This window comes from Papaver somniferum, chromosome 9 (assembly GCF_003573695.1).
Source record: "Papaver somniferum cultivar HN1 chromosome 9, ASM357369v1, whole genome shotgun sequence".
NCBI lineage: Eukaryota > Viridiplantae > Streptophyta > Magnoliopsida > Ranunculales > Papaveraceae > Papaver > Papaver somniferum.
Window position 1 is genome coordinate 193235625 of NC_039366.1, and position 63524 is coordinate 193299148.

General features: G+C 36.7%; 4 protein-coding genes and 1 non-coding gene across 5 annotated transcripts; 2 read left to right on the forward strand and 3 right to left on the reverse strand.

Annotated features, from left to right (window-relative positions):
• Window positions 1–13019: 13019 nt before the first annotated feature.
• On the forward strand, window positions 13020–14008 carry LOC113313031 (transcription factor MYB77-like). Its single transcript, XM_026561757.1, has one exon. The coding sequence runs from the start codon at window positions 13054–13056 to the stop codon at window positions 13921–13923; it is 870 nt and encodes a 289-aa protein (XP_026417542.1). The 5' UTR covers window positions 13020–13053; the 3' UTR covers window positions 13924–14008.
• Window positions 14009–14277: 269 nt separating this feature from the next.
• Window positions 14278–14688, reverse strand: LOC113313032. Its single transcript, XM_026561758.1, has one exon. It carries the CDS (start codon window positions 14686–14688, stop codon window positions 14278–14280), a length of 411 nt encoding a protein of 136 aa, XP_026417543.1.
• Window positions 14689–28418: 13730 nt separating this feature from the next.
• On the forward strand, window positions 28419–31407 carry LOC113311077 (transcription factor GTE6-like). The gene is made up of 8 exons (XM_026559926.1): window positions 28419–28598; window positions 28683–28859; window positions 28969–29046; window positions 29175–29399; window positions 29521–29619; window positions 29863–29921; window positions 30817–30967; window positions 31064–31407. Exons 1-8 carry the CDS (start codon window positions 28452–28454, stop codon window positions 31247–31249), a joined length of 1122 nt encoding a protein of 373 aa, XP_026415711.1. The 5' UTR covers window positions 28419–28451; the 3' UTR covers window positions 31250–31407.
• Window positions 31408–31517: 110 nt separating this feature from the next.
• Window positions 31518–31588, reverse strand: TRNAG-GCC. The gene has a single exon. It is a non-coding gene; the product is annotated as a tRNA-Gly (tRNA).
• An 18738-nt stretch (window positions 31589–50326) lies between these two features.
• LOC113308199 (plant intracellular Ras-group-related LRR protein 7-like) lies at window positions 50327–55159 on the reverse strand. Its single transcript, XM_026556678.1, has 10 exons — window positions 54351–55159; window positions 54006–54075; window positions 53724–53770; window positions 53505–53613; window positions 53232–53317; window positions 52383–52473; window positions 51878–51963; window positions 51009–51095; window positions 50792–50922; window positions 50327–50677 (listed from the first exon to the last, which is right to left on the reverse strand). Exons 1-9 carry the CDS (start codon window positions 54441–54443, stop codon window positions 50812–50814), a joined length of 780 nt encoding a protein of 259 aa, XP_026412463.1. The 5' UTR covers window positions 54444–55159; the 3' UTR covers window positions 50327–50677; window positions 50792–50811.
• Window positions 55160–63524: the final 8365 nt, after the last annotated feature.

Genomic DNA, 63524 nt, shown 5'->3' on the forward strand with positions numbered 1-63524 from the left:
CAGAAGACTGTCTCTAGGTCGAGCACGGAGGCTGAGTATAGGGGTGTTGCAATTGCAACCTCTGAAATTATTTGGATTCAGTCATTACTTAAGGAACTAGGTATTTTTGCATCATCTCCAACATTGTGGTGTGATAATCTTGGTGCGACGTATCTCACTGCAAATCCTGTCTTTCATGCCCGAACTAAGCACATAGAGATCGACTATCATTTTGTGCGGGAGAGGGTCGCTGACAAGCAGTTACAGGTGCGGTTCATATGTTCTAAAGACCAACTGGCTGATATATTTACTAAGGGGATCTCTTCTCCTAGGTTTCAGTACATACGAGACAAGTTGCACATTCGTCCACTCAAGTACAACTTGAGGGGAGGTGTTAGGCGTACATCATAGAGTCTTCCTCAAGACTCTCTGTTCAGTTAGTTAGTCAGTCAGCACTAGTCTATAGGCTAGTTAATCGTTCCCTTTTGGTTAGCTATAAACTCGTTCTCAATATCAGTAACAATATTTGGTTTTATCAATAACTCTGTAACTATATTTCTGAGTATAAATAAGAGTTTAATCTCCACAAGATTTCTGTGGAAGATATTCACCAAGAATAGTGTTCTAAGTATATCCATGGAGAGGTTCAGACTCTCATGTGACTATGAGAGTGTCAGAGCTATCAACACATTATTAAAGGAAGATAGGTTCGTTCATGTTCGATACATGATTGTTTCGATACTCTTTTGGAGGATTTCTCGACATGGATTTTACACATATTTGTACTCAAGCCTTTCTTTCTTTTAATATGGTGAAGTTATGGAATGGTGAGAAACTTGTTGTCATTGGAATTAAAGAGTTTGAAATTCATGACTACATTTGTAAGTTTCTCTGTGGGAATGAGATCATAGCTAAAAAGGATGTATGGATCCCAACTTCTTGAAAGAGCCCGTCCCAACTTAGAAGTACACTAAAAAAAAGTTCCATTCGCAATATGTTTGGGGCTAAAGATGACCCGTGGTAATGGATGTGCCAGAGGTTCTTACTTTGTGTAAAAGTTATGTGCTTTTTTTACTCCCTGCACTGCTCTTTTCAAGGCCTAACCACGCTCCGCGTGAGTATTTCTTTTTGGTACATGAACTTTACTTTTCAAAGATAAAATCGTACAGATTTGATTTAGAGATAGCCAAGTTTTTAAAGAGGAGTATTCAAGACGCCAAGAAATCAGGAAATAAAAATGTGTACGTGAACGGCTTTGTGCACATCATTCAGAGCCTGTTCCTTCAAGAAAGAGTTATTATGATTCCAAGTAAGCATAAACGAGGGGAAACCAAAGAAGATGGTAATGCTGCTAGTGTTATGGATAGTGTTGTGGTGGATTCTGTTGCTGAGAAGCTCACAGCAACAATACTTGAGAAACCTAAACAAGACAAGAAAAAGAAGGGACAGGCTGAGAATGCCGATAACAATGAAAGAAACAAGGAAAAGAGGAGAAATGCTTATAATGCTGCTACTAGTGTGTCAGATAACTTGAAAGCAACAATTGAGGACCCACCAAAACTAGAAAAAGTTGCTGACAAGAAAGAAAGTAAGAAGAAGAGGAAGAAGAAGAAGATGAGAAAAGCCGACAATGATGATAGCATTTCGGAGAATCTGAGAGCAACAACGGAAGAGGGTTTGGGTTTGAATCAAGAAGATGGGGAAGAGGAAGAAAATGATTACACATTGTCAGGAATACGCACGACCATTGATGATATGCGGCGTACACGTTTTTGTGATATGAGTCCTGAGATGATCATCGTTTGGGAGAAAAACATAACGAACGCTGAGAAATTGGGATTCAACTTTCCGCAACTTCGTAATTGGTGGGATAGATGCAAAAAAAAATTCCTTGAATTCTTTGAGATACATGTTGCGATGGATGAGCAGGATAACATAATAGAGGCATTGAAGAAGGCAGAAGAAGATACTAAGAAAACACTAATCAAGGAGTTTAAGGAGTATCCATTGTATGGTAATGGACGTTCTCCACTTTCGGAATGGTGCTGATAGTAGTTGGATAAACATTGTTGGTAAATATTTTGGTTTAATTAGACTTTTTGGATGCAATTAGAACTCTTTCTGTCATCATATGTTAAATTTTGTTAGAAAAGGAAATGGCTATTTTCTTGAGAGAGTATCACAAAATCTCTGATCTCTTAAATGTCAAAAACATTTCTGTGCTGTGTCTAACATTGAGATTAACTGAAGCTTATCGCTTGTGCATGCACCAATGGAGTTGTAAAACTCGTCACAGTTGAAACCATCAAGTATGCGGGAAGTCTGCAGTATCTAAAGGCCAAAGACCATCACGAGTCAACAGATACCAGCGAGACAAAACCCTTTGAGTAGGCTTTCCACTCCGATCCAGCTCTTCCTGATGCTACTATAGCTTGTCAATTCTCATCCTCTGAGAAGCTTGGTGAGCATTCAAGTATTAATATTATCGATTCTGTATGTATCCATATTTCGTTAATTGTACACTGGGCTTGAATATTTTTCCCTTCTGCATGCAGTGGTTATTTATGAAAATCACAGTCTTTACATCTGGGATGTAGATGATGTATTTCAGGTGATTTTTATACATGAATTGATGATCTGTAGGACTTCTCTGATTTAGCATTAGCTTGATGGTGATGCTTTTTTCTGTTAATCCCGTGGATTACAATATAACATGTCACAGTTGAACCTTTTCAGGTTAGTAGATGTTGTGTGCTTCTTTCACACAGTGCATGCATACGGGATGTAAAGAATATCCCATGTGAAAACATGCATGATCCTGCTCTTGCATGTGTGGCTAGAGGTTGTTGTGGTGGAAGCTCATTTGCAACCTGCTCTACTGATGGTACTATCAGGTTGTGGTATCTTCTGTTGCAACCAGAAGGTAACGGGACTGCGGTTGACACTGACAAAGCAAGCGCTTTACAATTAGGTGAGTTACACACATAGCTTAAAAAAGTGCGTGTAGCTGCTACTTTATTTTTCATTTTTTTAGTATAAAATAAAAACACTTGTATCGGAAGAACAGTTCCACCAATTCTTGTGAAAATTTCCTTGTATTTTGTGCCCGGCTCATAAATTTGGGCATTCGGAGCTCCTTGATGTCCACAACACCCTCTTATCGTATCCTAGCTATATTCTAAATTTGGATTTTCTCTGCAGCTGGTGCTGGGATTTTTGAACGTGATATCGTGGAGTCAGCGATTGACGCTAAGGGATTTCGGTCAATGGTAGTTAGTTCAGATGGAATATATATGGCTGCCTGGGATTCCCAGGGGAACCTTCGTCTCTATAACTTACATTCCAATTATACATACATTCAGGTAACTAGCCTTGTGCCACCACTTCCCTTGTAGATATCTGCAGGATGTTCCAAAATCTTCAATACTTTCAATTTTAATGCTTCCTCACCCTCGCAAAATGCTCACGATTCAGAGATTCTATCCTTGACTTTTAACCTGCCAAATAAGAATATTTTAGTAAAGATATATCAGAAAATCATTTCTTGTTTGCTTCCGGTGGGAGAGGTCGAATGATCCATTTGTATGATGTCAAAAGGTAATAACCTTCAAGCATTCAAGACTTACAGTGTTCTGATTATATATACACCATCTGATTTTCTTGATGATTAGGGGTTTTGAAGTCATTGGAACCATGGATGACCACTCAGCTGCCGTGACTTCTGTAAAGCTACCTTTGATGGCCATAAGATTGTTGGCTGCAGTGCTGATAGGTAACCACTGTACTGAAGTTTCTTCCTTGAGGAAATCTGCATAACTTTTCTTTTGGAACATATAATCTTCAAAAGCTACCAGATTATTCCTGGCACTAATGTTATCACCATTATTGTTTGAACATGTCACTCGTGTTCCGTGATGTGTCCATAACAGATACCGAGTGTAAGGTTTCGCGATCTCATCATCAAATGGCATCTCTTGGCACAATTTACGACATGGTTGTAGATCCTTACTGCTGGGCAGGTGAATTACGTTCCTCCGTTTAGTGCTTTCATATCTTAGTTATCTCCATTACACTGGAGAACTTCAGTATGAATGTGCAGCTAGGCAACTGGTACTTGCTACACAGAGTTATCTTTGTCAACTAGCTGTACCATAATTTCTGCTGGATTTCATTCTTACTTATTATCTTTACAGGATAAGAAGATAAATGCTTTCAGCATTTCTTCTGGGAAGCTTCTTAAGACATTTAAACCACAAGGATTTTTTGGAAGCCAATAAAGGTGCAGTACTGTAACCATAATGCATGGAATGACTCCTTACCTGTTCTATTTCTCAAAACTATTTGTTTTTTGCAGGTAACTTTGGATCCAAGCGGCAGCTATCTTTGATGCTCTTACTCTAACAAATCTATGTGCATATATGACTTCACTAACGGGGAGTTGGTCACACAAGCAGTGGGACATGGTGAAGTTATAACTGGCATAATTTTCTTGCCGGGTTGCAAAGCACTTGGTTTCAGTAAGAGCTCAGCCATCTTGTACTTTTGCGTGGAAGCATCATTACTAGTTAAGCGATATCCTTGTTCTTGTTGATGAATTGGAACTCATATATATTCTTCCAGGTAGTTGGTGAGGGTTGCATATTTGTTTGGAGATTGCCTTCTACTGTATCAACAAAGATGCAGCAGCGAATGATGGAAAATGCTGGTTCAATGTCACCAAGAAGCATGCAAATGCCACTAATTTTGATGGGGAGCAGTTTATACGATGAGTCCGGCGACCATTGCAATACTAAACCCAATGGTGGATAAAACAAGAACATAGATGTAAAAGATGTTTTTCCTCGGGAACAGAGGTCTCAAGATGTCTCGACATTTGAGTTTAGCATCTCAAGGCTTCGAATGTGGGCGTGAGCCAAAGTGGCAAGTGAAGAGACCCTCTCTCTAATTCCAGAAGCCAACATGTTCCAGGTATGTAAAATGTAGTATGTCTAACATTCTGGAATGGTGATTTGCTTGTTGCGGATCACTTATAATATCACTAGTTTTGACTCCTTAGAAGGATTGCATGATCGCATAGCCGATTAAGATTTAATATGAACTTTTTTTGCCTCTTGAAACTTGATGAATGTTTTGACAATTTCCCATCTAGATTTCCTCATTAACTATTTCTGGAGACTCTTGTGTTTGTGTATTTATGTACTTTAATGTCATTCCCAGGAACCAGAATCCTTAATGAGTGAGAATGGGAACCAGAACTTGATTCATCCTCTATGAGTGAGAGTGGTGAACCAGAACACAATTCATCCTTGTTGGGTGAGAATGGTTTGATCCTTTCTCCTAAGGGTCTTAATAAACTCCAGTCCATTACAACCTATCCTTGAAAGTGATGAACTGTGGTGCCTCACTAACATATCCAACGGGTCATCTGGTAGTGATGCCAGCGGGAACTCTCCTCTTCCTCAGGGTACTTGGAGGTTAGTGGGTGTTGTTTTGGAGTCACTGCAGGAATTTTTCACATGCGTTTTGTTCCTATTTGCGTACGTAAGTCACGGAATAAAGTGTGGAGAATTTCCTACTCATGCTGGTTCCTTCTTTATTCTTTTAACAGTTTCGCCATGGACAATCATTGGCTTACTTACTGTAGAATCCAGCCTTTGAGGTGTCAAGTAACCATGGAGACTGCATAGAGAGAACACAAGAAAATCCTGTTCCAACAAACCATATCCCTGTGAAATCTTGGTCCGAGAAACCAAGATGGTGCACTCGTTCATAGTCCGAGGACATCCGCTGCAGCGTCCGCAGAACAGATGATCCCAGATGCACAAGAAGTCTCATGCAGAGGATTAAAGATGATGGAGGCTGTGAGAGAATGAACCAAGATGATGATATCTTCAGCCGAAATTTCAGCAATTTGTCAAGTGTTTTGAACGTGCAATTGTAGCTGCTCTTTATTCTTTGCTCGCTGGTTCAAATTTCTTCAGACGTATGCCCTTTTATTTAACCGAGATTTGCTCCTTTTCTTTTAGCTCGAGGGCCGGAGATTGTCAGCAGAGGAGAAACTATTCGACTCCATTTGTTGCAAGGCGTGACCATGTTACAGGTTGCAAGAGGCTTTTCGAAGCACTTAATCAACCTTCACATGGTGATGGTGAAGTTCTGAACATTAAGGATACTGATACTACCTCTCGTACTTCATCAAGACTTCCACTCAACAGAGTGGAGGAAGATTGTCAAAACATCTGATCACGATCCAATGAAAGTTGAAGGAATCAACGAGACATGCCAAAAGAAAAGAGAGTTCAGTTCAAATACAAGAAAGAATAAATGAATGCAAGAAAGCATTATTCGACATGGATGCTGCACCAGATATTACATTACAGTAATTCGGACAGTTCAATTTTTGTGCCACTCTTCAAAGCAGGGTAGTAGACAATGAAAATGATGTGTGTATTTCTCGTGCTCTCAAGTGATCCAAGGGCTAATAATCATATCCCATCCTAACCGGGCTGCACCCAGTCAGGTTTATTAGTTCAATGTCTGTCCTTGAGATGAGCCCTTCACGAAGACTAGACTAGTACCGACTACCCACATATGGCAAAAGAGAATGGAACCACTTTTGTGCCACGTCTACATAAAGAAACAGTAATGCTTCATCTGCCATGATAAAATCGTGTGAGATGTATGGGTAGACACAAATGTTAGTGGCCCCACGTCTCACTCGGGATTTAGCCTTGGGACAAAGAAAATTAGGCGCAGACCTAAGACTCGTAATTAATTTTAGGTACCGTGATATTTATAATTATTTTCGTGACACTCATAATTATATGAAATTATTAAAAATGTCTGCATGACGGGTTATGCATCAGGGGTATAATTGACAACGTAACTTGGATATAACATATCTAAAAATTTGCATCTTGGAATTTTACAAATTTTATATCGTTGGAAATATTTTTAGAAGAGATACGCAACGAGTAAAAACAACAATATCAAAAAAAAAAATCACGAAAAAATCGGAGGTGATCATCATTTTATGCAAAATTTCGAAAACTGACTACATAACCATTATGCAGCCACCAAAAAAGACGTATAACACATTCTGCAGACGCATAACGAATTATGCAACCATTTTCTCGACTGCATAACAAAGTTATGCATCTATAACAAGTTATATAACCATTGTTTTGGTTGATCTTAGTGTGTACATAAAAAATTGATGCATAATGCAGTATGCATCCATATTTACGGATGCATATGAGGTTATGCATCTATTTTCATGATACATAATGCATTATGCAGCCATATTTTGAATGCATATCATGTTATGCATCCATTTTCTCGACTGCATAAAAAGTTATGCATTTATAACAAGTTATGTAGCCGCTGTTTTGGTTGATTTTAATGGATATGAAAAAAATCGATGCATACTGCATTATGCAACCATATTTTCGGATGCATATTAGATCATACATACATTTTCTCGATGCATAAAAAATTATCCAACAATTTTCTATCTCACTGCTAACAAAAAAAGATGTTCGATGATGCGTTATGAATCTAATTTCTCGACCGCATAACAGATTATGCACAGATTAAATTGAGGAGAGATAAAAGATGAGGCGGGATTACTGTGCAACTAGATTAGCCCCTGAGTAAGAAAAAAATTAGAAAACTACTAGTATATATGATCAGATCAAATCAATCAGATCAAACCTGTCTAAGGTTCGCTTCTCAAAAATCTCGTGCAAGAGCTGCTGCAGTGCACTCCGTTTCTAAAAAGTCTAACAGAAATCTTGGAAAGTAAAAAATGGTGGAGTTGTTTGAATTTGCTTTTCTCCATTGATACACTAATACTCGGTGGGATGTATTATTTCTGTTTAGAGCTCATATTACCACTTTATCAACCATTGAGCACAACTATTTTGTTGTCATCTAAAATTAATGCCATGATTCCAAAATTAGTTACACCAATAAAAAATATTTGTTTCTTTCGGTGTGTGATTTCAGAAAGTGAATTATTGAATTACCGTAGATTCAACTTGTCTGGTGATAGAAGAGAAAAATACATAGCTAAACCACTAAAATCCTATCCGTCTCAGCTTCTGAAAGATCATTAATTCAAGCCACCGGTACCGTGTCCATATCTCCTCCAAATCGCACCAATTGACATAAAATTACAGCAAATCCGTATAAAATTGATTAAATTGAGTTAGTAGTTCACATATGAGATTGTAATTGATCCATGATCTTAATTCATCTTTGTGTATCTTTTAAATACCCATCTCCACCTCTCAGTTCCAGATCTACAAATACCCATCCCACCAAATCTGAATTATATCCATCTCCTTCTCCATGAAAACTCGAAACCACTTTGAATCTTCTCGAAAAATCTTCTCAATTAAAGACAATAGCATGAGCATCGACTTAATTCTCCTTGTTCTCTCTGGAAAAAAAAAGTAGAAGACCAGGGATTGAACAAAAGCGAAAAACTAATTTTAATAAATATGGATTTGCAAACGTAGCATCACTCATAAAGAAAAGACACCCAACGAACAAGCTGTCAGAAGAGGGAGAAATTCGTAACCTCGGAGATTGAATGTAAATCCTAGGAGATAGCTAGAGAGAAGATCAATATGTATAGATAGCTAGAGAGAAGACCATCCTAATCCAATCTTTAGTCTTGTTTTCAGACACATTTAAAATTGCAACAGCTAAACTGCATATATTACGTGGGACCTGGTTGTTGAAACAACATTGAAAGAAACATTTATACGAGAGCGATTGTCGGTTTTGTCTATACCGCAGTTGTGTTAGCTTACAAGATGGAATAATGGTGACAACAACGATACGATAAAAAAAATTGTTGTAGTAGAATAATAGGGAATGTAAAGAGGCATAGAGTTTCTATTCATAAAAGTAATAAGGTTATATGGATACAATAATATAAATATACATGGAAAGAAAAACCCTAATTGGACCGCACATCCATGAGACATACGCCCTACAACACTTCCCCTTGTGCGGTCCAATAGAACTTCATGTGAGTGCTTCACATATAGTGCTTCAAGCGTAGTTCTTCAAATTTCATCATTTCCTTGATTACTTGTGCCAAAATCAATTTCATCATTAGAACTCTGACAAATGCAAGTAAAGGTGATTCTTGCAGATGATCACTTTGCTTCATTGAAGTTCATTAATTTCTTCACAACTCCTAAGGCAAGAAATCCTCATGGGAAAGACAGTAGCCCTAGTTGGGAAATTAATTCACGGTGCTTGTGGTTGTCTCGTTAAAAAACTTTCCGAGCAACAAAACCCTGTGGGAAAAAGTAACCTCGGTGAAGGAATAGAGTTCAACACTCCATTAGATGCTCCCACTGATATCAGACAATTTTCATCAGTCTAATGCAGTCAAAAGGAGTTTATCACACATTACTTTGGTGACTTGAATGTTTATAAGAACTTGTTGTTGATTCTGGAAGTTACGTTGATTAACGGACCATTGTGTTTCATTTCTTTGATTCATATATTTTCAGTAATATCAACGCGATCTTTATGTCTGCGGGAAAAACTATTCTCGATCGAAGGGAAAAAGAGTACAACACAGCTTCAATTTCGAAGTAAAATCTGTCGACATCATATCATTGGATCCTCCCCCTGATGTCGGCATCTCCCCCTGATTACTTTTGGAGTTTTTCCAGACACTTCCTTTAGTCATGTATTTTTTGAAACTGAATTTCGGTAATGACTTAGAAAATAGTCTACCATATCTCCCCCTGATTACTTTCGTTGCAGAAGAGATTATTGTTCCTTCATAATCAAAAACTTTTGGATTGCACTTTCATTAGCATTCCTTTTAATGTCTTTGCAGGGATAGAACAAATTTATGTCAAATGGTTACTTTTAAGTACATGGTTACTTTAAAGTACATGATTACATTTATTATACCGTTCCAATGACGTTGAGTTGGAGCTGAGCTATATCTAGATAACAAGTTCTTTGAGGATGTAAAATTTAAACATTATCATATTAAGCACAACAATGCATCTATTGTACTCATATATGAGAATTTTATCTCCCAACACATCTTCGTCATCTTCCTTTAGACGAAATGGTCACTTACTTACATTTGAACCTCGACTAATCATGGGATTGCTATCAGGATGCATGTCTTTGTTAAATTGCCTGACAGTTTAAGACATATGCAAACTGGTGGAATAATATACCACAATCTCAGTATTCGGTCGAACTTTCCCCAGATTTTTCATCTCAAATTCCTATTTCAAATAGTTTTTACGGTCTATTATTACATTAAGAGTACCCATTATGTATGTACCATCGATATAAATAGCTACAATTTCAAATCATGAACTTTCTTGTGAATACGCAAGGAAAAATAACTTACTTGTCTATCCCCCAAATCAAATATCCACTTAGAAGGGTATGCCACATCTTCCTAATTGTTTCAATCTATAAGTGAGCGTTCTATCTAACTGTAAACGCACTCTGTGGTTTAAAGTCACTTGATTTGGGCAACAAAAGGTTATCAAGTACTTTTGTAAATATCCTTTATCTCTTGATTCTTTCAGAGATACGTAATAACCACATACATATGATGTATTTACCAAGCTAACTAAGTAGCGGAACGCTATAACGTTCATTACAAGAGGAAAATTCTAGGGCTTTGTAAGAAACCTCGCACCACAGGGCGATTCTTGATACTTTGAGACTTCATTCTTCTTTCAACTGTTCTGATCGATAGACAAATGCATCATCGTCCGATCATGATGAAATTTTTTACAGTATGTTCATCACAATGTTTTTACAAACATATTAAAATTTAAAAAACACCCAACGGCTAGATAAAAGGATATTTATGACGTCGTATGACTGTTTCGATTAATATTTCTGTGGACACATCAGGAAATATCACGTACTTTGGAGTAATTTCCATGGTTGGATCTTTATGAAATTGTTACATTATCTTCATGAGGATAACATATAGCACATATAACAATTACAGGTTTTCGACGCTATTATAATTAGGGTTTTCTGAACGAAGACAGTTCTACTAAAATCAGAATTTGGAGATTGCATCATATTCCGATTTGATTGAAATTTTAACAGAGTTAATAATGAGTATTTCGGTTGAACATACAAAATTTTTATGAAAATCTAATGGTGAAATCTCTACGTTTAATAATCATGCTTTCGTGGAACCCTAATATATACTATGAAACAAAAAATGAAAAAAATAATCAACCGATCCAATCTAGCTCTGTGGTATAACTTCGTGCATGATAACATGTAGTAGAATAATAGGGAAAGGTAAAGAGATAGAGAGTTTCTATTCATAACAGTAATAGGATTACATGGATACAATAACATATATATACATGGAAAGACAAACCCTAGTTGGGCCGCACATCTATGAGCCATAGGCCCTACAAAAATAATTACAGTTGCATATCTATTCTAATTTCTAGAGATCGATTAATAAAATAACTATTAGTTTACTACATTACATTTTTTGTTCTCTTCTCTCCTCCCTCTCTCTCCTCCCTCTCTCTCCTAAAATAAAAAAAATCTTAGAGCTTCCCCTTTCTTCTTGCTCAAATTCAGTCCTTTGGGCTAGATCTGAGCAAGGAATTTTTAGTTTTTTATAAATAAGAATAATATAATTTGTGTTTTTAGGTTTTATTTTGTTGTTTTTGGTGTCTATGGACACATTTTTCGCTGTTTGAGCGATCTTTTCTTCGTCTTTTGGACAATTTTCTCTTCGCTTTAATAGCGATTCTTTCAAATCTTCATGGTGTTTCTTGGCTTGCTATTCTCGATTCATCAAGAGCATCAACGATTATTTTCGGCCTCGCTTTGGATTCGCCTTTAATAAGAGGGATTAAGGGCACCCGGATTCGTTAGGATCTACAAGATTTTGGGCAAAATACTCCATTTCATTTGGCGCATATCTTATTGAAGAATATAATCATTTTAAATGGTCGGAGTTGTTTCCGGTTCACACCATCATTCATCACTACTAAATCTACAAAAATTGGATGTCTTTGTGGTTCATATATAGCTCTTTCTCTTCGCGATGTACTTGCAATTGGTGTCATAATTTGTCTTTGGGTTCTGATTATCTTGTATGTTGGTGTTTTTGATAATCTTGTAAGCAATCATGTAATCATCATTATGGTTTGAATTAATTGAAATGTGATTTCCAAAAAAAAAAAAAAAAAAAAAAGGTTTACGGTGTTTGTTTTTAGCTGAGTATTTCGTTAGGATTTTGACTCAATACTTCTCCAACTAACAATATGTTTGTTTGCATTTACATTTGATTCGGCGTCTGGATTTGAGTTAAGTTTTGTCATAGCACGAGACAAACGTCGGGTCATTTGGTTTTCATTTTTATTTTGAGTTAGTTCGGAATTGGTATTCAACTTAGACCTAATTCGTGCCTCGGACTTCTTTGAGTCAGTTAACAAAACATCTTTAAATTATTGGACCAAACCACTGGGTCGCATATTCTTAAGTAAGATGAGTCAAATCTGATTCAAAAATAAATAAATATATGTATATATATATTGATTTAGATTCAGATGAGTCAGATGGTTTTTGCTAGACATAGGTAAGCCATATACGGAATGAAAAAAACAAACATAGAAACTGGGATAATATTTGAATTCAAGACAAGAGCTAAAAGAAAAAGAGCCCTAATGGGGTGTCGACAACATGTCCAAGTTCAAAGCAAGATAGCAAAAAAAAACACGACCTAAATGAATTACATTTTAGGCAACAAATAACCGGGCACACTTGTAACAAAGAAAAGAAACCATAACCAAACTAAACGGTTCATAAGAAGAAGAAAAAAAGAGAAAAAAAAGAGAGATTTTCGGTTCAGTTTTCTTGTTTATGTAGGTGAGCAGTTTAGGTTCATGCCAACTGACTCTTCCACGCCCCCACACAAACCCTCTATCCAAGCAGCAGTTATAAGTCCCTCCATTATAACACTTTCTTGTTCATCAGCACCAGTCTCTCTAATTAGAAAAATCTTTGATCCCTTTCTCCGATCTCTACATGATTCTTGAAGATATGAGCAGCGCTGGTGGAGATAGATTGAGGGGTTCATGGAGTCAAGCAGAAGACGCAAAACTGAAAACCTTAGTAGAATTACATGGTGCACGTAACTGGTCATTAATAAGTTCAGGAATACCAAACAGATCGGGAAAATCATGTAGGTTAAGATGGTGTAACCAGTTGAGTCCTGCAGTTCAGCATATGCCTTTTACGCCCGCAGAAGACGAGATTATACTCAAGGCGCATGCTAGTCATGGTAACAAATGGGCTACTATTGCAAGACTTTTGCCTGGTCGTACTGATAATGCTATTAAGAACCATTGGAATTCTACGTTGCGTAAAAGATTCGTTACGATGACTAGTAGTACTACAAATGAGTCATTGACGTCGTCGGTTGTTTCTGTATCCGATGTTGTTCCGGATGAGTCTGAGTCAGAATTGGTGTTGCCGGATATGAAACGTCCGCGTTTTAACAATGATGATATTGATGAGATTATTAACGGCGGTCACCGGAGTTTGGAGGAGGAGCCAGTGACGTCTTTGACATTGTCTCTGCCAGGAGATTCTCGAAACCTGGTTACGGTTTCTAACGCGCAAGATGGTGCGACAGCATGTAAAGAGGGTGAGGATGAAGAGGTGGCGGCGGTGGCAGGAGGAGGAGAAGGGAAGATTAGGGATGAAAATGACAATGCCAAGGAACAGAATCCGAAATTTGATGACAAGGAAGAAGGGATGGGGATGATGAGGTCATATGAGGTTGAGATGAAAGAGATGTGTTTGATTAATATTATGCACAGAATGATCGTCGAAGAAGTCAGAAAATACTTTGATACGGTACAGCCAGGGTTTCGATGCCAGTTTGATTCTTAAGGTCATTTTATGATGCAATTTACAAATTATTTGAAGATTGCATTTACCTTTGTTTTTATAGGTTGTTCTCTCTGTGTTCGAGTTCCGAAGCAAAAAACAAACATTCTTAGACAGTTTGATGTTGTTAATGCTCGGGCCTGAACATATAATAGGTGCACGATCCTGCTATCAAAAAAAAAAAAAAAGTGACCGATGCATCCATATTCAGTTAAACTTCTTTAAAATAATTGCTCTGGGATCAACAAAAACTATTATTTTGACAAAAAAAGTTTAACCCGTGCAAAGGGATTAAAAAAATTATTTTGTGAGAGAGATTATTATTTTGACGAAGTTATACTGCATATACAAAATGAATTACCAAGGAAAACCGGAGTGATGTTGCGGGAACAAAAGTCTCTGCCTCTTGCTTGAGAAACCGCTGGTAGATGTCCAATGTGACGACGAAGAAGAAGTAATAACTCTACCCAAAACAGCTCTAAGTGATTGTTTTAGTGAATTCAATCCAATTATGTTACTGCTACTTTCTTGATTTTCAATACTGATCAAAACTATGTTAAGAGTGATCCTACCACCTAAGGTTACTATGTCCGTTCTTATAGTTCGTAACATCTTTAAACCTTTTAAGGCATCAATGAGATCCATGAACAGCTCAGGCCTATCTCCACAGCTGACAGTTGCCTTGAGGTAAATTTCATTGTACTTGCCTTTGTTGCTGCAGTCACTATTGCCAGTGTCATTGTTGTTGGTGGTGGTTGAGGCTGTCATGTGATCAACAAATTATTTCATCGGACTCGTTGGGGATTGTTGACCCTTGATGGATGATTTCGTCTAGTAAGTTTCCCTTCAACTCTTTTAAATGATCAACTACACACCCTAACAGAGAACCCTTGTCCATCTGCACAGTGTATGTATAAAATGTTGAGCTCATCATATACATGGTGGATTATTGAGAATAAGTATGTGCAGATACATCTACCTCAGAATGAGGAACTAGACGTTTAAGAGCGGAGAGGTGTGAATTAATCCTCTGACGCCGCCGCTTCTCAGCTAGACTGTGACTAGTACTACTACTACTAATACTACTACAACTTTGGTTAGCAGACGGCACGGATGGATAGAAGAAAGTAGGCGCATCCGCCTGAACTTGAGGATGCATGGAATGAATTTGTTAAGCTCACTTGTAAAATCTCTCTAGTTCCCGTCCTCAGCTGCAAGCTAGTGACTTGTTGCTTTAGAGCTCACTACTCTGTACGTATATAAATAATAGAGGGAGGCAGTGACTAAAGAATTGGATTCATGAATCCGCCAGTTTTTTGTTGCTCTAGCAACATGTCTCCCACCACTCATTCATCATTTGATTTGATATGTCATTGGATTTCCATAGGGTACTGTTAAATCACAATATCAATCACTTAACCTTTTTAACAATTTTTTCAACCTTCTTAGACAAATGAAAATCTGGGTCTTATCCATAAATGATCTACTACTTATTTGATTACTTCTATTATTAGTTATGTCTCAATCATCTTCTCAAAGTTCTTCCACTGCAAAACCAGAAGCTAGCCCACATATTTTAGGTTAGGCTGAGTAGATAGACAGTAAAGACTGGTTCTCACCTTTGAATTATTGATGCTTCTATTCTACAGTTTCTACTAGCAGTATTATTTTTGGAGGACCCATTTTTCCAAGATTGCTAATAGGGGGACTGGTTTTGCGTGGGGGTGTACTAGAACACAAATAAGACAAAATAATATTTGTCTTGGGGTTGGTACACCTCCAAGCAAGTTGGTGCCCCCATTAGCAGCCTTGCATTATTGTGCAGCCTCATGCGTATAATAGATGGGTTCCTCCAGATTTTGTTGATGTCGTTGTCTATTGAATCATCTTCCTATTAGGTAAACGTCATGCGTATAATAGATGGGTTCCTCCAGATTTTGTTGATGTCGTTGTCTGTTGAATCATCTTCTTATTAGGTAAACGGTGTCGGTGCCTAGGGGTGAGCATTTTATCCTAATCCGCGGATTTAACTGGGACCAATCGTAAATGTGCGGATGGATGTCTGGACCGTTAGACAATGGGTTGGACGCGGATAAATTTTTTGAAATCAAACGGATAATGGATTGGACCCAGATGCAACCTTCAAAATCCGTTGGACATCCATACCCGCTAGATTAAGGGCTTTTATATAATTTCTAGAAAATATATGGATAGTTTTAGAAGTTATAGGTGTTTGTTTGGAGTGTTGTGCATGACACTTCTATATTTATGTGCAAAAATAACATGTGTAGGTTGTATAAGAAATCATCTATATAGGCTTTATTTTTTTTATTATCAATTCTAACTAGCACAAATCCGTTGGATTATCCGTACCCTAGCCGTTCATACATGCATCCATTGAATGCAAATTCGTTGGATGTTGGATTGGATGCAGATGCCAAATTTGAAATCCGTAATGTATTGGATTGGATACGGATAGGGTGAAAACTGGTCCACAACGGCCCATGCTCACCCCATCGGTGCCCTCGGATCAATCATTTTGAAAGTGAATGCGTGACTTTATGCGTATAAGGTGCATGCAATAAGGCCCAATAACTCTCCTGACATCTCCAAAGTGTACTATATCATGCTCGTTTTTTTTTAGGGGACCCTGATTTAATTATGCCAACTTCCTTACAGAGGTGTCTTAACATTAGAAAATACTAATTTATCATTTATCCTAATGTAATTTAAAACTATCTAAATAACCACACAAACCTAATGATATATGAATCATAAACCAAAATTAGAAACAAATAGTGATGGAGAGGAGAGGAGAGGAGAGGCACCGAAAATTTTTAGTTTTGAAAAAACAAAGTTCGATTGAAAATCCTATCACTTCTAACTCGTTTTTGATCGAAAATATTGAGTACAAATCATGGGTTTGAATAGAATTATAGTAGCATGGTCGGTTAGGAATAGTTTAAAGAAAACCTAATTTGCTAACCTAACATTCTGAAAACAAAAACACAGAGAAAACTTCAGCTTATACGAAGAAGACTCAAGAGTGAATATTCAGATTTTTTGTGACTGGAAATGGTGATTTCATTGATTTGAGTTTCTGGTAGAAAACTGGAATTGCGGATTCTGATCTTTTAAGGTATTGAAATTTTGATGATTTGGGTTCTTTTGTCAGAAACTGTAAATCTTAATTTTAATTGATGCTGTTGTAAGTGAAGATGTTGATGATTATAGAACATTAACTACTCGAATTGGTTGTTAATTAGGTGTAGATTCGTTAGTTTTTCATTTTGTGGAAGCTTCAGAGTTGAGAGGTAATCTTTTAATTCATTTTTAAATTATCTTCTTTACTTTGTGTAATCTATGTTGTGTAATAGCTATTAGTTATGTTGTCTATTAGCTAGTTCGAGATATACTCATTGTGAAACCCTTAATTTCCATTTTTTTGTACCGAAAAATTAAAATCTTATGGATTTGGCCGAGAGAATGAAACACATTGTTGAGGCAGAAGATATGATTAGCGTATTACCTGACTCACTTCTTCACCACATCCTCTCTTTTCTTGATTATGATATCAAACGAGTTGCTCAGACTTCTTTACTATGTAAAAGATGGAAATACATATGGACATCTATCCCCACTCTTATTTTTCATTACCTGTATGGTTTTCCATTGTCTGAAAACAAAACCGATAATTTCATGGAATTTATGGATAGAACATTGCTTCTTCATGACACATCATCAAATATTCAGAAGTTTCATCTCAGGGAAAATCATCACATGAGTGCATCTCAGATTCGTTAATGGATCGAAAATTTAAAAAGGCGTAACGTCGAAGAGCTCAATCTCCGGTTATATGAGGTCAAACCTTTTTTTATTCCTATATCTCTTTTTACATGTGAATCATTATTTAAATTGGATCTAGATGTAAACAATGCTACTCATCTTTCTAGAAGTTTCTGTTTACCAAAACTCAGGAGCCTTAAACTCTTAGGAGTACAATTTACTGATGATTGCTGCTGGAATGAGCAATACTTTTCTAGTTGCCCTGTCCTTGAAGAATTGGCTTTGGAATACTGCTCTTGGTTTGGTGTGAGGAATTTATGTATCTCAACTCCTACAATGAAGCGCTTGGTGATTAATAACCACTTATCAATGAACAGTGGCTTACCAAACTGTTTTCTCACAATTCATGCACCAAATCTAGTATCACTTGCGTGTCGTGGTTGTGTGGCCAAGGAATATGTTTTTTCTAGCTTTGAAAAACTAGAATCTGCAAGAGTAACCCTAATTTGGCTCATATTTGAAGAGGCAAGTGCACAGAACTTTGATTCTCAGTACTTGTCTACTTGGAATGGCAAAACAAATCTTGGGTTTTGTTAACCATATATTATGCCACTTCTAAATTTGCTCTTTTTTGATAGTTGTATATTTTTTTTTGTTCTAATCAAACCCAGAGGTTCCTTGATGAAAATAAAGAAGAACACAGTTGGGGTGATCATATGTTGACTGCTGGATGCATGTTTCAATACCTAGAGTGTGTTACCTTTATGCGTTTTGATGGGAATGCGAGACAGATGATATGGGTGAAACTGCTGTTCAAGAATGCAAAAGCTTTCAAAGCAATTAGACTATATCTAAAGAGAGTTGATGCGATAAATAAGATAGTACTTGAGTCAGAGTTTCTAAGTCTTCCTAGAGCTTCTGACATATGTAAGTTTAGGTTTGACGAGTACTGATTTCTTAAGAACCATGTGGTATTGCTTGTTTTCTTTTCAGCGTTTTATGTGTTTTATTTGTGATTCGGTCACAAGTTATGTAGAATTGGGCTTTTGGTCTTTTACCACTTATTTTTCCTTCATTAGTCTATGGTAAATATCTTGTGATGACATGAATCATCTTTAACTGTTACATCCACCATGAAGCTTCTTCATATCCTCTCACTATTAGAAACCTGCAGTTGTAAGAAGCAACTCCAATCTCCAGATAATGAAAATGTGCAGAGTTAAACATTTTGATTGATCATTTTCAAATTTTATTTTATTTTTAGACCCCACTTATGCTGAGACCGATAAATTCATGGGCAATATGACCCCATGATTTCATAATTCGTCAGATATTACACAAGTTCTTTATCCGACGATATGAGAAACCGAGTGAATCTCCGATACATTGTTGGGTTTCTACTGTAATCTCCGTTAAAGATCCCAGTCTAGCTTGTTTACCCCCTATCTCTTTTCTTTCTACGTGTAAATCGCTGATATCGTTGGGCTATGCATTCATCCTAATGTACGCTTTCCCAAGTATTACACCATGTTTGTTTACTCCTGACTCATCCGAGTCGTCTGAATCTGAATCATCTGGATCTGAGTGAAATCACCTGACTCATCTGGATCTGAGTCGATATGTTTGTTTTGAGTCAGATCTGACTCATCTGACTCGGGAATAAGTGAGTCAGTGGTTTGGTCCCATGAGTCAGGGGTATTTTGTTACCTGACTCAAATGAGTCCGAGTCATGGGTTATGTCTGAGTCAGAGGTCGAGTCAGATCTGACTCAAAATGGAAAACAAACGGTCTGACTGCTGACTCGGTCCGAGTCAGGGGTTGACTCAGATTCAGACGCCGAGTCAGCTGCAAACAAACAAGTTCTTAGTAAGAAATTTACTGATGAATATTGGAATTAGGAACCTTTTTTTTTTCAAATTCCCTTGGAAGAACTTATTCAAGTTTCATTGCTCTATTAGTATGAAATGTTTTTGCATCTAATTTCCTACTCTGAAACTCCTGAAAATTGATAATCGGATTACTGAGTGAAACGGTTTAGGTGATTGTATTGTCAAAATTGATGAAATAAGGCTTCTCACTTTCTTATACAGAATACAGTAGCCCGGTTGCGAAAGAATTTGTCTTGTCTAGTTTTCTAGCACAAATGAGAGCTAAGATGGGTGAAACTGATTAAGGAACGCAAAAGCATTTCAAATGATGACTACTTGTTATTGTGTTTGTGATTTACGCTATTCAAATGTGAAAGTTGAAAGAAGAAGTTAAAAAACGGAAATACATACCAAGTTTTCCAAGAGCCTCACCAGGTTGTGTGATTGATGTTTGTTGTTGGGCTCAGAACGTGTTCTCTGTTCTCGGTGAAAACAAACATAAATTAGAATTAGCTTTATTTCAACCTTTTATTGTGCATTGGACTGTTGTCCATTTCCAGTTTTCCGACTCACAAAACTGTATATATGAAAACCTTGAAATGAAAGTTAAATTATGCCCGTTCCTGCCCCTATTCTTGCAATTTTAGGCATTCTCTGAGAATCTTCATACTTGTTTCTTTACTAGCAATTGGATCCATGGAAGATAATTTGTCCATTTCTGGACAATCTATCCCATGCTTACAAATTAGTTGGATCTTGGCATCCAAGACTACGATTGTGCGGAAGTTTTCTAGTTCTTGGAAATTTGTAGGGGATCAAAGTTCTATGATGTGTGGCCGAAGTGGAACTGCTTATGCACTAGTAGCAAAAGCTTAAGGCCAGTTTGGTATTGTTGTGACTTTTAGAAAAGTGTTTTTCTGTTGTATCATGTTGTGCATTGCTGTACTGTGCTGTAGAAATAAATCGGCATGACGGTTTGGTAAACTATAATTTATACTGTGAAATTAACAAACTTTAAATTATGTTTGGTAAACTAGTATTTTAAAGTGCTGGTGATGTAGTTAATGACTAAAATAAACATATTTCAAAAATTAGTTTTGAATATACTTTAATTATAAATAAATTATATTTCTAATTCGAATATATTTAATAAAACATAAATAATATTTATTTTTTATGAGAAAGGTGCCACGAAGGGGTATTTATTTTTATTATTCTTATTATTTAATAAAAAAATTATGATTATGATTTGCTTATAAAATTATTATTATTATTATGAAAAGATGCCACTAAGGCTATATTAAAGAACAAAGAGTTAATTACAAAGATTTGGCAGGGAGTCGAGCAACAAGTTGTGCTCCCACACCTTTTTGAATAATAATACCTATTCTATGGAAGAGAGAACTACCCAAGTTATTATTAACATCATGATTTTCCATACAGTTTTTCAATCGATTTACAAGGACGATAATGTCATCACCTAACTCTCCTAAGGTTGAGAAGGCTAGAACCCCAAATTCATATCCATGAGTCAGACATAGATTGGCGTATTTGTTACGTTTTCGAGTAATAGCTGCTGATATTGCATGCCCTGGAGTGAAGGACCGATTCCCACCTTTAGAGAATGGTGAAACACCTGTCACATCGAAACATGTGTCTTTACCATTCTCCCAATTGTATACCATAATATCTGCTGGTTTAAGGGGTGTGTTCGTGTTGGAGGTAAGTCCTATCGATGCTTCCTTCCTGGATGCTACTCCGGCTTTATAACATAATTCCACAAAGAGGTCTCGTACCATATCATGTCTGTATTTCAGGCCCACTTTGCTTGCACAATGGATTGCGTGATCACCAAAACGATCCATTTCGCGTTTACAACATGAGCATGTACTATTCTCTTCAAAAAGGGGGATACCCAGTCGGTATTGAAGCACTGATCTGAATTGACGTGGCCCGATGGACTGGTTAAGACCTTGAATTGGAATAGCTTTTAAATAATCCTGTGCGTGTGGTTTTTTGTTACACTGCCATAAGATTGAGTCCCTCGTAGATAACGTGTAAGAAGTGTGTATGTTCCTAGTGACTACTTCAAAATAACGACTCACCAGTTGATGCATAGGCTGTGGGGTGAAATCGTTAATGTTAAAAGTAGCAGGGCATAAGTCACAGGTACTTACGTAAATATCTAGTGCTTCTTGGAAGTTTGGACTCGGGTCTGCTGTACACTGAAGGATGGAGCTTTGGAGTTGTCTTGTTTGGAGTCATGATGCAATATAGCAATACTTGGTGGTATCAGCCATGGTGTATATTCCCAAACTTCTATCAGCAAATGGTAGAGTAGCGATCCTCTGCTGTAATGGACCAAACCTGGTCCATCTCCTGCTATTAGATGTTATAGGAAACAAATAAGGTGTTGATCGAACTGAAGTTGTGAACTCTGTAGTACACTTGGTCAGGTTGTTCACATCGTGAAATAAAGCTTTGAGACGCCAGCACAGTTGCGTAGGAGTAAGAGCTCGCTTTGTGGATCTTTAAGCCTTTTAATGCAGTCCATTAGATGTGTAGTCTTATCAATCCTGGCTGAGATGATATCACTGCAGTATTGGTTGTTCGTACTTACAGGTCCACCTAATAGTTTTACTCCTTCAACAGGTCTTCCAACAACAGATGGGAACACACCATCTTCACAACATCTTGGGTCTGGTGTTGGCCAAAAAATTTCAGTCTTTATAATGTTTAGGCATAATCCTCTTGCTGGACCATCTTGTTGTAAGATCTGTAGGGCTTTTGTAACTTCCAGTGTGTCTCCGATTAGAGTGCCATAGTCTAGATACCACGCATGAAGATCCATCTTGCAAGTGGAAGATCTAGCTTGTAATTATTATTTTTTATTTTAAAAAAAGAAATAAAATAGAGAAATAAAATAAAAGTTAGAAATATAATGATAAGTATACAATATTATAGGGTAAAACTTGTCTTTATAATAAAATAATAATGTTAAAATTGAGAATCAATTAATTTAATTTTAAAACATAGCAATTTTGAAACGAATGGGTGGAAAAATTGGTCAAAGATCAGTTCCACAAGCTGAGCGCACTCTTCAATCTGATAGAGTGACTCTATCAAGTTCTTTTCGAGGAACCTAGAGAAAAGATGTTGTCATTCTTTTCTACAGTTAGCAAATATATAACAATGGTGAATTTAACAGTGGAAAAGAGAGGCGTTATTCATATGATTGATCCAGATGATATAGGAAAGTGGGGGATAAAACATGTAGTAGCTTAAGGCATTGGTTTACTAAGTCTCAAAGATGATGTGGGTCCATAATTTATGCTTTTCCAGCTTTTAAAAGCTAGTGATGAGTAGCTTTTAAAAATAGGCCTAAAATGAAAGTGCTTCTCTCCAAAAGCACTTTGTAAAAAATTTACCAAACACAATTTTTGGTAAAAGTTTATTCGTGTTGGTTACAAAATGCTTTTGATTGAAAAAAAGCAAACCCAAACGGGGCTTTAAACGGCCTCTCATCTTCATTTTAAAAAGAAAAGAAGATATTTAGGCTCCGAGGAGCATGTCTCACCTCTCTAGCTTCTTCAACTGTTCCTAGACCGTCAACGACCCACTTGACTCGGTTTTGACAATATTTTTTTATTTTTGCAAAATGTCCTATAAAACCCTAAATTTGCTTCTCTCATTCAAACTCTACCACCGCCTCTGATGTCTATAACTCACTTCTCGGTTGCATATTTCTTAACCAAACTTTCTTTTTTTTGTTCCGGCCAACAGATCTCTCTGGCAAGAAAGATGGTGAGTGTGTGATTTTTCACCTGAGAAATGTTGAAGTTGATGGCAAACTAGGTGATAGCAATCGAAAAAATATAAGTTTTCATCTAAAACCCTTACTAGGTCTCAAACTAGTGAAGAAGAAGATTCAACAATGGATATTCATATATTTTGTAACTGGAAATGGTTAATTTTAGTTTTTGTTAGAAAACTGGATTGCGGGTTCTGATTTTTTAAGGTATTGAAATTTTGTCAGAAAACTATAAATATTAATCTTTAATTGATGCAATGTTTAGTTGATGCGTTCATTTTTAAATTGATGTGTTTCTAATTAAAGAGTTGAGGTAATCTTCTAATTCAGTTCTAAATTATCTTCTTTTCTTTGTGTAATTTATGTTGTGTAATAGCTAGTATCAGATATACTCATAGTGAAACCCTTAATTTCCATCTTTTTATTTTTTATTTTTTATTTTGTACAGAAAAATTAAAATCTCATGGATTTGAATCCGTTGTCCAAGAGACAGAAACACATTTTTGAGGCAAAGGATAGGATAAGCGTATTACCTAATTCACTTATTCATCATATCCTTTCTTTCCTTGATCTCAAGCATGTTGCTAAGACTTCTTTACTATCTAAAAGATGGAAACACATATGGACATCTATACCAGCTCTTGTTTTCCCTTCTCGTGTTCTATATTTCCAGAAACCGAAACCAGTAATTTCATGGAATTTATGGATAAAACATTGCATCTTCATGACACATCATCAAATATTCATAAGGCCAAAGTTATTACAAATGAATACATGAGTGCATATCGGGTTCATTCATGGGTCGAAAATTTAACAAGGCTTAATGTCGAAGAGCTCGTACTCAGTCTAGATCGATCCTTTTTTCATTCCCAACTCTCTTTTTATATGTGACTCATTGGTTAAATTGGAACTTGCTGTAAATGATGCTTCCCATCTTCCTAGAAGTTTCTGTTTTTCCAAAACTCATGAGCCTTAGACTCTGTGGAGTACATTTTACTGATGATTGCTGCTGAAATGAGCAACACTTTTCTAGTTGCCCTGTCCTTGAAAACTTTTTTTTGGAAGACTGCACTTGGTTTGGTGTGAGGAAGTTTTGCATCTCCACTCCAGCTCTAAAAGGCTTGGCGATTGATTACGACATTGATGGTGATGATGGTTTACAAAAATGTGCTCTCACAATTAATGCACCAAATATAGTATCACTTTCCTATCGTGCTTGTGTGGCTAAGGAATGTGTTTTTTCCAGTTTTGACACTAGAATATGCAATACTATTCCTAATTTGTGAAGATGATGTACCAATGAATCAAAAGATAAGTTATGGTGCAGCTATTAGCAAGTTTGTTCGGGCGCTTTCTGATAGACGCATTTATGTGTCTATTTTCATCTTTATTGTGTATATTGTTAGTACCCATTTTTGTACTTATTTCGGTATTTTATCTCTTTGTAAGTGTTCTTGGAGAAATAAGCTTTTGCGACGAAATTGACTCGAAAAGTTGTTAAATGCACCTGGGAGGACATTTGCTATTCGGACTCTCGCTTTGGATAAGGGGTAACCCATTCTAGGCATGTGCTAAAGGGACACCGAGACTGGATAGGGGGCATTCCTTCTCAAATTCAAATATTGAAAATTGGCGGGAAAGTGAAGTGCAGCGTCTGGCAGAATTTGGACTCGATTATTGGAGCTGTTTTATGGATATTTAATTGTTAAACTCGAGTGGGATGGACTTGATAGAGTAAAACAGGTTTAATACATGCGTTTGGATCGAGTAACTTGGGCTGAACAAGCCGTGAAAGGGGAAGAGAGATAAATAGGGAAGGATGTGATATCGGGTCCTGTTTGAAGTCGAACTTGGAGTCCCAGCGTGACTAAAGTGTAGATATACCTTCATATAGATTCTACTATATCCTATAAAGAGTTTTGGAAGAGTACGGAATCAACAGAAGCCGCACACAGAAAATTATCGTGACTTGCTGCCAAAGAAAAAAAGAGATAAACCAAAAGGTTTCGTGAAGATTTGGTAGTCATGTTGTGTATAAAAGAGGTTGCCGCAAGTCATATAAGGGATTAGAAACCCTTAGGAGAAGTTTAGAGCCTCAGAGAATCGAAAACGAGCAACATACATGAACCAGTTCTGCTGCTGCTGCTGCCATTAAAGAGCTTGAAGAACACGAAGAACGGACTTGCAAAATCAGTCGTTCATTGAACAGTGGAAACGACAAGCGTCTGTGGGTCTTAAAACAGCAGCGACAGAAGCACTTTATATCTATCGTTTATCTGTGACAGTTTCTGTGAGTCTTAAACTTCCTGTTTTAGTATTTCTTCATCTTTTAATCAACTTTTGAGCTGAAATCATGAATCTTGAGCAAGTGATTAATATGAGGAGCTAAACCCCATTGCTGAGGCGATATAGGAAGCTATTTTTCCAATAAAGAGTGGTTTTTCTATTTATCTTATTTATTGCAATTATTTTTATGATTATTTTTCCTTGATTGATAATTGTGTGAATGATTTTCGTTAAGAAATTGTGATATCTTTTGATACATCATGCTTAGATTAGGTTTTGATGCTTTATGCTCTGGACTTAAAGTTGTTATTTTGGAAATCTACTTGTTGCAATAGTTGAGAATCGAATTAAATGGAAAAATTGCATAATATAAGTTTTGGATATAATTGCTTTGAACTTGGAAAATAGTGGAATCTTAGCCTCAGTGTTCTTTTATTATTGTTATCATATTCTTTTGAGTTTTCTATCTAGTTTTGAATTTAAGTCTAAAAACATCCTTCACAAGTTCGAGAGAACGACATCTTATTTACCACTTTACAAACAACTTCAAAATCACATCACTTTCTCATGTGCAAAGCTTAGATATTCATGCTGAAACCTACATGTATTCTTCTTTCTTTTTGCCCTCTTTATGTGGTTACGTATTGTATTCTGACTCCTCAAAACTTTCCTTGTGATGAATAGGCTCTGTCCATTGTAGATGACTTCGTAAATGTCTTGCCTGAGTTTCGTCATTTGAAAATTTGGCCCTGGAAAATTTGATCCTGCAAGAAGGAGAGATAACTGATAAATAACTATTTACATTGCTCAAAGCAGTACATAATTTGAGGTGTCTCACATTTGAAGAGGCAAGTGCACAAAACTTTTGATTCTCAATACTTATCTACTTGAAATGGCAGAACAAGTCTTGGATTTTGTTTACAGTATTTATGTTACTTCCAAATTTACTCTCTTTTGATGTTTGTCTATTTTTTTTCTTTTCTAATCCCAACTCAGAGCTGCCTTGACGAAAATGAAGAAGAACACCGTTGGGCTGATCATATATTGACTGCTGGATGCATGTTTCAATACCTAGAGTCAGTTACCTTTATGCGTTTTGGTGGGAATGCGAGGCAGATGAGATGGGTGAAACTGAATTTTTTAAAGAATGCAAAAGCTTTGAAAGAAGTTAGACTACGTCTAAAGAGAGATGATACGATAAATAAGAAGGTGCTTGGGTCAGAGCTTCCAAGTCTTCCTAGAGCTTCTGACATATGTAAGTTTAGGTTTGACGAGTACTGATTTCTTAAGAACCATGTGGTACTGTTTGTTTTACTTTTCAGCGTTTTATTTGTGATTCAGCTTCTGACAGATGTAGATTTCTTAAGAACCATGTGGGTTTGTTTTACTTTTGAGCATTTTATTTGTGATTCAGCTTATGACAGATGTAGGTTTCGCCTTTGTTTTATTTTGTGATTCAGACACCATTTTGTTTAGAACTGAGCTTTTAGTCTTTTACCAATTATTTTTCCTTCATTAGTAGATTGTAAATATTTTATGATGACATGAATCATTTTTAACTGTTACATTCACCATGAAGCTTCTTCATACCCTTTCACTATTAGAAACCCATATTAGAACGTGCAATTCTAAGAAGTAACTCCAGTCTAGATAAAGAAAATGTTGATTAATCTTTTATTCTTTTTTATTTTTATTGTATTTTTTAAACAACAGAGTTATGACTACTCATGTCGAGCAACAAGACCATTAGAATCAGTTTGCATAATTCAATATCCCAAAACAAAAACAAATCCTCACCACAACCACATTACCAAAGCAAAGCATCTATTGAGCCAAAGATGATCAGCACAATCCTAAAACCAAACCGATAAACTCTTATATTGGAAAACTAAACAAACCACCACCCCACTGTGCAAATGTGACAAGTGAAAAAGAACTTCAAGGCGGACATACCACCAGCACCAGGTGGTGTGATTGATGTTTGTTGTTGGGCTTGGAACGTGTTCTTTTCTCGGTGAAAATGAACATAAATTCGAATTAACTTTATTTCATTCTTTTACCGTGTTCCAACTCGCAAAACTGTAAACTATATGAAAAACCATAAAATAAAACCAGTTGCCTGCAGACCAGTGGCGGGCCAAAAAAATATCTCAAGGTGGGCTAAAAATATTTATAAAAATGTAGGGATGTTATAGAAATGTTATTGGTTGTATGGTTGATCACCCCATGTGTCACTAAGCATGGTCGATTTCCATCTTTGATAGACACATGAAACACTTCTTTTATGTTACTCAATACATGTATCACCTTGCTTGTTTGTTTTTTCCCAGACCCAAAATGCATTACGCCTATTCAAAAATTATTAAATAATTATGAAATATATTTGATTCAGTCATATTTTTGTTCTAGAAATCAGACACAAAATGAAACATGACTCAAACAACTCCGAGTCAAATCTCCAATCGAATGTCAAAAAAATGAAGGAAGAAAAAAGGTATGCATCTAACTCTGACAAACAAAGCGGCCGCCGGAGTCGTATAAAATTTTACAGTAAATGCTCGGAGCCCTGAATTTGCCAACTGCGAGCGTCTTTTTCCCCATAATATATGGTACTCCGTACTTGGGCTTCTCCGATATGGAACAGTGGAAGTAACAATACACACCACCGAGTTTCCTAAAATATCCCTATTCTTTTCACTAATATACCCAAACGGATTCTTATGTTTTACCCTTTACTTGAAAACAAACCCTCCCTCTTTCCTAGAGCTGTTTAGGAGCAGATGGAAGAAATAGATGTATCTGTTCTGAATACACCACCAGGTGACATTACGGATTTTCTAGACATCGGCGGCGATGTCGTCGACGAATCAACCCAAGTTTTCAATTTCAAACAACATGTAGACGAACTAGCCTCCCAGGTTGACCAGGTAGTCAAACTAAAACCCTAATTCTCCATTTTTGGGAATTTTTTATTTATACAATTTCAAATATTTTCGTAATGCTATATGCAGCTTGGACAAAAATTGAATGGGATATCGAAATTCTACTCATCTATGAGTAGAAAGCAAGGGTGCTCAGTCGGGAAGGATAAGGAAAGACATGGTACTAATAGTATTAAGAAACACCAACAAGAAGCAGCCAAGAGAATGCAAGAGCTTATGCGTCAATTTGCCACGATATTGCGCCAGGTGCGTAGCAAGGATTTAATAATTTCTTTGTGCAATACTCACTGCAAGTACTTGATGGTATCTTAGAAAGTACTTCCGGTAATGAAATTGTGTATTTACTAATGGGCAGCTCACGCAACATAAGCTGGCGTGGCCATTTATGCAACCTGTAGATGTTAAGGGACTGGAGTTGCACGATTATTATGAGGTGCGTTATATTTTCAGGTTGCTTTCTATTGCAGAATGTTAGTGGAAGAGGGCTGTTTCTATTAGTTGGGTTTGGTTATTGGCAACGTGAATTAATTGCTGGGGACCTGGGGTTGTGATGATTATTAGGTGATTGACAAACCCATGGATTTCAGTACAATAAAGAATCAAATGGAAACAAAAGATGGTACTGGATATAAAAATGTTCGTGAGATATATGCTGATGTGAAGCTGGTTTTCAAAAATGCAATGACATACAACGAGGAGAAAAGTGATGTTCATGAAATGGCAAAAACCTTGTTGGAAAAATTTGAAGAGAAGTGGTTGCGGCTTTTACCTAGAGTTGTTGAAGAGGTAAATTTTGTTATTGCAGTACAAATGCAGGGGATTGATAGTTTTGAATGTGTCTGTTTCCAAAAATAGAACTGCTTGTGCATGATTGAGAGAGTTGTTTATGAACGTTTTTTAACTGTAGGAAACAAAAAGAAAAGAGGAGGAGGCAGAAGCTCATCGAGACATGCAACTTGTTCAAGAGGCTGCTAATGCAAAATTGGCTAGAGATATTAGTAATGAGGTATTCCCGAGATTTTTTATTTCCTGGTGAATTATAGCATTAAAAAAGATCTTTCCAATTTGAATGAACATTGTGGTCAACCTTATTTGCCTCTTCATCTCGGTTAAGATACGATCTCATGCATCTTTCTCTGTTAAAGGAGGAGCCTATTATCATGAAAATGGTCTCCATATTCCTCTTTCTAACATTTTGGTGCTACGCAGAACATATGTGTTTTAACAAAATTGTCATCGGTTCTTGCAGCTGTATGAGGTTGATATGCATTTGGAGGAACTGAGAGAAGTGGTGGTTCAGAAATGCAGGTGAGTTCTATGAAGCTATTATGTGTTGTATAAGGGCAACTTATCTATGCTTGCTTGATGCTATTCCTCTATCATTCATGTTCAATAACATAGTGAATCCAGAAACGCTGAGTATGGAAAAACCTACATCTTGTTTGTTTGCATCTGACTCGGCGTCTGGATCTGAGTCAACTTCTGACTCGGGCCGAGTCAGCAGTCAGACCGTTTGTTTTGCATTTTGAGTAAGATCTGACTCGACCTATGACTCAGACATAACCTCTGACTCGGACCCATTTGAGTCAGGTAACAAAATACCCCTGACTCACGGGACCAAACCACTGACTCACGTTTTTTGAGTCAGATGAGTCAGATCTAACTCAAAACAAACATATTGAGTCAGATCCAGATGAGTCAGGTGATTCCACTCAAATCCAGATGACTCAGGTCCAGACGACTCAGATGAGTCAGGAGTAAACAAACATAGTGTAGTCTTATTATACATCTCAACTATCGCAATGTATAGAGTCTTAACAGTAACAAATACGATAAATGAAAGATCTCTCTTGAGTCAATTGCCAAATATAGTAAATGGAGGACTAACTATTGTTTAAGTGGATGTTGAACCAAATTTCGTATGGTAGCAAGTCTGCGAATAGGTTTATCGACTCTTATATCTTCCTTAGACTTGGAGTATACATATGCAGTCTTTCACATCAGGCATTATATGGTCAAATGGTCCTCACAAGATATTGATGTCGTCAAATGGTCTTCACAAGCTATTGCTATACTTTTGGTTTTGTTCTTGTGACATATTTCGCCTAGTTGTTTGCATTGAAGGTCATCAAAGTAGATTGTTGTCTTCTGCTCTTGTTTGCGTATAACTCGTCCAATTTCCTTTTTCTGTTCTCTTTTCAAGGAAAATGTCTGCAGAAGAGAAAAGAAAGCTTGGTTCTGGACTTAGTCGGTTGTCACCTGAGGATTTGAGCAAGGCACTTGAGATTATTGCTCAAAAGAATCCAGACTTCCAAGCCGGGGAGGAGGAAGTAAATATTGACATGGATGCTCAGGTGCTCATGACTAGCAGCCTCGCAACCTTTTTACCATCGTTTTTTTCTTTATATCTTTGGTAATTATACTATTTTGGTCCTGGTTGTTGATTGCAGAGCGAATCTACATTATGGAGGTTGAAGGTACTTGTAAAGGATGCCCTTGAAGTTAAGGCAAACAGTCCCACCAAGAAGCTCGTCAGCGACAACTCTAAAAGAAAGAGAGAAATCTGTGATGCTCTTGCCAAAACTGCCGAGAAACGGAGTAAAAAAACGTCTTCTGAAATTGAACCCCTGTCCTAGAGATACAATTATTCAGTTGTTATATATATCAAGAAGATCCATTATCCACTTTTTTTTTTTTTTTTTGTCTCTCGTCTAATGTCTATTCCCTTTCCTCATTTTGTATGTGCTTAAGACTCTGTACATCCTACAATGTACATGTGGGGATTAAAAAGTGAGCAGAGATTGTTCAATACAAGTTTTTAGGTGTTTGGAGATGGAAATGAGTTGCATTATGGTGCGTCGGCCTAATTTAGGAAGTTGTTGGATGGGGCAAAAATTTTAGAAATGCACCAGCCGGGAATCGAACCCGGGTCTGTACCGTGGCAGGGTACTATTCTACCACTAGACCACTGGTGCTTGTTATGGCTGCTTCTGAGGTCTAACTTTATTTATTGTGGTTAAAGTCATGCCTGTATAGCCCTACAGCGGAGCGAAGGTAGACTAACCCTGGCTCTAATACCCCAAAATTCTTAATAATCATGTAAAAATCCTCTGTTTATCCTATAATTTTGTGTTTAGCCCCCTAAAAGTTTTCATATTTTTACAAAATACAATTAGTTCCCTTAGTGACATTTTCTGGTCCCGTCACTGATCACAACATAGAGTCCTAGCAGTAACAAAAATGGTAAGTGAAAGATTAACTAATATTCAAGTGGATATGAAGCATATTTCACATGGTAGCATTCCCGCCAGGCACTATATAGTCAAATGGCCTTCACAAGCTATGTTGCTGTACGTTTTGGTTTTGTTCTTTTGACATTGTTCAGAATTAGTTGATTGTACTGAAGGCCGTCAAAGTAGATTGGTTTATTATCTTCTGCTCTTGTTTGTGTTTAACTCTTTCAATTTCCTTCTCTCTTTTCTTTTTTCAAGGATCTGCAGAAGAGAAAAGAAAGCTTGGTTGCGGACTTAGTCGTTTGTCACCTGAGGATTTGTGTACGGCTCTTGAGATTATTGCTCAAAAGAATCCAAGCTTCCAAGCTGAGGCCGAGGAAGTACATATTGACATGGATGCTCAGGTTCTCATGGGTCATGATTAACAGCCTCTCGCAACCTTTTCACAATAGTTTTTTCTTTATATCCGTAGTAATTATACCATTCTGGTCCTGACGCAGAGCGAATCTACAATATGGAGGTTGAAAGTATTTGTAAAGGATGTCCTCGAAGTTAAGGCTAAAGGGAGTTCTGCCAAGAAGCTTGGCAGTGACAACTCTATAGGATTTTGTGAGTGATTGGGGAGCTTTTAAACGATAATTACTAGTCTCAACTTGTCGAAGGGTTTTCTCCGAGTCTGTATCCCTTTTGCCTGCTTTTTTCTCTCCTTTTATTAGGAGAATGTCTATTGTATGTTTAGTGCTAGCTCATCACTCCAGTTGAATGAAATTTTACGTTTTCTGAATGAAAAAAACAACTCTATAGGAAAGAGAGAAATCTGTGATGCTCTTGCCAAAGCTGCCAAGAAGCACAGCAAGCAAAAAAAAACTTCTTCTTAAACTGACCCATTGTCCTAAAGGTACCATTCAGCTGTAATAAATACAAACAAGTTCTGCTATCCACTTTTTCTAGCGAATACTCCATTTCGTCAGAGTATCTCATCATCTTCATCATTACCTATTTAAGACTTTCTCTACATATGGGGCGTACGTATAAAATGCGCTCGGGTGGGACGTAACTTTAATTTACGCCTGATGTCGAGCGTAGTCTAAAATTGCGTTTGGTGTGGGGCGTAATATATAAAACCGCCCGATGGAGAGGCGTAACTTGAAACTACGCCTGACGGGATGCAATTAATAAATACGCCTGGTGGGACGCAATTAAAACACTACGCCTGTATGTCTGTGGGAAGTAACTCATAATTCCGCCCCACCACACACCCGTACCGCACGTTTGTAAATCCTCATCATTTTCATCGATATCTCAGAATTTATAAACCCGTTCTCATCGTTTTCATCGTTTTTACTTCTTTTCTTTTCGTTACAGAGCTTCTTTTATACCTTGTCGTCAACGGTCTTAAATGGCCAACGTTCCAAATTTACCAACGGTACTCGGGGAAATTCGAAAAAAACATGAAATTGCGAAAATTCAAAAAATTCAAAATTTAAGGCGTAATTAATAATTGCACTCCATATAGTTGAAATGAAATTGGAGGCATGGGGCGTAGTTTAAAATCACGCCCCATATAGTTTAAGACGTAACTAATAATTGCGCCCGGTTTTAGGCGGACTTTAAAGTTACGTCCCATCGGGCGCAATTGAAACATACCGCCTGGTGGAGGCGCAATTGAAACATACCGCCCGATATCAGGCGCAAATGTAAACTACGTCCCATCGGGCGTAGATTAAAGTTACGTTTGAAACAGACGAATCTATTATTTACGCCTGACTACCAAACGCAAATTAAAATTACGCCTCACTCGAAACGCAACTAATATTTGCGCCTGATGTCGGGCGTAGTCTTAAATTACGCCCGACCAAAACCAAACTATCGACCAAATATAGTTTGGTTTTTGGTTATAGTATGGTATTTGATCGATACTCCTCTCCGTAGCGTCTGGGTTTTCGACCAAATTTTTAGTTATAGTCGATGACTGTGGTTGCTCTAAGAGCGACTGCAATGGTACGACTAAACTCAAAGATCAAAGACCAAAAAAAAAAGACTAAATATGAGTTTAATCTGTATTGTGACGTTATGGGGAGAAGACCAAATTTGGTCGTGCGTAAAACAGTTTTACGCATGAAGACGGGCGGAAGTATTAGTTACGTTTCATTTCTGCGCGGAATTATAAATTACGTTTCAAAGGGGCGTAAATATAAATCACGTTTGTTATCGAGCGTAAATATAAATTACGTTTGGTAAGGGGCGGAATCTTAAATTCCGCCCGTTGATCAGACGGATTCCAAATGACCGCTCGAAGAAACGTAAAACTAAATTTCGTCCGAGTTAAACACGGTCACACAGCACGTGTGAGATCAGACGGGCAAACATCTGGTGTCCGCGTGATGAATTGTACGGACGGACATCTTCTGTCCGCGTGATGAATTTGTCAGGCGTAAAATATTATTACGCCTGAGACGGGCGTAACCAAAATTTCCGCCCAGTAGGTTTTCATTAGGGTTTAGGGTTATGGCGTACTCTCCTGTCCGTCCGATCAAATCGGGCGTAATCTTAATGAACCGCACCTTCCACCAATACCGCCTCTCCTTCCCAACCACAACCCATCTCTTCTACACGAGCCTTCTTCTTCTCAGTTCATTTCTTCCACAGTTCATATTCTTACACAGTTCATATTCTTTTTGCTTCACTCACCGCTCCTCTTCAGTTCATATTCTTCTTCTCCATTCCCATCTACCAACCGTACAAATACCCTAAAAACTCCACAAAAACCCTAAAAACTCCATTATAAGGTATGTATTTTCTACTTTCTTTATTCAATTTGTGTAATAATATATCATGTATTGTATTTTTTGTTCGAATTTATTTCAATTTGTGTAATAATATCAGTATTGTATTTTTTGTTCGAATTTATTTAGGGTTTTTACGTTGAAAATTGAATCAGACTTTATTACTAATTGGATATTCATATTGGGTTAATCAAATCTTATTAAAATTGGGTTAATCACATCTTAATCCAATAGTATGTTAATGTTAATGTTATTACTTTGTTACTGTTTCGTAATTTAATTTAATTTTTTGTTTTATTTAATAGTTATAAATATTAATAATTGGATAATTATTTTTTGTTAATTTAGTTACGTGATTTAATTTAATATATTTTTTTGTTAATTTAATTTCGTAATTTAATTTATTTTTTTGTTAATTATAAATAGTTATAAATATAGTTAATTGGATAATTATTTTTTGTTAATTTAGTTACGTGATTTAATTTATCTTTTTGTTAATTTAGTTTCGTATTTTAATTGAATTTTTTGTTAATTATAAATAGTTATAAATATAGTTAATTGGATAATTATTTTTTTGGTTAAATTTATGTTTATGGAATTTTATGATGTTGAAATTTTGTTCGGTTAAATTTATGTCTATTATGGTTCGTGGATTGGTCTTTTAATTATGAAATTGTATTTAACATGTTTGTGCGTAGAATGAACAAGTTTATATCGAGGTTTAGTGGTCGCCAAAAGACCAACAAGAGACAAAAATCTACCGAAGCTGATTACAACTTAATCTCTACCGGTCAAATTGAGGAGGTCGACGTCCCCGGGTTAGGGAGGTTTCCTATAGTGGAAGATGATAAGCCGCACGCTACTGAAGACATTACATTTTCAGACGCACCAACATTTAAGTTTAAACATCGTGGATGTCTGGCATCGGTAATTCATTATTATAAATTTATTTCAATACATTGTCCTAGAGTTAAATATTTGATTGAAAAAGCGGGGTGGGAAAAATTGTTGAACATAGAGTGTAGCGTTACCCAACATGCCGTTGTTGATTATATTGTTGAGAGGTTTTGGGATACAACCAACACGTTCCATTTTCCATTTGGTGAGATGGGGTTCACGCCATTAGATTGGGTCATGTTAACTGGACTGAGTATCGGTGATGGTTATGTAGTTCCGTATGATTCGAGCCTATACCAATTTGACTATGTCCGTGAGAAGATTTTTCCGGATATCACACAGGGAACAAGAGGCGCGTCGTGGATATCAAACTCAATTACAATTACATATTTAAGCTCATACTTCAAAGAAGATAAGTTGGTGGCGGCTAATGAAGATTCTCTCCTCGCCCATAGAATAGCAATTGCCTTTTTTATGTATGTTTGGGTCAATTTTTCTTTCCTAATGCAAAGAACTATATTGATGCTGGATGGTTAGCTGCTTTCGAAGAAATTGATAAAATACAAGACCTTGACTGGGGCGGTAGTGCCTTTTCGAGATTGTATGCAGGTCTCCGACAAGCTTGTAGGAAACAACAGAAGGCACTAAGCGGGCCCTTCCAAATATTAGAGGTATTTTGGTAATCGATTTTATTTTAATTTTCAACGTAAAGTATATTTTCATTTAAGTTTATTTCCTTGGATATATTAATTTGATTCATTAATTTTATGGACTAGTTTTGGGGGTATGAATACCTAGGCATATGTCGACCAGACATCTCAATGACCGGTAATGAACAGAAATGGCCTGTAATTTCCAGATGGAATGGAAGGAGGTGTCAGAATGATATTATTCGTTGTAGGATTTTACTGAATCAGCTGACGATTGACCAAGTGACATGGCACCCATGGGAATCATACACCGACGTCCTCAGTTCTGAGATGGGAAAGTCTGCTAGGAAGCTGTCGGACTCGAGATGGATATTTTCTTGGAATGGCGTTGTGAGTTAGACATGATTTTTTATATTATATCATTAATATTAATCGTCAATAACATAGTTTTTTATTTTTCGTTATTTATCTAATTAATAACGTACTCACTACAATTATATTCCCTTTTTGGTTATACAGCATAATGTTTATTTAGGAGAAAGATGTTGGAGGCAAAACCATCCCTCGTTTGCTGTTCCCATGAAACTACATGTAATTATTGGGCATTTGGGTGATGACCAAGCAAAACTCCTGCTAGCGGACGGTTTTGTTGATGCAACCGAGGTGGTGCAAGTTGTGCAGTATGAAGTATATTTAGAGTATTGGAAAAAGGTTACTAATTTCAGAAAATATGTGACACATCCTGATTGGGAGGTCCAAACATTTGGGTACAGCGGTGACTTCTATTCTACCGAACTTGGAAAACCAGATGAACATGTTCTTATTCCACCGCAACAACAATTATCGCCCGTAAGTGTTCGTTCAACTTTACATTGCTTATTTCAAAAAAAAAAAAATCTCATCTATCTCATTTTTTCATGACAGGGCGATAGTTATGCATTATTCCAAGAATATGCTGATTTTACTAAACAATTTCGAGATTTTACATTACGAGAAACGAAAGATAGGATGGAGTGTCTATTAGCGAAAGATGAACTTATAGGAAACCAGAATAATAAGATCACGGAATTGGAGTATCAACTGTCTCTTTTCCGAACGCCACACACCATCCAACCTTCCATTGGATTCGGCGCCTTTTCCCCCACATTGCCCCACAAGTGTGGAGTTCTATGAGTCAAGGATCATCTTCAACGTCCTCGGTCAGGCCCATTCCGAGAACGGCTTTTATCCCACCGCGATCGGCGCCTCCGGATACGGGAAATGTTTAGCCTGTGATGACTATTTATATGGTTTAGCTTTGAATTTATTATGTTATTTATCTTTGTTATGTGTAGTCATACTAGACATTTATTATGTTATTTATCTTTGTTATGTGTAGTCCGAGTAGTCATTCAATACTCAATCAAATTTCTATCAAATTTCAGCGAGTGGTTATTTGAATCCTTTATCAAATTTCAGCGAGTAGTCATTTCAATAGGCAATCAAATTTCAGCGAGTAGTCATTTCAATAGGCAATCAAATTTCAGCGAGTAGTCAGTTCAATACTTTATCAAATTTCACCGACTAGTCATTTCAATACGACAAACACCTCACTGACAAACAGTTTACAAAATTTGTCAAATACTTTATGTTATTTTATTTATTAATCCTGATGGAAAATGGAAGCATGTGATCTCCGTCACTCACTCTATAAATACCAACACACCTCTTTTTACAATCACACACTTATTCTGATTCGGATAGAATATGGAAGCATATGAGAATACCGCTCACTATTGTTCTTCTGTTTCATCTTCTTCTTCTTCTTCTAATAGTAGTTTTTATTCCTCGGATGATGATTCAATAGCAATTATGCAAAATAACATGGCCGTTAGTATGGGAGTCCTTGTTACCAATTCTAAATGGCCTCAAACTCGTATCAAAATACCAAGAGATCGTGAGACTGGTGCTGAACTTCTGTGGAACGACTATTTTTCTCCGTATCCAAACCAACCACCTAATGTTTTTCGCAGAAGATTCAGGATGCGTCGACAATTGTTTAACAGAATAGTGGAAGGTGTTACAGCCGAAGACAGATATTTTGTGCAAAGGCCCGATGCGTGTGGAGTTTTAGGATTAAACCCTCATCAAAAAGTAACTGCAGCGGTGCGAATGTTAGCTTATGGATGTGCGGCAGATGCAATAGACGAGTACTTACGCATAGGCGAAACCACGGTGTTGGAAGCAACTCGGAGGTTCTGCAAGTCGATTGTCAATGTGTATGGGAAAGAATATTTGCGTGAACCTACGGCTGGTGATGTTGAGTTGTTGCTCAACCAAAACAAAGATAGAGGATTTCCAGGGATGATAGGTAGCCTAGATTGCATGCATTGGAAATGGGATAAATGTCCGTCTGCCGAATCAGGGGCTTACACCGCGTATAAAGGGAGCGAAAGTATCGTGTTGGAGGCGGTGGTGTCGTATGATCTATGGTTTTGGCATGCATTTTTTGGTATGCCAGGCTCTAACAACGATATTAATGTGATGAACCGTTCATATGTTTTTCGAAGTCTGGTCACGGGAAAAGCACCACCGGTGAACTATGTGGTAAACGGTCATTCTTATGACATGCCGTATTATCTAGGTGATGGAATATATCCAGAAATTGCTACTATTATTATGGCGTTTAAACATCCGCTTGGTAGGAAAAAAGAGATATTTTCAGCGATGCAAGAGGGTGCAAGAAAAGACGTAGAGCGGGGATTTGGTGTACTTCAACAACAGTTTGGAATCATCAAACAACCTGCTAGAATGTGGAATCCAGATGTGCTTGCCTATATCATGAAAACGTGTATTATCTTACATAATATGATAGTCGAGGATGAGCGTCTACCCGGTGAATGGCCACATGTTTATGATCATCGTAGCAACCCGACACCGGTTAATATATTAAGAGGCAACAGTGAGGAGTTTTCCCAAATTAGAGCTGAGCAACGCCGACGTCATATGCGCAGCAAAGATAGGCATATTCGCTTGCGCGATGACTTAATCGAACATATATGGGCAGAATATGGGAATTAAAAGGTTGGAGACGAGGACAAAAATTGAATTAAATGTTGTTTCCCATATGAAAAAATTATGTGATTTTATTTTAACGAATAATTTTATTGAAATGTATTAACTCTATTTCATATACTCATCACTTGGTAAATTAAAGTAAGATGTTACAAAATAAGTTAAAGTTGATTAAATTAAATGAAGATAAAATTAAATCCCAAATATTACATAATAATACGACTAATGACAAAATTAATACATATTAAAACGTAAATAAACTACTAAAACTATTATCACTTATATTAGACTTAATACTTAAGGTTCGAACTATCCCGTTTTGACGATTATAATTGGCTCCTTTTGTCCCGTACTATTAAAGCCTTTCGAAGTTCGAAGTACTCCTTTTGTACATGATCCAATTTGGAAAGATCCATCATCATGATGCGAAATTCATCGTCTGCGACCTCCTTGGCTATTTTAGCCGCATGCTCAGCTTGTTTTTGTGCAAACTCGGCCTTTTTTTGTTCCATCTTGAATCTTGATTGTTCCCGGTAATGAGAATTGAAATTTTCTTGCTGTGTAATAATTATTCCCATCAATTCCTCTTGGCTGTTGGATTTCTCTCGCCCGGTTTTCTTCAGTCGTTTAGCTGCTTTTTTTCCCATCTGACGAAGGTATGTATTCTCTATGTCTCCTTTATCTGTGTCGTTACCGGACTCGACTTGAGTGCCATCTTCCTCGGTATTCACGCTACTATCCAAATCGTGCGTCGTATCAAAAACAAAAGTCGATCGACGATTATATTTTATATTTTCTATGACAATTGGGTAGCACTCTTCGTGCCTAAATTTTCTTCCATGATTGCATTCCTTAAACCGTTTGTTTACTTCTTCGAGCTGTTAATGTTTTTAAAAACAATTAGGTTCATGGGCATCTCAATATTAGAAAATAATTGTTTCAAAACAGAGAGAATACTCACGGTCATTTCCGGACCCCATCCCGTATGATATTCACCTTCCACTTCCGCCTGTTTTGCCGAAAACAACGCCACTTCTTTACTTATTCCCTGAAATCGTTTTTGCCAGGAACTCCAAGACCGCTCTGGTTTATCCGGTAAATGAGCTTCAATATCATCCTTGATACGAGTCCACAACGCAATCTCTGATTGATCGGCTCCAACGCCGGGATCTTGAGATATTGATAAATGAATTTTACACATCGTGACATCTTCGATTGTCGTAAAATTTGGACCTCTTGCTATTCGTGGTGTTGACATTAAAAACGATTCGATGAAAATTTTCAAAATGATTTGAAATATGGGAAACTATTTTTTCTTCCTGATACTATTTTTTTGTTGCCGAATACAAACGAATGATATGAAAATGTGAAAGGAATTCATCTGGTATATATAGGTATAAAATAAACCCGTTATTAACATTCAATTTCAAACGTTCGAAAGATATAAATATCTTACCAACGGTCAAAAATCTTCTACGCAATCTCCAACGCCAACGTTCGAAAAATTTATCATTCTAACGTTCGAAAATTTTCATTTCATGTTTCATAATTTTGATGAGGCGTAAAAAAAATGTCCGTTTGAGAGGGGCGGAATTTTGGTGTCCGCCCCAGAGAGGCGGAATTTTGGTGTCCGCCCCAGACAGGCGGAATTTTGGTGTCCGCCTGGCAACGTGCGGAATTCTTCTGTCCGTCTCATCAGGCGTAAATTTATGTTACGCCCGCAACAAACGTAAATTTAAATTCCGCCCCACCAACATACGTAAATTTGGTTTATGCCCGTTAACAAGCGTACTTTAAATTTACGCCCAGCATCAAACGTACTTCAAAGTTACGCCCGACTATATCGGAATTTGGGATTTGGTCGCGACCATATTTGGTCTGGAATTTGATCTTTGGTCCAAATTTGATCTTTACTCCGTCCCACTGTGTTAGGATCTCATCCCATAAATTTGGTTATACTCGCCCACTGTGGATGCTCTAAGAGTCTAAGGATACTCACTCATTTTTTAGTGAATGAAATGGAACTTTTAGTCCCACATTGTGGAAAACTAAAGAGGTGCTCCACTATATAACCATGTGCTCATGGATATGTTGTAAAACAATGTGAGTGGAGCGGGTGGGGCGAAAAATACATGTTTCGACCGATGCACCAAGTTCCTCTTCTACTCGTTTTTATTTTTGGCGAATTTTTCTTTAGAAAAGTAATTCCAAAAATATTTTCTTAAGAGTTTTATTTATGGGAAATTCCTTTTACGAGTTTTACTTGTTTTTCAAGAAAAAAAAAACTAACTTAATTTGCAAGTATCTCATCCCATAAATATGACTCGAAATTCTGTTTTCAAAACATACAACCAGCGACTATCTCTAGGTCTACTTTTCTTCTTCTTATTATTTTTTGTGCAGCGTTTTACTTCCATCCTTGTTGCTGAGTTCAAGAGTGGGTAACTTCCGTTGTGCTAACTCAAGTTATATCGGGCAGTCTTATCCTGGACACATCTTCGCACGTTGGGGTTTAGCATTACTTCAGAGTATACCCGCGAACTAATGTGTTAAGGACAGCTTGTTGAACCTGTGATTCTTCCCTCATCAATTTGTTCGTGGTAGAGTTGTTTGATACGGTTCTTTATATTTATTGTTTGATACATCTGACGTTTCTTATATTGTTGCAAGATTCCAACAATCTTAACACATTAATATTCCTTGTAACAATGGGAAAGAACGACGTTGAAAGACCACAGAAGTTTAACGGAAAGGATTTCAAGAAATGGAAATCCAAGATGCCATTTTATCTAAGCCATCATGAACTGGATTATGTACTTGTTCCACATGATGAATTGATGAATGCTAAAGGTTTAACTGAGGAGGTGATCGAGTATAACAAGAGGTGTAATTTTCTGGCGAAAAATCATATCATGAATGGTTCGGAAGATGCGATGTATGATTTTTACAATGCTAAAGAAAATTTCAGTGCTTATGATTTGTGGATTGTGTTAGAAGCAAAGTATCAAGCTTAGACTGCAGGGAGCAAGAAATTTATGGTGGCGAAGTTTATGGACTTCAAGATGACGAATGATAAGCCTGCTGTTGATCAATTCCTCGAATTTCAACAGATCATTAATGAGATTCTTGTTGAAGGTATGGTCATTGATGAGACGTTTCAAGTATCTGCGGTAATTGAGAAGTTACCATCTTCTTGGTCTGAGTACAAGAAAAAGCTAAGACATGAAACTGGCGAGATCAACATGGTTGAATTAGGAAAGAAAATTCAAGTGGAAGCGATGTTGTGCACCAAGGACAAGAACGTGTCTTCTGCAAGGGACATGAGTAACAAAGCTCATATGACTGAACACAGATCTTCCAAAGCTGGAAAATGTGAGAGTAACAATCGTAACTCTAAGCGTGGTCCTCCCAATAAAGGTATGTTTCGAAAACCAGAGTCTAGCATTACTAAAATTAAGGGTGCTTGTTATGCGTGTGGAGTAACTGGCCATATGGCAGTTCACTGTAGACATCGTAAGGACAAGAAGGATAATGCTAACTTGGTTGAAAAGAACAAGGACGAGTTTTCTGCTGTAGTGTCTGAAGTTAATTTGGTGACCAATGTGATGGACTGGTGGGTATACTCTGGAGCTACCAAGCATGTTTGTGGGAACAAAGATCTATTCACCTCCTACCAGAGGGTAGGGGAAGGCAAGAAACTCTATATGGGTAATCATCTGCATCAGAGGTTGCAGGAAAAGGAAAGGTCGGTCTGAAGCTCACATCTGGAAAGACTCTCACATTGAATGAAGTTCTTCATGTTCCAGACATCTGCAAAAATCTTGTTTCTTGTTATGTTTTAGATGATAAGGGTTTTAAAGTTTCAATTGAGTCAGGAAAACTTATAGTAACTAAGAGCAATGATTATGTGGGTAAGGGTTATAAGACTGAGGGTCTTTATAAACTTAATGTAACCTGTCCTGAAGTGAAATTGAATGATTCTTCTGCTTACATGAGTGTGTCATCGAATGTTTGGCATGGTAGACTTGGTCATGTAAATTACAAATCAATGCATAAACTGGCAAGCGTAGGATGCATACCCAAATTCACTTTAGATAAAAGTCATAAGTGTGAGATTTGCGTAGAATCTAAGCATGCTAAGAAATCATTCAGTAAGAATGTCCATAGAAACACTAAACCCTTAGAGTTAATCCATTCAGACCTAGTTGACATGAAGTCATTTCAAACTAGAGGTGGTAAGAAATGGTTTGTCACTTTTATAGATGATTGTACGAGGTATTGTCATGTTTATTTGCTTAGAGGGAAGGACGATGCCTTAGAAGCCTTTAAGATTTATAAATGTGAAATTGAAAACCAATTGAATGCTACCATTAAAACTTTTAGGTTTGATCGTGATGGTGAATATGAAATTCCTATTGGAAATTTCTGCGAAGAACATGGCATAATACATGAAACTACAGCCCCTTATTCACCTCAATCCAATGGTGTAGCTGAACGTAAGAACCATACCCTTAAGAATATGATGAATGCCATGTTGATTAGTTTAGGATTACCTTTGAACTTTTGGGGGGAGGCTATCCTCTCAGCCAATTACATCTTGAACAGAGTACCCTTTAAAGGATCAGATAAAACTCCATATGAGTTATGGAAAGGTAGACAACCATCTTATGCTTACTTCAAAGTACGGGGGTGCTTGGCAAAGGTGTCCATCCCTCCTCCTAAGACAACTAAGATAGGACCTGTGTTTTTATAGGGTATCCTGAGCATTCTAGTGCTCATAGTTTTATGGTTGTGAGTTCTGAAATTTCTGACATAGGGTTGAATACTATCATGGAGTCTAGGGATGCTGAGTTTTTTGAGAATGTTTTTCCTTTAAAACGTGACTCTCGTAAGAGATGTATTGATGATCCCCTAGAATTGCCTTCAACTAGTCAGTCTTTACCTTTAACGGAAGATGAACCAGAAATAGAACCTAGAAGAGGTAAAAGGGCTAAAACTAAGAAAACTTATCCTGGTTGCATTACATACCTAGCCGAGTCTGATCCTCAGACTTATAGAGATGCCATGACTTGTCCAGAAGCTCCATGGTGGAAAGAAGCTTCCATTAGTGAAATGGATTCCCTTCGAGAAAACGGTACTTTTGAACTTGTAGATTTACCTCCAGGGTGTAAGGCCATAGGTTGTAAATGGATTTTCAATAGAAAACGTAAGATAGATGGAACTATAGAAAAATACAAGGCTAGGCTGGTAGATAAAGGCTACAGACAAATAGAAGGTATAGATTTCTTTGACACATATTCACCAGTGAGTAGAATTAACTCCATTAGGATGTTAATTGCTATAGCTTCTGTCCATAATCTAGAGATACAACAAATGGATGTAAAGACAACGTTTCTTAATGGTGAATTAGATGAAGAAATTTATATGGAACAACCTGAGGGATTTGTAGTTAAATCATGTGAAAAGAAAGTTTGTAAACTGGTTAAATCTTTGTATGGATTGAAACAATCACATCATACAAATCAATATTAGAAACATCATTATCTAAATCAATATCGATAGCTCTTCAGACATTCCTAGAAAATGGGCAATCCAAAAAAATCTGTTGCAAACTATCCATGCCATTGTTACAAAAAGGACAATGAGTATTAGTATTGGGGCAAAATCTAGATAATTTTTCACCAGTAGGAAGGCATTGTTGAATACATTTCCATAGAAAATGGAGAATGTTTTGGGGACAGAGTTGTTTTTCCAGAATTCCCTCAAGGAGATTTGGCTTTGATTGCTTATGCCTATTTCAGAATTTCTACAATTCAAAATGACTTTATATGCTGAATTTATAGAAAATAACCCGTTAGAGCTAGGGAGCCATCTCAGGTGATCTTCCCCACAAAAGGGAATCTGATCTCTATGACTTTTTTAACAGTGTCATTAAAAACAAAGAACGTAATACATGAAAATTCCAGCTTCCAGAATTTTGATCAATCAACTGAGAAACATAAACCATATTAGAAGACCAATTTTGAGTATTAAGGGTAGTGGGGATAGATGAAACCCATCTATCTTTCCAAATATGAATTTTCTCACCATTACCTACTTCCCAACAAGAGAATTGTTTCAAAATTTCCATACCTTCCCAGATACCTTTCCAAATCCAGCTGCCATTAGTGCTTACCGAGTCAGAGATAGGATCAAAATTGTTGAAATACTTACCTTTCTGAATTTTTACCTACAAATCATTAGGAGAATGCTTCATTCTCCAAGCAAGTTTAGCAAGTAAGGCCTTGTTCATTACTGCAGTTTGCTTAATATTCATGCCACCTAATCTCTAGGTTGAGATACTCTCTCCCATCTTTTCAAGTAAATACCTTAAACACATTTTTTCTTATTCCACCAGAATCTCATCTGGATGGAATCAATTTTGTCTGTTAGTTTTTTAGGAATTTGGAAAACGGACAAATGGTGAGTTGCCAAACTTCAAAGAACAGACTGAGAAACAATGGTCCGGTCAGGTTGGTTTAGGAATAAAGACTTCCAACAAGCAAGTCTTTCTACAAGGGGACTAAAGGACTGAACTTTACTCCTCTACAAGAGTAGAGGAACCCCTAGGTACTTCTCATTGAGAGCTAGTTTCTTAATGTTCAAGATGTTCGAAATATCATTCTTGACATTGTTGCCGACACCCTTGCTAAAGGATATCCCAGATTTTTGGAAGTTAACAGACTGACCTGAGAACTTGCTGAATTCCTCAATTATTCTGGCCAAATGCTTAGCTTCTGAAGTATTGGCCTTGCAAAATATCAAGCAATCACCTGCAAAGAAAAGATGTAAAACAGCAGGATAATGTTTGTTTATTTTGATGTCATGAATAAGCTTATCTTGTTCAGCTTTCAGTAAAGCTCTGGACAAGGATTCCATACACATTATGAAGAGATAAGGATAAAGAGGGTCTCCCTTCCTTAAACCTCTCTGGGGGGTGAAAATCTCTCCCCGGGAGCCATTCAAAAGGATGGAGGTGGACTCCGTACTTGTGCACTGGTTAATCATGTTACAAAAGTCATCACATATTCCTAGATTTTTTAAAGTCCTCAGAAGAAATTTCCACTCTATTCTGTCAAAAGCCTTGGACATGTCTAATTTAACAGTCATCCAACCATTTTTGTTTTTATTTTTCTTCATAGAATCAACTAGTTCATGAGCCACTACAATGTTATCTGTGATACTCCTCCCAGACATAAAAGTCGTTTGATAGGGTGTAATAGTTTTGTCAATGACTAGTTTAACTCTAGCAGCCAGAAGTTTTGAAATCACTTTATAAGAAGTGTTGTATAGGCTTATTGGTCTAAACTCTAAAGTCTACAACATTCTTAGGACAGTTGGTTTTAGGGATTAAAGAAAGAAAATTATGATTTATCTGTTTAAGAATATATTTACTGTGAAAGAAAGCCTACACCATATTAATAAGATCATTACCAACACAATCCCACATGATTTGATAAAATCCGGGAGGGAAGCCATCTGGGCCATGTGTGGTCCAAGGTTTCATATCAAATACAATACCTTTGATTAGATAAAGCAGGAGAGGATGACTAAAGGATTTTTTAGAAGATATTCCTCAACTACAATACAATACTAGATTAACTACAATACCTTTCATATCAAATACAATACTAGTTTAACTCAACTATGGAGTCGGAGTTTATTGCGTTAGATAAAGCAGGAGAGGAGGCCGAATGCCCTAGAAACTTTTTAGAAGATATTCCTCTCTGGCATAGGCCTGTCCCAGCTATATCTATACATTGTGACAGCAAATCTGCAATAGGTAAAGCTAAAAATAGCTTATACAATGGAAAGTCTATACATATGCGTAGAAGACATGATTCTTTACAATTACTAATCTCAACAGGCGTTATTTCCATAGATTGGACAATGTCCAAGGAGAATATCGCGGACCCTTTGACGAAAGGTTTGTCCAAGGAGATAGTTAATAAAGCATCGAAGGGGATGGGGCTTAGGCTCAAATAATTAAACTTGTCATGAAGGATACTCAACCTTGCTGACTGGAGATCCCAAGATCAAGGTTTCGAATGAGACAACTAATTTGTGGTGGTTAAAGGTAAATACTATCAGAGAATTTCATTCTCTGTCCCTTCCCTATGGTGTTGATGTGATAGTGTGACTGCATGTGGAGGATGACTTTTAATTAAGTCTTAATGAGTTCTATAGTTTCAATTTAATATTGAAGTGGGGTGTAGTAGTAAACATTCTTGATGGAACTCACCTATCTGAATGAGGAAGTGGGTCACTTCCTATGAGAATGAAGCCGATTCTCTAGAGCATTCTGAGAAACAGGATATGTCCAGGGACAAAATGGACAAAACGGCACGAACTTAGCAACACTTGGAGGATATCATGCGTGGATATTATTAGAATTAAAATAAACGCTAGCAGTTCAAGACATCGCGTTCACTGTCTAGCTAGTAGTTCCGGTAAGCAAGGTTCAAGACCTTATGGACACCTTTGCCTAAATGGTATTTCCCGTACTCTGATTTTTCTGTGTTTACCGAGATTTCATTCATGTGGGGGATTGTTGGAGAAAATGAGTTATTTAATAAATGGATATTTGGTCTTGGTGTGGTTTGATCTCATGACCTAAGGGTCTAAGGATACTCACTCATTTTTTAGTGAATGAAATTGAACCTTTAGTCCCACATTGTGGAAAACTAAAGTGGTGCTCCACTATATAACCATGTGCTCATGGATATTTTGTAAAACAATGTGGGTGGAGCAGGTGGGGCGAAAAATACATGTTTCGACCCATGCACTAAGTTCCTCTTCTACTCGTTTTTATTTTTGGCGAATTTTTCTTTAGAAAATTAATTCCAAAAATATTTTCTTAAGAGTTTTATTTGTGGGAAATTCATTTTACGAGTTTTACTTGTTTTTGAAGAAAAGAAAAACCTAACTTGATTTGCAAGTATCTCATCCTATAAATATGACCCGAAATTCTGTTTTCAAAACATATAACCAGCGACTATCTCTAGGTCTACTTTTCTTCTTATTATTATTTTTTGTGCGGCGTTTTACTTCCATCCTTGTTGCTGAGTTCAAGAGTGGGTAACTTGTATTGTGCTAACTCAAGTTATATCGGGCAGTCTTATCCTGGACACATCTTCGCACGTTGGGGTTTGCATTACTTCATATTATACCCGCGAACTAATGTCTTAAGGACAGCTTGTTGAACCTGTGATTCTGCTCTCATCAATTTGTTCGTGGTAGAATTGTTTGATACGGATCTTTATATTTATTGTTTGATAATCTGACGTTTCTTCTATTATTGCAAGATTCCAACAACTTCATCCGGTGTAACACTGGTCTTCTGAATTGAGTTCCCACATCTTATAATTACTGTAATCTCAAAGCAAGTGTCAGTTGGTTTGATTACCAAGCAGATGTTTCACGGAAAACAGGGTCCCAACACCTTTACATGCGTGCATGCTTTGTCTTTTTATTCATGGTGTTAATTTGCAATGTTTTGAAAACCGGATCGGAGATCAACTGAAAAAGTTATTGGGTTAGGGTCAACAATCTGGTCCAATCTGGGTTAGTGGGTCAACATATAAATAACTACAAGAAGGACTGATAGGTTAGGTTAGAAGGGATGAATAAATGGTCTAGTATTAGGGGATGGGCGTGAGTCGTGACTAGTGCCAGGCTAGTTTGAATTAATAACCCAAGTCTTTCATTTTATTCACTCCATCTTTGCCCCTTTTATGTTAACTTATTACACTGTCCGCGCATGAAACCCTAAATTTTAGTCTAAAACATATCTCCCTAGTTTTAACCGACGACACATCTCTTCCATGCTCTCCACAACTCTCTCTCTATCAAGCAGAACTACACCTTAGAAGATTCAAAGATTTATTATTAAACTCCTTAACGATTTTATATCAAAGATGAGTGGAGAAAATGATTCTATTTAAAAAGATGATTGATTTCTCTTTTTCTTAATCTGTAGCGTTAATGTAATTCTATTTGATTTTACATTTGGGTTTCCATCAAGATCACGTTTGTGACTAATTAGTGTTTCTAAAGATATTACTAAGGAATTTTTCTTGTCGAAACTTTGACAGAGACACCGGGTGAACCAGTTAAAACCCAACTGAGTCAACGGTTCACTGGTTGGACCGGACGGTTCATACGGTTCGACGGTATTTTGGTGCAGTTAGTGACTGGTTCACTATCGACCAGTCCAGTTTTTCTATTGGTTCACTGGTTTAACGGTTGGACCGGCCGGTCTGGTCCGTTCTTAAAACACTGTTAAGTAACGGAAATCGAAAGGTTGTTAGATGACGAGGAAGATTAATAAATACACCTTTAATTTCCAACGGATAGATAGTGTGCTGCATGGTGGTGGAGTGTGAGTATGTATTTACACCTGTACTCTGTATGGTCGATGAGTCAAATCAGTTCAATCAATACATGCTCTCGAGATAAATATGTGGCGTTGCGTCAGTGGTACGGAAAAAAGAAGAAGACTAGAACTCTATCTTACTAAATCCCAGTATTTAAGAAAAAGGACCAGTTGGTAACTTGGTATCATCTTTTAGTTTACGTGAAACTAGCAGGAAATTGCATTGAAGATTGCAGGCTGACATACGTGGCATTGTGTCAGACAACCAGTCTGGGTACTACTACCTTTAAGTTAAACTCTCCCAAATTAACTCAAAAATACCCTATGAATTTTCGGAGATGCAATATTTGTAGGATTTTTAACATTGCACAATGTACATACAAACAATTCTTGGACTAATACTTAAAGATTAGCACGATTTTTATTCTTGAAATTCACCAAGATTAGAAGAGCCCAGATCTCGAAAAAAAATGTCAATTGGATATAAGCTGCTCATCGTATCTTAGATTTTACGTGTCCAGAATGTTATCACGTAAAACTAGCAAAATTGCATTCAGGGTTGAACTCAGGCTGGCATCGCAGTTGGGTCATCCGAGAACTTTGATCAGGCTGGGTACCTTTGAATAACAGCAATAACGGTAATTCTAGATCATTTTTTTGCTTTTTCAGAATTATAGAATGTTCTGCTGGGACTCCCCAAATTTAACTTGACACTTCAGAAACGTTTCTACAAACAATTGAATGTTGATGATGCTACATTTTTTTATGGCTCCAGATGTCATAACCTAGCCTTTACGCTGTCTGATTTTTACATTCTTGCACTTATGCATGGAGGGGAAGAATGATTCTTACAAAAGAATTACAAATACAGATTTCATTAAATAGAGCTAGCTGTAACTATAGGGCCAAATCAACAGATATACAACAACAATGCACGATGTACAGTTTTAGGAAGGTGGCTAATGTTGAACTTCATGGAAACCCCCAGCTCTGGAAAACAAATCCCATTTAGAGATACAGATTCTTCTTTCTGTAATGAACCAGGCAGATGTTGAAGTCGGACCAAAAATGAAAAGTAATCCAAATGTGCAACAAGTAATATACTGATGGAATTTACACTACGGAACAGTGCCAAGATACTTACTTGGAATTAAACTATGCAATTTACAAATCAATACCCTCGTCAAGTCCCTTAGAACTGATCATAACGTTTGAGTCAATAAGCTTGTCGAACTTTTTTTTCCTCCTTTCCTCAAAATCTTGGAATCCTTCCATCTATATAGCAGCAATAAATCTTAGATAGAGAATATAAGGATCAAGATGATGTTTTTAAATAGTTATGAACGGAACGCAGAACTTGCCTGTTGATACTGATCCATTGAGATGGGATTGCCATGAAGAGAAATGCTCTGCAATGCTTTGCAGTCTTTCAATAAATTCTGAGGTATCTGTGTCCCAAAATGCAAAGATAAATATAATATATATCAAAAGAAAACTGAAACCATAAAAGCCACTCATTGTGATTAAGCTACAACAGAAATGAAAAGATTTTGTATTGCGGGGAAATATTGCCCTTTATGGAAGACTAAAAAGAAACTTAGACGAAAATTAATGGAAAAGTAGTAATTCAAGGTGCATGAGACGCTGAAATCAAAAGCTGCCAAACAAAGAGAAAGAAGAAGAAAATACACCAAGTGTTTTTGTATATCAAGTAGAGGTTTATCTAATAAAGCTCCTTAACTTGATAGGAACATTTTCATCTTTCGACAGTACAGTCAATATAATGAACCATGATATGGAAATCTGTGTCACATCACCATGGATATAATTCCCTTAGTGCCCACTAGGTAAAGCCTGCTATCTACATCAATCCATTCTATCGAAACCGTAAAAGGGTTAGTTGAGGGCATAACCATGTTAAGCAATCAAATGTTACTAGCTATAACACGTGTCATGCGTCCTCGGCACATCTTCGAAGTCTCATTCATCTATTCGTTAGATTGAAAGGTATTAGATATAAGGGCAACCATAAAACACACAAAAACTCCCCGCATGTAGGTGTATAGATGTTAAAAATTACAAGGTATAACCACTCGAGTTTGTGAAGCATCAGGCATAAAGCCATACAGGTCTAAAGTGCCATCTTCTAATAAATCGATATTACCTGGGAATCTGTATAAGATAGCCATAAGCAAATATTGGATCAAACTATCTCAGTAGAAATCTGTACCTGAGAAACATTGTTATTGTCCATGCAGAGTGACTTTAAGCAGTTGAGGTTGCAAATAGACAGCGGCAGATGTTTAATAGAATTGTCTGCAATAATACAACAGAAAAACTGAAACTTCAGAAAAAAACAAGTATAAAACCAAAAGATCCACTAAGTGAAAACAGTTAAGGCCGTTGTATAGTAATCTAGCATAAATAGAAGTACAGAAGCATGGCAAAGCAGTAAATTAGGACGAAAAGTCCAAGGACGACCAGAGATCCCTCATTATTTATGATATGATGTTTAGTCTAGAGTGCATTTGTTAACTGTAATCTAGCCACTGAATTTGTTGCAATTAACCATTTTATCTCGGTACAGATACAACGCGGTACTTCAGTATTAGAATATTGAAAAAGATACCATATCAAAGTCCTCCGTTGATAGTATCACGAAGAATGTAGCCAAATCAGAGAAATAGAAATGAAAAATGCACTACTTAAAATAGAAGAAACAGAGAAGAAAGAACCATTTGCTTGTAATTCTTCCAATGAGAAGCAACCCCCAATTGAATCTGGTAGAGACTCCAACTTGTTATGTGATATATTTAACAACTTCAACTGCGTCATCAAACAATCATCGTTAAGTACAGCAAGTGTTAACAGTTATGAGCCAAAACACAGTAATCCCCTAATCCTATAGAAGTTTAACTTATTTGAAAAGAACTCCAAAAACAGCAACCTAATCAGGAACGTAAATAGTAGAGTCTAACTGTACGATTCCAATTTAGTTATCTTCCACTCGAATTGATATACATAAGTAACACATATTCTGAGCATCGACGATATGTAAGTGTAAGTTTATCCGTATGTATGCTATATTTACCTCTAGGTTACTCACATTGGAAACAATATAAGTAGCTGGGCAGGATTTAAAAGTGGGCCAAAGTAGGCTACATCTCAGATCTGGACTTATTTTTAGGATAGTATTGGAGTAAAGTTAGCCTCCAAGATCAACTCAATCCCAATCTAAGTGTAAGGTTGTGGCTCACTATCAAACCAAGCACCTCTTTTAGTTTAGACTTAAGATTAATAAATACTTATAAGATATCTGAAATAATGCAAGTAATGCGCACGTTTGAAAGCCGGCTTGATTATAGAGCTAATGCTATTTTGAATATTCATATCTCCGCTTGAAGAGCGGAGCAAGTATCCAACATCATAACCAACTCAAACACAAACAAATTGCTCCGCTAACTTCCATGATATACTTCTAGGTTTGGGTAAATCAATAAAGTTGCAGAATCATATGACAAAAGTACATAACTGCCGATTATTTAGAATCATTAGTTGGTTATATGTAGCTAACATATACTCACATAGCGCAATCTTCCTATAGTTTCAGGCAAGCTTGTTAGTAAATTCCGGGAGACTGAGAGTTGCTCAAGCTTTCTCAAAAATCCCACTAAACAAAAAAAGAATGGTTAGAAATCATAACTGACAAAGTGAATAGGAGTTATTGACTTATTGAGAAAGAAAGAATGATACTATATTCTTCAAGCAAATGTAATACTAGAAGATAAGGTAAACATACGAAAATGATCAAGGAAAGACAAACCGGACCAAAGCATAATTTTAAGGCAGAAAATTACATTCATCGGGCAAGGAGGTTAACCGATTCCCGTCCAGGGTAAGCATTTTTAGAGATTCGAGTTTCCCCAAATTCACTGGGAGGCGCTCGATATGATTATCAGCTAAAATCTGAAAGACAAATCACCTTACTATGAGTATTACATAATCAATTCGAATGCATAAATGGTTCCAATCATGTCTACGAAAACAAACCAAGTCGTCACAGGAAATAGTCTAACCAGTCTTTGGATGTTAATTAACTTATCGATTTCCTTTGGAACGTCATCTGCAGAGGATACCATTAAGTTGTAGAGGATGAGTATGGTACATTATAGACAACATTACTTACACCTTAGTCAGATAACAATGACAATTATACCACACAAGATGCTTAATGAGCAAATCATCTATACATATAAAACTCCGCCGCAAAAAGTTTTTGATTTTGGCGAATACCAATGATACTACTAATAATTGTGCAAATAGCACTTCCAAAGCAGAAGAAGGAGAAATGTAGGTACCTATTTTGTTGTTTGTCAAGTCGAGAGTTCGTACAGAAGCCTCCAACTCAAGAACTTGGTTTGGAAATATCTGTTTTCAGAAATACATTTTAATTACCCACTGATTATGCTAAAATGAAACATGGCAAATGAAATGACTATAAAAGATTGCTATGAAAAAAAAATCAGAATTCTTTTTTCCCTTTTAGTGTATCATAATCTCTATAACAAAACTGAAAAAGGGGAACAATTTGAGATGAGCAGAATATAATCTAGGTATTCAGACAAAACCCAATTTCAATTCCTAACAAACAAATAAAACAATCTTCGATCTTTGAATGAATTGAGTGATGAGAAAATGGAAACCTTTAATTTGCAATCTCTGAGAGCAACAATGCCTGTTAATCTCCACCGATTGACCCTTTCTGAATCTCCAATTGTGCTGTTACACAATCCCATCTTCTTGATTGATTGGTTGCGTAACAGGCAGCAATTCCGAAAACCGGGATTTACTTTATTTCTCAACGAAAGAGAAGAATATCCAACTTGCCAACTTTCAAAAAAGGGGGGCTACTGGCCCTACTCGAATCCAACTAACACAACTGCACTAATCGCTAATCACGATGGTAAGCGATTTTGCTTCGCTAAGATTTAATTGTAACGAAATCCAACTATCATGGTCTTTTGTATCGTTTTAATATAACGAATTCTTTAGCTGCCTCAAACAGACAACCCTATTTGGTTTCTTTTTAGATCAAAGATCAAGGTTTGGAAATCTGTTTACAATAAATAAAGTTAGCAAGCCTTACAAATCCAGAATACTTACATCCAGTTGGCTATGAAGCACGCCCGGATTCTTAATCACCTCTTGAAAGTAATTTTGAACTAATTCGAGGATGATATTTGCTTATAACAAAGCCTTGGGATTCAAGTTTTTGATGTTTGTTATAAGGTTTTGAATATGAAGATGATGTTTGCAATCGACAAAAAGTAATAGTTTTGTAGAGAAAAATGAAATTTGCAGGCAGCCGAAGATTTTACTTATATGCCATGAGTTGTTTTTTATTAGTTTTGGAAAAGACTAACATTTTACTTATGACAAAGCTTGGTGTTTAAGTTTAAAGTTTGGCTACCTGCATGCAAATTTAGTAATGGTAGCCGAACATCTCTCTTAACAAATCTGGCTACCAATAAATTAAACATTTCCTAGACAAACACTTCTTTTTAAATTCAAAAAATTTGTACTGAGAAGCTTGCAACCTCGAAAAAGAACTTAGTCAAACACCTGTTAAAAACTAGCTGAACATTACTTTTTCTGCCAAAATTATTTGCACTATCTATTTTTTTTTCTATTTTTTTTAAAGAAAAAAAATCATTGGGGATTCTATATATTAGAGGTCCCAACCTTCAAACTCATTTTACACCAATTATTCAAGTATTACTTAGTTTTCTTCATCCTATTCTCATTCATTTTACATGTTTAGTTAGAATACAATACCCCGTAGAAAATGATATAAATGGTTGTTAAAGCTTTCATTTCGGTTTAGTTCGAGCGATCTAATGAATGTTAGTATATATTTTGTAAGAGAACAAAAATTTTATTTTTAGAATAATCCTACACATAGTAGATAGTTATAATTAATTGAAAGATTCGACATTATCCAATATTTATCCTTTCACCAGTAAGGTTTTATTTATATTTTTAGGCTTTCTGCTTTTTAAAAACATAACAAACTGAGTCCTTTTTTGCATACTCTCTAAGGAGTATTCACATAACATGTTAATCTCGTTCTTTTTATGATTATAACACATCAGACATGTAGTATTTTTTTCAAAATTTTGGTAACAAATTGGCAAGTTATGACAGAAAATGGAGTTTTTGGAGTTTATTCCTTCTAGGAAACTTCAAACAAACTACATAAGTACATTGAAAATACATATGATCAGTAAAAACCACCTAAAGCTTTTACTAGAGGAAATTAAAACATATCTTTAAAAATAATTGGGACATCTTTTACTAGAATCATATGACCATTAGAACGTGGAATACATAGTTACTAAGAAATTAGTGTTTACCGACATGTATAAAATTAATAATTAGAGTTTACCCAAACAATTAAAAAATGTATTTAACCACAATCTTAAGTATTATTGCAGTTTTAACTAAATATAAGGGTGTGTATGTCATTTATTTTAAAACCTTTTGAATCATATCTTTTTTATTATGTTTCCAATAAATTGTATGTTTAACACATAAAAAAAGCATTTTCATAATTAAGTTGGTATAAATACACGACGTAAATAGATTAAGATATCGTAATTATATTTCAGTATTTTTCATGACTTATTTTGAAAATATTAAAGGTCGTCATATTATAAGAGCAATTTCTCCAGCCTTGAATCTTCGGGAAAATTCAAAGACGTTGATATTTGTTAATATTTTTCCAGTCATAACATAAACACATCTATCACTCAATTTTATGAGGTTTGCATATTCCTTTTCCCCATCTTCGTCATTCAAACCCAAACTCTCTTAATATGTGGATAGCTATGAGACTCTTATAGTCACATGAGAATGTGGACCTCTCCATAACTAAAATGAAGAAGAAGATGATGCTCGAAAATCAACTAAAAACAGGGTTTTGAAGAGAAAAAATAAAAGACAAATCTTCTTGTTCTTCTTATTATCTTTCTTATCAGCAACTTTTCCTAGTTTTGGTGGTTCTATAACTGTTGATTTCAGGTTATTCGAAACACTAGTAGCAACATCATAAGCCTTTCTCTTATTTTTCTTGTTTCTTTCTTTATTTGTTATCAACATTCTCATCTTGTTTCTTTCTTTGTTATCATCATCGTTTCCTTGTTTAGGTTTCTTAACTATTTTTGCTATGGCCACAACATCCACCATAACATTATCCATGACACTGGTAGCATTACCATTTTCCCTTTGTTTATGTGCACAAAGCCACCAAATACACACATTTAGTTTTTGATTCTTTAGCCTTTTGTGCACTTCTCTAGAAACTTAGAGACCTCTAAATCAAATCAATACGACTTTAACTTTTCAAAGTTATCATCCACTTATAAAAAAAATACACTCGTTGTGGACATGGTTCCTCTATAGAAAGAGAAGTTCCGAGAATATAAAAAGAACATATGCTTTAGTCAACTGAAGGACCTCTGGTACTTATATTACCACAACATCGTTTATATATCCAAACATAAAAATTAGTTGTGGATGAAACTTTATATTACCCTCCTTCCAATTTGGGATATGCTATAGCTTTTCAAAATTATCATCCACTTATATAAAAAAAGTATACTCATCGGGGACATGGTTCCGATAAAGAAAGAGAAGTTCCGAGAATAAAAGAAGAACATACGCTTTAGTCAACTGAAGGACCTTTGGTGCTTATATTACCGCAACATCGATTATATCTCCAAACATAGAAATCAGTTATACATGAAACTTTCTATTAACTTCCTTTCAATTTGGGATATGCTAGCTCTTTCAAAAAATGACCTTCTTTGATTGTTATTTGTCCTCCTATATGTACCTGACCATGACTTTGTCTGATTTTTGGTAGGCTTTGAGCCTCGATCTGTTCCGTGGTCAACAGGTTCATGAGGCCGGTGGAAGAGATAATATAGGAGATGGTGGCCACCCTGCCGTTGGAAGAGGCGAGAGAGGTCATGGTGGCTCCATTTTCGGGCTTCTTCAAGATGATGTTGATCCCGTGGTGTCTGTTACGAAGGTGGAGAAGACACCACTGGAATCATATGCATACACTGGTGGACTAGATGCTCGAACTGTGGAAATTAAAGAAGCAGTTGAACTTCCAATCTCTCATCCTTGTGCTGGTAACATGTGAGACAATTAGAGCTTGCTTCAGCAAGTGATATCCTTTTGCATATATTTCTTAGAAGGTCTACCAGGTAGAAGTTGTTGATAATAATTTGTTTTAATAAACTACTCATGGAAGAAATCTTCAAATACTTGTGGCAGAGGTCATGGTGGCCATGGTACCGACGGAGTAGCCGGTGCTACTCATGGAACATGTGTTACTCCAGTGCAATTTTCATTAAATCCTACCATAAATCCTACATCCATACCATATGAGCCATCTGTTTACTATCCTGCTCCACCATCCACCTATCCTCCGTAGGCATACCACCCTGTACTCTATCCTCAACATCCACCTCCACCACAGGCTGCCCCTTTATCTTCCCCCACGACGGGCATACTCACCTGCACGCTATCCTCAACGGGGTTATCCACCACCACCACAGACCGCCCCTTATTATCCACCATATCATTGGCGGCCCAGATATTGATATGCAGTGAATTTGCATGCAGTGCTTGCTCAGGTGGTTCTGATCACTGTAATATTGCTTTTGATGCTTCCTCTTATACCATAAATTTTGTAGAGTTGGGTGTACCTGTAATAAGAAATGTATTTTTTTGTCTACGGGATCTAAGCATCTCTTTTACGATTTTATAATCTCATTCCCACTAGCAGAGAAACATATAAATCCATTCACCATTTCCTGATCAATTTCAAACTCTTTACTTCCAATCAAGTTTCTTATCATCCCAAAACTCCATTACCTTATAACAAACAAATTTTTAAGTACGAATACATCTAAAATCCATGTCGACAAATCCTCCAAAAGAAGTATTGCAAACAACAGTGTTTCCAACATGAACGGACCTATCTTTCTGTAATAACTTATTTATAACTATGAAACTCTTATAGTCACATGAGACTGTGAACATCTCCATGGATAAAATGAGAAACAAAATGATGTTTACAAATCAACAAAAAAAGGGGTTTTGAAGAGAAAAATAAAAGACACAAAATAGAGAAGGGGATTATTAGTAATTGTTATCATTTCTCATATTCTTTTTCTTCTTCTTTTCTTTCTTGTCAACAACTTTTCCTAGTTTTGGTGGTTCCTCAACTGTTGCTTTCAGGTTATCCGATACACTGGTAACAACATTATAAGCCTTTTTTTTTTCTTTCTTTGTTATTAACATCCTCAGTATTTCTTTCTTGTTTTTTTCTTTGTTATCAACAATGTTTCCTTGTTTAGGCTTCTCAACTGTTGTTGCTATGAGCTTCTCAGCAATAGCATCCACCATAATACTAGCATCATTAATATCTTCTTCATTTTCCCTTTGTTTATGCCTATTCGGAATATAGAAAGTCTTTCTTGAAAGTACATGCATTGAAGATGTACACAAAACCGCCAACATACATACACACGTTTAGCTTTTGATTCCTTGGCCTTTTGAATGTTATTCTCTAGAAACTAAGATACATCTAAATCAAATATATATGACTTTATATTTTTGAAATTATTATCCACTAACAAAAAAAAGGTACTCGTCGGGGACATGGTTCAGCTATGGAAAGAGATGTGTCGAGAATAGAAGAAGAACACACGTTTTAGTCAACTAAATGACCTCTAGTGCTTCCATTACCACATCATCATTTATATCTCCAAACATATAAAACATTTGTAGATGAAACTTTATATTACACTCCTTCCAATTTGGGATTAAGAAGTCGAGATTTAAACATCCCTTTCTAGGTTTTATGATCTTATTCCTAGTGGCAGAGAAACTTACAAATTCAGTTGCCAGTTCCTGATCAGTTTCAAACTCTTTAATTCTAATAACAAGTTTCCTACCATCACAGAAATCCATTACCTTAGAACAAACAAAGTTTTGAGTACGAATACGTCTAAAATCCATGTCGAGAAATCCTCCAAAAGGAGTATTGCAAACAATCTTGCTTCGAACATGAAACTCTTATAGTCACATGAGACTGTGCACCTCTCCATGGATAAAATTAAGAAGAATATGATGTTTGCAAATCAATAGAGAAGGGGATTATTAGTAATCGTCATCTTTTCTCATCTTCTTGTTCTTCTTCTTTTCTTTCTTGTCAGCAACTTTTCCTAGTTTTGGTGGTTCCTCAACTGTTACTTTCAGGTTATCTGACACACTAGCAACAACATTATAAGCCTTTCTCTTTTTTTATTGTTTCTTTATTTTTATCAACATTCTCATCCTTTCATTTCTTTTTCTTATTTGTTTCTTTGCCATCAGCATTGTTTCCTTGTTTAGGTTTCTCAACTATTGTTGCTATGACAAAAACATCCACCATAACATTATCCATGAAACTGGCAGCATACACATGTAGAAATTCTTTCTTGAAAGAACGTGCACTGAATGATGTGCACAAACCCGTCAACATACACGCATTTAGCTTTTGATTCTTTATCCTTTTGAATGCCCTTCTCTAGAAACTTAAAGACCTCTAAATCAAATCTATATGACTTTAGTTTTCTAAATTATCATCCACTTATGGCAGGTTTATAAACAATACCTACAATTACAACTGCAAGTACACAGTTCCAATTGTGTAAGGTGCAAATACAGGTCGATCCTCAAGGACAAGGTTGTAAGGACCCTCAAGCTCGTCAACGGTATTAGACCAGTCAAGAATCGATTTAGTCGCTAATAACTCGATTAGATTAACACGAATGTTAATTAATAGGAATTAATCTAACAACGATCTAGATACGAAACTAGTTATCACTAGATATATATCGAAAAGTTATGCGAATTATACTACTCGAACGTGTCATTCGGACACCAGACGAAGAAGATATCACTGGATTTGTACGAGGAGAAAAATTGTCATTTCTCATCAAAACCCATCTCATTCTTATTCACTTATTATTATCCTTTCTTCATTCTTCTTTCTCATCCCCTGTTCTTTTTCTTTTCTGTCCGATTTGAGAGTTGTGAGTTCGGTTCGAGAGAATTCATTGAAGATGGTGATGATGTTGTGTTTTATTAAGCACGGGATGAAGGAGAAGATTGAATTACTGTAAATCGAATTTGGGGTTTCTGAAGTTAGAGTTTATGTAGAATTGATGATGATTTAGTGTTTTCAATGGATAAAATACCGGGGTTGTTACTGAATTGAAGAAGTGAAGCTTCTCTGGCGTTGAATCGAAAAACAAAGGTAAAAAAGATTATGTATTGCGGGTTTCAAATTTATCCGATTTCTCTTCTTAGAATTGTTGTTATTTGATTTAATTAGTATATGGGTTTGTGTTTGATTGAAGTATAATTAGATGTATTAGGTTTAATTTAAATTTCTTTAGGAATTAGGGTTCTTATCAAGTTAGTGTTTGCTTAATGTGGTTTTGGGTCTGTGATGGAAGAATTGGAATCAGGTGAAGAGGTTATGTGTAATTTAGGCTTCCTGTGAGTTAGAATTACCAGGGGAAGATATATATGATGCTGGTCAGTTGGTGGTTAGGTTAAGAAAAGGACAGTGATACAATTGAATCTACGAGGAGTCTGAGAAAGATTAGAGCTTAATCTTGTGGTGATTGAGGATGGCGGAGTGTTTTTCAGGTTGAGATGATTCTTTTTTGACAGAAGCTATGAATGATGTTGGTTGTGAGTGATTGGGCTAGTGAAGATAGTTACTGCTATGGAGTGTGCATTTGGTTAATGAACTGCAGATATTGAGTTATGGTTGGATATAGGTGGTGGATATGAAGTTAGAATTGATGGTAACTGAGGAAGAAGATAAAGAAGATTGAATTTGATCTGTGAAGTTAAAGTTGTGTTAGCGAAATGGAAATGAGAATAGTGATGGTGGTAAAACTGATATATGTCAAGATTATGTGAATCTGCAATTGAGTGATTTGGTTCTCAACTGATAATGAAATGTAGCTGTAACTGGTGGAGGTAGAATTGAAATGGTGGTCGTGTAACTATGTTGAAGGGTTGTGTAGAAGATAAAAGATAAACTATGGATATTGTTGGTGGTTATTGTGCAGAGATGGAACTGAAGTTGCAGCTGTTCAACTGATATTGGTGGTGGTCTTAAAGTGGTGGTGGTATGAATGAATTGGGGATTGAATATCAGTTGAGTATTGTGTTGTTTTTTGAGAGGACTTGTGTTTGATGAAGATTGCAAATGGAATGAAAGTTAGTCTGGATGTGTGTTTGAGATGATTATGGCAGGAGAGCATTTGAGTTATGTGTGAGGAGTGAATTGAAGATGTTGGGGTTTCATAATTTAGAGTTAGAATTGGAAATGGGGAATGAATGGACGATAGTGCATATGGTGAACTTGCTGCCATGGTGACATCAATTGTGGGTGGTTGTAAGATATGTTTTTAGTGATGTTGGTGTTCAGTTGCAGCTGCAAGTTATGGGTCTTGACTGAAGTTTATTTGAAATGGAATGAGAGTGAGTTGATGAGTTCCAAATATTGTATATATTTATCCCTTTTTGTTGGCATTTAACTCATCTTTTGTGCATTAATTCTACATTTTATCCCATATTCTGTATTTTCATTGTTTTCAAGAATAAATATTTTTCTTACTTAATTTTGCATTTTTAGGTAATAAATAAAGTCTGGATGACTTGTGGAGCGGAAAAGAGCTAAAGAGTAGTGAAAAGCCGGGAGGAATTACGCAAGGAAGCCGCAAAGAATGGTGCGCACAAGACCAAAAGGCTAGAAGTGGGCTTGAAGAGGAAGAATTGTTCTTAAAGAAGATATGGGCTTGGCATACCCAAGGCCCAAAACCCTTACCCAAACCCATTTTCTATATCCAAGCCCGTCTCGGATTTCAGCCGTCAGATCGAAGCATTTCAGCATCCTACGGTCGCTCCATCATCGCACATCAAACTCCGAAGCCCCCGCTTTACATCACAACGCCCATCTCCATCTTGGGTCGTCCGTTTTGCTACATCCCTTCATCCGACGGTCGCTACACGCTTACCTCCGTATCGTCGTTGGATCCACCTACCATCTTCCCATCCATCGCTCCTTGTCGCAGATCATCAAACCTCGCTGAACCCGCCTAACACCCAAGTATCGAACACCCTATACCCAGCCAAACGCACCTTTCTTCTTTCTTCTCCATCTCTTCTTCCTTCAGAACCCGTACCACCACCATGTCCGTCTCCATCACCACCATCTTCTCCCCAAATCACTCCACCATCTACGCCACCAAACCAACCCTAAACCTAAGCCCATCATCACCATCACGTGCTATCTCTTTATCAACCACTAATTTCTCCAATTTCTCATCTCTCTTCTCACTGAAACCCTAGGTGAGAAATTGGGGATATAAGTGATGTTAAAGCAACAATTGGAGCATGAGATGAACGAGAAGAAGTAATTGGAGAGTGGGTCGACGAGATGGAGTGAGTATCTCAACACATTAGGTAAATCAATTTTACCTAATTTTCTGTTTTTGGGGAAAAGGGGTTGGAACCCTAATTCTGATAGGGGGAGTATATATTTGTAATGTTTTGTGTGAGAGAAGGGGGGGGGGGGGGATGATCTCTGGACTAGCCAGGAGAGAATTAGAACAAATTTTATGCAATTTCAATTCCAGTTCTCTTTATCACAGTTGATAGTTGAATGCTATGTGTGTTGTGTTTGAACTATTTTGTTTGATGAATGATGTTGTTATACTTATGTTGAGCATGAGCTA

Coding starts and splice junctions, on each gene's coding strand:
- LOC113313031 (XM_026561757.1), top strand. CDS start 13,054: ATGATTCTTGAAGATATGAGCAGCGCTGGTGGAGATAGATTGAGGGGT.
- LOC113313032 (XM_026561758.1), bottom strand. CDS start 14,688: ATGACAGCCTCAACCACCACCAACAACAATGACACTGGCAATAGTGAC.
- LOC113308199 (XM_026556678.1), bottom strand. CDS start 54,443: ATGGGATTGTGTAACAGCACAATTGGAGATTCAGAAAGGGTCAATCGG. Junction 52,474..53,231: donor CTATAGGAAGATTGCGCTAT/GTGAGTATATGT, acceptor TTGATGACGCAG/TTGAAGTTGTTAAATATATC. Junction 51,964..52,382: donor GGAAGAATTACAAGCAAATG/GTTCTTTCTTCT, acceptor GTATTATTGCAG/ACAATTCTATTAAACATCTG.
- LOC113311077 (XM_026559926.1), top strand. CDS start 28,452: ATGGAAGAAATAGATGTATCTGTTCTGAATACACCACCAGGTGACATT. Junction 29,400..29,520: donor TACCTAGAGTTGTTGAAGAG/GTAAATTTTGTT, acceptor TTTTAACTGTAG/GAAACAAAAAGAAAAGAGGA. Junction 29,620..29,862: donor CTAGAGATATTAGTAATGAG/GTATTCCCGAGA, acceptor CGGTTCTTGCAG/CTGTATGAGGTTGATATGCA.